The sequence below is a fragment of the Melitaea cinxia genome, chromosome 12 (genome assembly GCF_905220565.1).
Source record: "Melitaea cinxia chromosome 12, ilMelCinx1.1, whole genome shotgun sequence".
NCBI classification, from domain to species: Eukaryota; Metazoa; Arthropoda; class Insecta; order Lepidoptera; family Nymphalidae; genus Melitaea; species Melitaea cinxia.
Window position 1 is genome coordinate 9457476 of NC_059405.1, and position 60948 is coordinate 9518423.

The 60948-nt window shown below is 34.7% G+C and overlaps 2 protein-coding genes and 1 long non-coding RNA gene across 3 annotated transcripts; all 3 read left to right on the plus strand.

The window, feature by feature from the left end:
* The first annotated feature begins 2207 nt into the window (after positions 1-2207).
* LOC123658425 lies at positions 2208-17231 on the plus strand. Its single transcript, XM_045593849.1, has 5 exons — positions 2208-2427; positions 10577-10709; positions 15195-15340; positions 15773-15914; positions 16798-17231. Exons 1-5 carry the CDS (start codon positions 2391-2393, stop codon positions 17009-17011), a joined length of 672 nt encoding a protein of 223 aa, XP_045449805.1. The 5' UTR covers positions 2208-2390; the 3' UTR covers positions 17012-17231.
* A 12573-nt stretch (positions 17232-29804) lies between these two features.
* Positions 29805-37879, plus strand: LOC123658149. The gene is made up of 3 exons (XR_006743839.1): positions 29805-29887; positions 31516-31521; positions 37869-37879. It is a non-coding gene; the product is annotated as an uncharacterized LOC123658149 (long non-coding RNA).
* Positions 37880-45758: 7879 nt separating this feature from the next.
* Positions 45759-52396, plus strand: LOC123658220 (tropomyosin-like). Its single transcript, XM_045593661.1, has 6 exons — positions 45759-45842; positions 45931-46048; positions 47695-47830; positions 48300-48363; positions 49486-49640; positions 52270-52396. The coding sequence occupies exons 1-6, from the start codon at positions 45759-45761 to the stop codon at positions 52394-52396; spliced, it is 684 nt and encodes a 227-aa protein (XP_045449617.1).
* The last annotated feature ends 8552 nt before the right edge of the window (positions 52397-60948 follow it).

The following is a 60948-nucleotide window of genomic DNA, read 5'->3' on the forward strand; positions in this document are numbered from 1 at the left end:
ACACAAACTATTAATCTGTATACAACGAAAGAGTAACAGTAATTGAAACATAACTAAACAAACCAATTCGTGCGGAAGTGTGTGTCAAACTAATCATAATAAAAAAAGACTCGTGTACGATGATACATGTATGTACACGTTTTAGCTTGTCTCGAAATGTACAACTTGTCTTACAAGCTTTCTGTTTTTTCTCTCTACAATTTTGAATTGCCGAATGTTTGACGCCGATGAGTTCGAAATAACGCGTCGTTAGTGTATAAAAATGTATTGATTTATTTCGAAATATCAAGAGATTTTGTAGGGAACTCGTGATGACTTTGAATTATAGAGAGGTTCGAATTATCGCAGGTTTGAATTAACGGGAGTCGACTGTATTATATTATTAATATATAAGCATAACGAAACACAATTATAATAGTACCAATTAAATATATTTTGAAATGTGATGGAACTAAACGTTGGACTCTCCTACCCGCCCCTTGTCACACAATGTCACACTTCGTCGACCATCTAACTCCTGCTTAACGTGTGATGTGTATTTACTTTTATAATGACCTCAGCATATTAAACAAATAAGGTACATAATATAAAATCAATTACGGCATCGTGATGCGGAGCAATAAGCTCAACGTGCGCTCGTGGATACCAAGCGGATCATCGTGTAAATATTAACAGACAACGTACTAATTCGACGATGTTGTCATATTATTTAAACATTTATTAAGTCATAAAATCTTTTTAAAAATAAGGTAATTAATAAAAACAAGTCAATTTATTTTATATATTACTACACTTTTAGGGACAGCGCTACTGCTGGTTTTGAAATACATAGGCAAAAGACGGGCAGCAGCGTATTCGGTGCGACAAAGCCAGCCCTGCGGTCATCAACCCGCCTTCCCAGCTTGGTGACTATGGACAATACACATGAGTTCGCGCCATTTTTTTGGCGTGAACTTGTGAAGACCTATGTCTAGCAGTGGGCTGTGATAGGCTGAAGTGAGTGAGGGACTGCGCTATGTTAAAAGAAAAAAAAATATCTATAAAAAAACGCAGTTATCAATTAAGTCACTATACCTATGTCTAGTATATTAATGGGGCAAGTTTCACTTAAGCACTACAGAACGGAGGGAGTATCTTTGCTGTACTGCTTATATATTTGAAAAAGCAAAAACCTACGGACAAAGTTTCATGCTTTTAACTCCAGGAACGATTGACTCTTAAACTTACCTGAATACGAACTGTCAATCTTTATTACACCACTTACCTATAAACTTCCACCCCTATTTATCAAGGGTAGAGTGTTCACAAATGCTAAAACACGTATTTACTCATTGTCAACAGGTAATTCAAACATATATTTTTTATGTATTTCACTTTAAAAACTAAAAACTTTCAATTTCTATTTTACTCCTTTAAAAGTAGAATTTCCACAACTGCTGAAACACATATACGCTACATATATGCTCATTTTAATTAATACTCTGGAAATAAAGTTTCACGCTGTTTTTAAAAATTATAGACTTGCGATACAAACTTTAAAAGCATATTACACCAATTTAGAGGCATAATTTTTATAATATATAATATAAGAGAATTCTATATTATAGCATTACAAAGTATAATACAAATATCACAAACAGTGAAGTATTATGACGATCTTAACCAATAGGTACTTAACTAAAAGGGCTCTTATTCGTTGACTTTAATTAACATGTTATTTTATTTCAGTTTTTTCTTATATATCCAATAAATAATTAACATACACATAAAGATTCTATGTTTTGTTTAGGCCTAAGGTAACGCTTAACAACGCATAACAATAAGGTAAGGCTTAACAGACCTATATTAAACAAATGGGTGCTGCAACCATTACACGTTATGCTCTTTCGAAAAAATACTATTACCTATAAATAGCTGCCCGAGGAAAGCATTCCTTCATGGTAATGTTACTCCCAGACCAAAGATTCAGAGTCTGACACCTAAGATATACACGTCATCAAAGTCATTTGTGCAGAAAAAATACAATGTCAAAAAATAGAGAAACAAAAAAAAATTATAAGTTTACATCTGATTTTTAAATAGAGAAACAAATTAGGATTTAATTTTAAATAACAAGTTATTGCTTATCAAATTAATCATTTATTTTGGTGATGTAGTTATTTTTTGTAACAATAATATAATGTATTCCAGATCTCGACTGCCGTTAGTCTAGCGGGAGTCCTACCCCGGGTTGGACGTATCGTATGAGTCGGTATAAATCGGGAGCGTGTCTCTGAAGTTTAACTGGAGTTAACGAAGACAAAGTTATAGTGAAAATATTGATAAAATTGTTTAACGTTCGACTTCTGTTCATATAAAATTTATGGTCAATTTTTAATTGGCTTGGAATCATGTTAATCTTTCTTTTTACAACTATTTTAATTGCTAGTAAGTTTTTTTGTATTCCTACTTGTAATAATAAATTATTAATTTTTTCCTAATTTCTAGCTGGTTGTGGTTGTGTTGCTGGGCTATGTTGGTTGTGTTTAAATACTTAATTAAGTATAATCGCATATTTTATTAAGCATAAAGGTATAGCATATTCATTTTTCTGTTTCTCTAGTTTGTAACAATCAATCAACTCACTAAAATTACTAACGATTTGCTTCCATTCCATTTCTATAAGTACATTTTCTTCTCAAAGTGTTACACCTAGTTGACAGCCGATTTAAAAGCATATTTTTGTGATTTTCTTTAACAAAATTAAAGGCTATATTTTCGACTACTTTATATGTATTTATTATTTTTTTAATTTCAATAATACTGGGCGTATTATTGAAATTAAAAAAATAATAAATATAAAGGCATTTGCGGTGACCACTCTAGTTTCTAACCCGTCATCTAAAATAAAAAAGTGAATGAATTACGTTTTGTATCGTATTATCTAGTCCTTGATCGAAGAATTTCTTAAAATATTATTTTTGAAATAATTGAATCGTTCGCTACATTTTTCTTAATGTAAAAAAACACTGCGAATCAGGGAAAGACTTTTTCTTTTCCATAACGTTTTTAGCTCTAAATTTACAACAACTTTCAGGGACAGAACCCTCAGTTTCATATTCCACTCTTTACAATAATTGTACACAGATCTAGTATTTAAGACTTATGAGCTGACTTAGTCTTTAAGGCTGTATGGCTGTAATAAAGAATTTAAAAAACCACCTCGAATCGAAAAAAAAAAAAAAACAATCGACCAAAGACTCCTTTTTAATATAAAGAAAACGTATACAAAGTTTCAACAAAATCGATTCACTAGTTTATGAGATACCATGGTCACCGATTGTGAAAAAGCTGTTTCGAGAAAAAACTTTTAAAATCTGATGTGGAATGTAGAAAAATAAAATATAATTTATTAACTCTAAATTGATTCCTCAATACTGGCCTATACACCAGTACTGCAGACGTAACTAGCTGCCTCTAAAATACCCACCTGGTGCTTTATTTACTATAATCCTCTTATATTATTACTAGCTGTGCCCACGACTTCTTTAATTTAAGTTAAAATCGAAGTTTAAATAGAATTTAATAAAAAAAGTTATTATTCAGTTCGCATATTTATAAAATGAATAAATTTCTAAAATGAAAGTAGCCTAAGTTACTCCTTACTACATCAGATTAGCCGGAACAAACACTGTCTGTAACTATCTTTATGCTTTGTTTGTAATATATTTGTGGTATACAATAAAGTATAAAATAAATAAATAAACAGACAGACAGACAGACAAAAATTGTAAAATATGTTATTTTGGTATATGTAGCGTGTATACATCTATATACAATTAGTGAAAAGCGATTATTTTAATATTACGAACAGACACTCCAAATTAATTTATTTTTATAAATTTATTTGTCTTGATATGTTTATTATACAAACTCATATCAACGTAAACTTTCTGAAACTATATTATAATATACATGTTTATCTAACCTCAGATATACCACAATACATACACAATTTCTTGGTTTATTGTTCTAGTTAAAGTAAATAAGTAAATAACAGCCTCACACTCAACGGCACAGTAGGATTTACTCCTGAATCGGGGGTCTGGAAACCCACACACAATATATAGGCACAAACGCCCAGATCACGGCAAACATCTGTATGGCCAATACAAATGTATGCCATGTGCCTGCGACTGCGAGCGTAAAAGCCATAAGCCAGCGCTGTGACCGTTGTGCTAACAACGCGTTGTCAAAGTTATACAATATTAGTGATCCCAAGATATGTCGTTTTATATTCATGAAGAGTCTTAATTAATACTTTTGCATATTCGTATTTTGCGTTAAATATAAATAAAAAATGAATAAATAAATATCTCATGTAAGCGAGGTCAGCAGAAAAATGCACACCTTTCACTGTCTGAAGCGTCTCCGATTATTTTTATTATTTAAAACCAAAATTTTGCTTGAGCAATCCCTTCTCTTATCCATTCTCGACTATGGAGATGTCTGCTATTTAGATGTGGCACAGGAGCTATTTAGTAATTCAGACCGTCTACAAAATCTTGCTATACGTTTTATTTTTGGTTTACGCAAATATGATCGCATCTCCCACTTTCGTACTAAACTCAATTGGCTGCCTATATACCTTCGCCTTGATATGCATATCCTTTCTATCCTTTATAACATACTCCACGATCAAAAGGCTCCTCCTTACCTTCGATCCCGTTTCAAATTGCTTCCTGCCCCCACACGCTCTAGGCGGCCTTGCATAACAACGATGTTTGAAGTTCCTAGCAATAACACCAATCGATCCCATTAAATTCCTTTTCTGTACCCGCTACTCTAACCTTTGGAATAATCTCCCAAAATTCATTTAAGAAAGCTCATCGCTGTCCACTTTTAAGAACATTCGTAAGAACTATCTGCTTTCCAAAACCAGTATAGATTTATGAGACGCCGCGTTGGCGCAACGGTTACAGCCATGGATTGTACTCGTTGCGCTGGTGGTTGCGGGTTCGATCCCCGCACATGACAAACATTTGTATTGGCCATACAGGTGTTTGCCGTGGTCTGGGTGTTTGTGCAGTCCTTGTGGGTCTCCCCACCGTGCCTCGGAGAGCACGTTAAGCCGTCCGTCCCGGTTGTTATCATGTACACCTGATAGCGATCGCTACTCATAGTAGGGAATATATCCGCCAACCCGCATTGGAGCAGCGTGGTGGATTAAGCTCTGATCCTTCTCCTACATGGGGAAAGAGGCCTATGCCCAGTAGTGGGATATTACAGGCTGAAGCGTATATATATATATATACAATCACAACAAAAAAATTACTCATAAACTTTCACATTAATTTATCAACTACCTTCAATCAAACGAAAAGACAAATTAAACCATGTTCGCAATATGATTCATAATACTCGTAGTAAACAAATAATTATAAACATGATTCTTTATTGCTACCTTTCCCTTTTTTGAGTCATTAACTATTTAAACAAATACGGTCAAACTGTTTGTTACATATTAAATAAAGTATCTATATGTACAATACTCATAAGTGAACTGTAATGTTCTTGAGAAATAAAGTTCTTTAAACCTAAATTTTTAAACTATACATTCAAGTATGTTTCTTATGGGTATGCTACAGATACAAGTAAATCGCATAATAAGAACTGTAAATTACATATTACATACTAAGATGCCTTCTATGGTATAATTTACGATATAAAAATCATAAATTTGGCTTGAAATTCATATTAAATGATACCCAGAAATTAGTGTATTTAACTCAAACAAAATTCATCCATTATGTCCATTTAATATATTTATTTTAAATTCAATTATTTAAGATAGATCATTTGTTTTTAAGAACTTTATGAAAGTTCCTATCGTATCCGATTTGAAAGAAACCCAAAGATTAAAGCGTAGCAAAACTTTAAATAAATTTTTGGCAGATATATTATTCTTTGTTTTGTTTTGGATGACGACAGATTTATTTTTCGGATAATATCATACGACACTTATTTAGACCAAGTGGACGCAAATTTAATTAATTCTCTTTTATAACTAAAACCCTAGCCTTCAGCAAAATAACAAAATTTTCAAGACAACTTCGAAGTAAACTTATCCTTATTATTGATGAAATATATCTAATGCTTAAATATGATATTATATATTTAATCAATTAAAGAATATAAGCAGCATATTGTTAAACATTGCCATCAGAAGGGTTCGGAGCTTAATCCACCACGCTACTCCACAGCGGGTTATACTCGTATATTCCTTAAAGTAATACGTTTCATATAACTTTCATACAAATTTGTGAGATCCTTTAGACCCCTTTAATTCGACCCTATCGATAAATCCGTTCTCTGCGGTCGTCTACCTACTATAAGCTACCTTCCTGCTAAATTTCATTTTAATACGTACAGCTGTTTTTGAAATTTCATGATTAGTCAATTAACTCAATTAACTCCGACTTAAGCGAAATTGTTAATTGGAGTAACTCATTTGGTCTCAAAGTAAATCCTGTGAAAAGTTTGGACCACTTACTTTTGACGTTAGTTATATTTAACAACAACGTTATTCCTTCCAATTCAGAAATGAAAAATTTAGGTGTTATAACCAAAATATGACCTGGCATTCACAGATTATGTAAGTTAGTCGTAAAATGTTTTCTGCTATTAGTTCCATTCGTAGGTTACAAAATCTCTTGCCAATTCCCGCCAAGATTGCGTTGGCATCGTCCATCCTTCTATATATTCTCGACTATGCCGACACCTGTTACCTCGACCTCAGGGAAGATCAATTAAATAAACTCGAGCGTATTCAAAACATTTATACTTTAAATTTTTTTTTTTTTAATTTTTAAGGCATACACGGGTTTTTATATATTTTTTGGTTTTTTTTTTTGTAGAATATTAAAGCTCCTATAACTCTGGGGTTTTCGTAGGCGTCGACGAAATTTTAATCCGAGTGAGTTAATGGTAGTTGAAAGGAAATTTAAAATTATATTAAGCTTGGTAGTTTCAATTATTCTAATTTGAGAGATTTTTGCAATAGTCTGAAGACTTTAAACTGAGATAGGACACAGTAGGAAATTCCATGCTTTGCCCTACCTTCCCTTACAGAAGATCACAGCTAAATTATACTGTTTTTGAGCAATATTGTGTTAATGTTGATGAGTAAGGTATCATCAGAGCTCCTGGGAATAGGGGATAGGCTCGGCAACGCGCTTACGATGTTTCTAGTGTTGCGAGATACTATAGTTTCTATTGTCGAGAGACATCTATAAGCTACAGTAATCGCTTATCATCAGATAAGCCGTACGCTTGTTTGCACGGCTGGAAGTTACTCCTTCAGATGGACTGTCTAAATAGGCACAGAAAAGCTTACTAGTCTAAAAAAAGATTAATACCATATCAAATGGTAATTACGCGAGTCAAACAACGCCATCTATTGAAACCCAATCGGGTTCAAATAGACGGCGTTATTAGAAAACGTCGTAACGCCATCTACCGGAACGTCCGTTCAGTAGATTTTTCTCCTCATATTTTTCTCATGCTCCCGGTATAAAAAATATGGAAATCGATTCTTAAGGAGTAAACTCCAAAAAAGTGCTGATTTTTATTGTTTATTTATTGGTATTTGATGTAGGTTCAAAAGGAGCACACAAATGGTAATTATATATTAAAACCTATAGAGTGACGTCTCTTGTGTATCTTTAACGTGCTTTATGTTTATTATTAGCCAATAATTCTATATGCAGCATAGCCTTCTGATATTTGATTATTTAATTAATTAGATTTAGAATTATTATTATTATTATTTTGAATTGTTTTATTGAATTATTTAAATTGATTTGTATTATATATACAACAGTTCTGTGAAATTATTATAATAATCTTTCTTGTAACATAATAAACGCATAGGGTTCCCTGTAATGTTAGGTATAAGTTTTTAATGGTTTAAATAAATAAATAAAATTCATACATTCTGTAATAAATGTACTAAGTAACGGAATTATTTTAAGCATATAAAATACATCTTGTACGTAACATACATCTTGTCAGTAATGTTCTACTAATAGGACTACGTCCCTTTACAATTTATCGATAGTAAAACGTTATATTATGTGATATATTTCTCGAAACTCGCATGTTTTATTACAATGATTTCACTACACTACTGGTACTGGGTTACTCAGCTCTAATTTGCAGTAACCTTTTTTTATACATTCAAGTAATACTTTCTTTAATAAGTAATTGTATAGTTTTATAATTGTATATATGTATAGTTTTATAATTGTATCTATAGTTTGACTGCAGCTAACTTTGTTTACTTAAATTATTTATATTTTTATTATTATACTATACTTTATATATTACTAGCTGTGCCCGCGGCTTCGCCCGCGTTGAAATTAGTGTGTCACAAAGTTTTCCCGGCAAACTTCCAGTGAAACTCTCATCAAAATCGGCTTAGCCGTTCCGTAAACCTTCCTCTTGCCAATGGTGGATGGAGCCCTCTCTCCAATGGTGAAACGCATGAAAATCCGTTCAGTAGATTTGAGCGATTCGATCACATACACTTTTGGGGACTTTGTTTTATGTTGTAACTAACTGTTGCCCGCTATTACGTCCGCGTGGTTATGAAGATATGCATTACTATTAAGATGTTTAACGCAAATTATTTTTTTATTTCAGTCACTTGAAATGCTTATCAAACTTTTTAAAAGGTACAATTTAGTATAATTTAATAATTATTTTTATAAAACCTCTCTATACACCACATTTTTAGTTTTATTTTCAGGCTGTATATGTTTCATACAAACTATCAAACCCAATTAAACCCCCTTAGCGGTGGAATATCGTAAAATCCGTTCTTAGCGGAGTCTGCTAACGGTTTTTGAGTTCTCGTGATGAGTGAGTTAGTGACCTTTCTCTTATATATATATATATATATATATATATATATATAGATTACGACGCATTATTTGGACACCTCCTCACCATCTATAGAGCATATATTTTAAATATCAAGTCTTACTTCAAAAACATAAAACTTTCATACATACTTCCGACCCCCGTTTTATCCCCTTAGGGGTCGATTTTCGTAAAATCAGTTCTTAACGGATGTTTACGCTCTATAAGGAACCTACGTGCCAAATTTCAGGTTTGTAGCTGTTATAGTTTCGGAGGTTTCGTGATGAGCGAGTCAACCTACCATCCCCCGTTTTAACTCCAAAAAAGAGTTGATTTCTAAAGATACATTATTTGGACACCTTCTGACTATCTATAAAGCATACATTTTAAATTTCAAGTCTCTTACTTCAAAAACATAGGACTTTCATACAAACTTCCATCCCCCGTTTTATCCCCTTAGGGGTCGAATTTCGTAAAATTCGTTCTCAGCGGATGTTTACACCCTATAAGGAACCTACTTACCAAATTTCAAGTTTTTATTGTTATAGTTTCGGAGATTTCGCGATGAGTGAGTCAACCTACCATCCCCCGTTTTAACCTCAAAAGGGAGTTGATTTCTAAAGATACATTATTTGAACACCTTCTCACTATCTATAGAGCATACATTTTAAATTTCAAGTCTCTTACTTCAAAAACATAGGACTTTCATACAAACTTCTAACGCCCGTTTTACCCTCTTAGGGGTCGAATTTCGTAAAATCCGTTCTTAGCGGATGTTTGTGCCCTATAAAAAGCCTTCTTGTTAAATTTCAAGTTTGTAGGTATTATAGTTTCGGAGATTTCGTGATGAGTGAGTCAACCTACCATCCCCCGTTTTAACCCCAAAAGGGAGTTGATTTCTAAAGATACATTATTTGAACACCTTCTCATCATCTATAGAGCATACATTTTAAATTTCAAGTCTCTTACTTCAAAAACATTGAACTTTCATACAAACTTGCAACCCCGTTTTGCCCCCTTAGGGGTCGAGTTTCGTTAAATCCGTTCTTAGCGGATGTTTACGTCCTATAAGGAGCCTACCTGCAAAATTTCAAGTTTGTAGGTGTTATAGTTTCGGAGATTTCGTGATGAGTGAGTCAACCTACCATCCCCCGTTTTAACCCCAAAAGGGAGTTGATTTCTAAAGATACATTATTTGGACACCTTTTCACCATCTATAGAGCTTATATTTTAAATTTCAAGTCTCTTACTTCAAAAACATAGGACTTTCATACAAACTTCCAACCCCCCTTTTACCCCCTTAGGGGTCGAGTTTCGTAAAATCCGTTCTTAGCGGATGCCTACGTCTTATAAGGAGCCTACCTGCCAAATTTCAAGTCTGTGAGTGTTATAGTTTCGGAGATTTCGTGATGAGTGAGTGACCTTTCGCTTTTATATATATTATATTAAGATTATTATACTTTAGTTTATTTTATCATATCATTAACCACATTTTGTAATCTATACGTGTTCTTGTTACAACGACTAATGTGTAGTGTAAAGTTTTTTTTTATACTTCCTTATTTTGTGACTACCAGTTGGGAACTATTGGGAGCTTTTTATTTCTATATCATTTTGTACATTGTATTTTCCAGCTGTTGTTCCTGCCAAATAAATAAATAAATATTTGTTACAGAAGCCGGCAAAGCACAGCTAAGCGAAGACAGTTGCGACTCAAGCGAGCTACAAATATGTGTCGACATGATAAAGCAAATACGGACGCCCGTCGGCTTACCTCGTACTAAGGAAGAATTGGATGCACATTGCCAGTGAGAAAAAACTCAAAAAATAAATAAAAATAAGACAATCAATATTATTTCTCTCTGTATGTGTTTATTGTATTGAGTTTATTCAAAGGACTATAAGCCCTAGCATCGAAATTTGTAATAAGGAAGTCGTAGAGTACAGAGCAGTAACCATGTGTGTCAAATAATTTGATAGCTTGTAATAAAAAAGCGAAGTCGAATAGACAGCCTGATAAAGCACTTCCAGTGGTTCTATTAAATTATACCTTTCTTTATATTTAAAGACAATTTTTTCTTTACATGAAATAAATTCTTATAAATCAGTATTTGAAAGTAAAAAGCTTTAATTGCTGTCACATAAACCGTGAATGTGGGATGGTAGTTTGAATAGAATTACAAAGATACGTTCTGGGAACAAGAAAAATTAAATTACCTATTTAATTGAAATAAATTTAGTGGCAATTTGATTTTCATTATAATTATTAGTTTTTAATTTTTATTATCAGACTTAGGTAAGGGCTTAAAAAAATTTGTAGTTTTTGTATGATGTAGGATTATTTATATGATCTTTATTTTTTTAAACCATTACAAAATTCTCTCCATGCGACCATTTGACATTGATTAGAAACGTATTTAAATAAAAGTTTCAGCACTCAAATTATTGAAATTATTACCCTTGATCATGATTGTAAGTTTCGATCCCTATGCTATATCCCTTAAACCGATTCAGTTCTCTAAAAATACTAAAAGATGTATTTTACTTCTAAAATATGTTTAAGTATAACGATAGAATATTCATTCTTTTACAAATTACTTAATTATAATAATTGTGTTTGCTCGCAAACTAAAAAAACATCAATTAGGATAAAGACAAAGACATCAATCGATACCAAAAAATAGTCCAGTAAATACGCCTTATTAAAGATTACTAAAAAGTGGTCATCAGATCTCGATCAAATTTAAACGAGAGTAGGTATATGACAAGCATAAGAATTATCAAAATCGGTAAACCCCATGAAAATGCGGTATAACACAACGTAGATCAATGAAAAAATAATCAAGTATATAATCATTATTGGATATAACTCAAAAAGTACTTGTCGGATCTTAATTAAATTTTAACGGAACCACATGATATGCAACACCTTATGATAAAAAAAAATCATCGATATCAGTCCACCCAGTCAAAAGTTCTGAGGTAACTGAGGTCATTTAAAAAAAAATATAGTCGAATTGAGAACCTCCTCCTTTTTTGGTAGTTGGTTAAAAAGTGTAAAAATCTTATTCGTCAGTATATAAAGGAGATATGTAATAAAATAAAATGACACAGCATTACAGGGTTTTATAGTAATTGCTAATTTAATTACCTGCAAGAGCTCGTAATGACGCGAGGTGTCGAATGTTGTTTCGGAATTTATATTATTTTATGTTCCATTTAAGAATACGATTCAAACTGTAATATCCCACTGCTAGGCATAGGCCTTTTTATCCATGTAGCAGAAGGTTCGGTGCTTAATTCACCACACTGCTCCACTGCGGGTTGGCGGATATATTTCCTACCATGAGTAACATTCGATATCAGGTGTCTATGATAACAACAGGAACAGACTGCTTAACTTGCTCTCCGAGGCACGGTGGGCAGACCCACAAAAACAGACAACCATACCAAAAAGAAATATTTGTAGGTATACAAATATCCATCTGAGCGGGAATCGAACCCGTAATCGCCGGTGTATAAGCGCCTGTACGGTGCACGCACCACTACAAAATGTACAAATAAATACAGTGGTCTAACGACTTTAATGTTTGACGACAAGCCGACACCGCAAGTCATAATTCGCAGCACGAGGGTCGTCACAGTTTTTTTTTTTATAATTTAATTACAATATATTATCATTATTTAGTAATTTATTGAAGTTCTTCATCAACGAATAAAAATGGGCATTTCAAGGAGACTATAGTTTTATAATTTACTAGCTATGCCCTGCGCGCCTTACTACTCTTATTTTTATTTTTAATTTTTTTTTTGGTCGTATCAACTCAGAAACCTTTGTGGGCTCATACACAACACTTTGCTAAAGATCATGACGTGATCAAATGCATAGTTTACGATTCTTTTTTTTTTAATAGAAATAAATAAATATCTTACGAGTATAACATACACACGGTCATTTGTTTCTGTGGTATGATTCTATAAAGGAGATAGAGACAAACATTCATTTTTATATATAATGTAATTATTAAATAATAAATAAATTTTCAATACACCCATCATAAATGGACAACGGATAAATATTTTCGTTGCCTATATTTACTGGATTTAAATCAATACTTACATAGTCATATCTCCTTCATAGCTAACACCCCACCAAACCATCACTGAAGTCGAATAATGCCTACGTTGCACTTTGTTGACTAACGCCGAGTTGCACGAAAAGAAATTAAAATTTAAGTAGTGATTAAACTAATTTAATCGCAAGAATTCTATGATATTTTTCGTAAGTGTGAAACTTCCTTAGAGCTTTGAGCGCTAATACGCTCATTTTGTTTGTTATAAAATATTCTCAATTGTAAAAAAATTCTCATCCGTAAACAAAATTTTTCTATGACCTCCCTTTACGTAACACTTAAGTACTAGTTTTGATTTTTCCACCCTATTCTTTTTTTAATTATCAGTTAAGAAATGATCAGTGCATCTCTTATAGCTAGAAATCCTAAATCATCTTTTAAAATACGCGTCATGCTTCTAGGTGCTATCTTCATCCCCCAAGATAAAATCTTTTGCTATCGGACAGGATTTCTTCGAATTCTTTCCCTTACTGCTTTGGTTTCGTTTTACTTACAAACACTAAGTGGACGGTCAGATTTTTTAGTGTCACAAACAGAGGAGGTTTCATTGTACCTATCAATAGCCCGGTGCAAAGACATTTGACTAATACCAAGCGTATGGAGAATTTTAAAAATTGTATTTGGCTTCCGACCTACTTTGTGTAATGCAATCACAACGATTCGGTTCTCTTTATCACCTCCATTTTAATATCAGAAAATATTTTTCAATGTATTGGCGCGAAAATGAGAAAACACAATGAACAATCATGACAAAAATGACTGATTTAAAATTCAAGTGTAATATTTTGTTTATTTTTAATTGTAACAGTATTTATGGCCAGACCTATGTACATGCCAGATCAATTTGTTGAATCACATGAAATGAAAATATTTATTTTGCCATGACGTTTTTCATATACACTTAAAAGACGTTAAAAAAAAGTCATGTTTGAAAATCATGTTCCATCATGTTTACATTTTAACGTTAGGTGCATTACAAAATTAAGTAATGTATGTATACTTAGCGTTTTACTTATATTAATTACAAAAATAAAAAAATACAGCAGACGATACGGCGAAAACAGTACTTGCCACCTGCTCACAGTGCTAGGTAACAATATGTAATGGTATTGTGGGACATAGAGATAGCCTGGTCAAGTTTTATCCAATCATCCACCTTTTCCATTATAACAATAAATGATAAATCTATATAAATAAAAATGAATGTTGCTAAGCGCATAACTCGAGAATGGCTCGACCAATTCGACTAATTTTTTTTGTATGTTCTGTAAGGCCCACGGAAGATATTAATACAAAAAAAATTACTATTATATTATTAACAAAATAATAATGGGACAATGTTATTACAATATTTTGGAGGTTACCTATTATATTCTTCAAAAATTTTAACGTTGGGTTAGGAAAGGTTTGCCCCTCGGTACTGGGGCAAAATGGTGAATTCCAGCGCAACCCCATTTGCCCTACCTCGGCGGAGGATTGCTCACACGTGGGGTTTATAACCGGTAAGAGTCCGGCATAACCACCCTGGCATCTCGTGCCAGCGTCGGAGGATCCTCCGGAATATTACTACTGTCATCGCAAACTTTTCTCTTTGTTTATTCTACATACAAATAATTACTGCTTTGTTTCTATACTCCTTATTTATTATTAAATACATACGTATTACGATGATAATACAGTACAACAAAGCTTTGAAATTGTAGTAGTTTTTAGTTAATTTCAAACGCAATGTAATAAATAATTACTTTATGTAATAATATCTATAAACGCATTGGCGCAACGGTCATAACACTGGTTTTGGCTGTTGCGCCGGCGGTTGCGGGTTCGATCCCCGCACATGACAAACATTTCTATTGGCCATACAGATATTTGCCATGGCTTGGGTGTTTGTGCAGTCCATATGGATCTCCCCACTGTGCTTCGGAGAGCACTTTAAGCCGTCGCGTCGGTTCCGGTTGTTATCATGTACACTTGATAGCGATCGTTACTCATAGTAGGGAATATATCCGCCAACCCGCATTCCAGCAGCATGGTGGATTAAGCTCTTATCGTTCTTCTACATGGGGAAAGAAACCTATGCCCAGCAGTGAGATATTACAGGCTAAAGCGGAAGATATATATTTAAAACGCATATAAACCGAAGATATTATTATTTTTTAGAGCTTATCAGACAGGCATGAGTTGTATGGACGCATGGATCAAACGCTGTTTGCCAACTGACGGCCAGAAGCTTGTACAACAACAAACTGGTGGGGCACGAGCCCTAATGCGATTCCTATGTACTAATGAAACAGCCTTACGAAAAGGTATAAACATAATTTTTATGCTTTAAATAATGTCATTATGTCGTCATGTTTGCTAAAATTATTTGGGAGAGACTGTCCCTGGTAGATCTTACATCCAAGTAAAATGAGTTTATGACATAACATATTTTTAAGTCAAGGTTATATGTATTTTTGGGTTGTCTGGAAGAAATGGCTAAATAGCCATAAGTCCGCCCATTGTACTTCACAGTCTAAATGTTTTTTTTTTTAATGTGTTTATTGTTTTAAGTACGAATTTTTTATCTCCTAGCATGCAATTTATTTGAACACAAGCTAGCTTCTAACTAGTTTAGGTTACGTCTTATATCTCGGTTTAGTTATTTTATAAAGTACTTAGTGTCTTAGAATAATTTTATTTTAGTGTCTCAATATTATGTTATATAGCTATAACTATTTTTTATTGTTTGCACTCAGATTTTCTAAAGGAGCTGACATGTTGGGCGATAATATCGCCAGTCTGGTCACACTGCGTGGACGAGCTACAAATAGCAGCGCGCGACATAACCGAACGCTCAAATCACATGGTTTACTTCAATAAAAACGCAGAACTCTGCTGGTAACGTATTTTTTTCCTTTTTAATAAGCTATTTATATTTGAATAACAACTTAAAAAAATATATATTGTCACATATTTACAATAGTTGATTCGACGTGACCTGACTTGTAAACTTGTGACTGATGTAGTACTACTGTGTGGTTACGGCAGTAAAGAATATAGTCACCCTACTAAGGCATAACACACTTCCACTACCACCTTTAAACTTAAAAAGCTGACCGATGGTGGGATAACCATTCAACTACTGGCTTCGAAATACACAGGCCGAAGACGAACAGCAGTGTCCTCGGTGCGATAAAGCCAGCCCTGCGGTTACCAACCCGCCTACCCAGCGTGATAACTATGGGCAACACATGAGTTCACGCCATGTCCAGCAGTGGACCGTGATTGGCTGAAGTGATGATCTGATCACTCTTTACAACTGTAGTACAAGAAATTAAATTCCAAAACATAATAGTTTATTTGTGAATATGACTTGAGTCAAAGCGATACATTTAGGGCTTTTTTAAAATCAGATTATTATATTTTTACAGCTTAACTATCTATACTAGAATTTATTTTGAAATAACATTTATTTCGAAACTTCACAATATTACACATATTTACAGTTCACATCTTAAGAACTAAATATTTACAGATAGTTGCGGTATGAATCATGTTCGCGTGTAATGATGCCGAGAATGCTGACAGCATTCCCTGTTGAATCGCTATGCCGATTCTCTATGCCAAAAATGTAGCCGGCGAAAGTAAAAAAGCCTGCATGTTTCCTAAAAATAGTAAAACGTGTAACAAATTCGTCAACCCATTGCAATTGCGGTGTAGTAACACATTTACAAGCTGCCTTCTTTAAATTGTTTTATTATTATTTTGTCGCTTGTTCTAGCGCTCGTGATTTATTCATGTCGTGCGTGGCTATAGCCGGGCGCGCCTGTTCGTCGTCCGCCGCCAGCTTACTTAGGCGCATGGCGTGGGTACTCGCGCAAGACGTCGCAGCCTGTAGCGTTCAGCCACGTGCTCACTGTTCTGCAACTCTAGCACAAATCACTCCAATACTCACAGCAATGTCCGGAGTTTTACTTTACCCTCCAAGAGTTTAGATTTTTTTATATAAATATACATACATACGTAGTGAAGGTTCCTAAACAGAGTTGTGTATCACGAATATAAGGTGTAATTAAGATAGATCCTACCATTGTTATTTATGATTAACATAATTTCGATTGTACCTAAAAATAATTTGATTCATCAGTAGTATAATTCAAAAGAATTGTAATGTGTTCTAAACTATTATTCTTCAACAAAGTTGTAAATATAGAATGAAAAGTATTTTACTTTAATACTAGGTGACTCGGCAAACGTTGTTTTGCCGCTAAACGCTATTTTTCAACGCCAAATCATAATAAAATAAAAGAGAAATAATTAATCTAAAAATTAAAAAAAAAATTGGGGTCGACTACCCTTAACATTTAGGGCGATGAAAAATAGATGTTGTTTGATTCTCAGACCTACCCAATATGCACACAAAATTTCATGAGGATCGGTCAAGCCGTTTCGGAGGAGTTTAACTACAAACACCGCGACACGAGAATTTTATATATTAGATTACTTGAAATTTTTTAGCTGTCGCATTGTATTTATAAAAACAAACGATTAATATTTAAAAAAAATATGTCTTAATAAAAGATTAATATCTTAAAAAGACTTATTTTAATGTTGTTTTGAAAGTAAATCTTCATTTTAAGCTATAATAATATTTGTACACCTGACTTAAATTACCTCTATCCATAGTGTTACCATTACTGTGTACTTGAACTGTAGACGTTTATTACGTTTTTGAAATAATTTAATTCAGTCTGTAACGTCCTACTGCTAGGCATAGGTATCTTTTTCCATGTAGGGAAAGTATTTAGTTATGGAAATTATTTTAATAGGCAGTAATATTTACATCTCTAAAAGTAAATTAATTGTTTCTAATTAAAATCATATGTCTTATTTTTATTTGAATATATGTATATGTATCTCTTTTTGATATTTAATGTGCCAAAATATTTATAGATAAGATAGTATTTATAAAAAAAACTTTATTGTATTCATTTCAATTACAAGTAAGTAAATAAAAACAAGAGAATACAAAAAAATATAAATATAAAATCTTCATAGCGCAAGGGCGGTCTCATTGCTATTAGCTATCTCTACGAGACCTTTATTTTTTGCCTTATTTGCACTGCCCATGTATATCAAATATATAATACTTTATATACATGGGCCGTGCAAATGAAGTACAAAATGGTACTTGTAACAGAAAAAATAATACAGTAATATATAATATTGTGTGTATAATTGGATACGTAATATTTAATACAAATGATATGCGCGTTGATACTTTAATATTAAGCCAACACGTAATAGTGCAGCATATTTTAATCTATTGAAAAGTTTGTCATGATGCATTATTAGCGATACAAAAAATAGTGAAATTTAAACCTCTGTGTGGTGAATATCAATAAGCATTTTAAGTTAACTTGAATGTATTTGAGTTTGAAATAGAAATAAATATTTGTATATTGTAAAAGGAACTGCTTATCACAATTGGTACTATTTAATAAATACTTTTTCTTGAAATATATATTTTTTAATTTACGAAATAATTACAAAAATTAGTATGAACATAAAAATGGACGTTAACAACGTTGGCGGGAAATCTAACGAACTTAATAATTGAAGGGAAATTGTTTGACAACAAGGATAAGACAATTGCCAACTTAACTTTAATAAAATAATAAACATGTTATGCATATGAATAGGTACCACTGTGTGTTTATCGGTGGGCGCTCTTCTTGAAATTTCATTTATACGTAAACTAAAACAAAAGTAATAGGAAAACAATTTAAAAATATACCCTTGAAGTGTACCCATGTCTTTAGGTCCAAACGTTCGTATATAATCGTTGACGGTACTTATAATCAACTATTATTTATAATATTCAGAATTTTCATAATTCATTAGAGTTAGAAAATATTATCAAAATAATTTTAAAATTTTTTTGAAAGTTTTGGTCGTTATTTTACACAAGGCAAAAAAAAAATGTTTAAAATGTGTTCTTTTGTTTAGATAATGATATAAATAGGTTGTTTGATATTAGTGATACTGTGGAATGATACCATGATACGATGCTTGCCCACTATATACATTCATATATACATATCTGGGGGCACGGTAGTGCCCCCGCCAAGACGAGCCAAAAAAAAAAAAAAACGAAAAGCACTACCTATCTTTTCTCGAAGTGCTTCGTCGTTTTTTTGAACCCTCATAACTTGAGTTTGGATTATACGAGATAAACAAAATTCTCGAGATATGATGTCAATAGTAGACTTATTAAACATATAAAGTTTCAATTGCATAGCTCTTATACTTTAGATTTTATTGATATCTAAAAAACCCCGATTTCGTCACTCACTGATGATCATCAAAATTCTTAAGGTACTTCCTGAAGTCCCAGAAAACTGAAATTTGGTATATAAGCTAGTATTAGTACACAAACAACAAAAAAATTCTAAAACTTGGAACTTTTACCCCCCCAACTCCTTAAACTAGGGGATGGAAGTTTGTATGAGACTTCCGCAAATTTTGATGCTACAGGTCTGAAAATTGATATAGGGACTCCTTGTTACTCATTGTTATAAATAATAATAATAAAATACATAAAAAATAAAAATCGGTTATTAGTTTATATCGAAAATTTACATTTTGTAATTTTGGTATTTAATTTTTGGCGGAGGTCACCGTTTGCATAATCAGTTCAACATAAAATCAATAACAGCGTGCTTAAACCGAATATGGTGAAGATAAGATGATATTTATGGTATAAAATGTGTCGGAGGTAAAATGCAGCTATAATATTGTCATAAGCAACTTACAAAAAGAAGTGAAATCCCACCAAAAACATTTTCATGTAAAATGTTGCCAAGACGAGATCATATGGCTCGCACCGTCAAAAAGTTATCAGATCTCATGTAGAGCCAAGCTTTTAACTCTACACGCCCTAACTCTACAAGCCCTAACTTCACAAACTCCACACCTTAGTCAAAATATGTGGCTTGGCCGTTTCGTTACTACCGGCTGCCAATGTTATAGATACCATATATTTTGATGATATATATTTTCTCTTTTTATTTTTATTTGTATTATATATCAATTATTCTTCTTCTTTTTATTTTTTCTTTAATAGAACTATTGTATAACAGAAAAGTTATAACAGTGAATAAATTTTTCACCTTACGCCCACGTGACGGTAGCGAAACGGCCAAGCCACATATTTTGACTAAGGTGTAGAGTTTGTGAAGTTAGGGCTTGTAGAGTTAGGGCGTGTAGAGTAAGAAGCTTGGCTCTACATGAGATCTGATAACTTTTTGACGGTGCGAGCCATATGATCTCGTCTTGGCAACATTTTACATGAAAATGTTTTTGATGGGATATATATATACAGCTATCCTTATAAATATAATAAATTTATGTAAAAGAATGTCCATATTAAAAAATTATCAACACTCACAAGACAGTATATATCAGTACACGGGAAATGAAAAAAATACATATAAGGGACAAATCAAACATCACATTATTACTTACAAGGACAGCCTCCAGTCATATCTTGCCGTAAATATTAATATTTATACCCTATCCATAACAAGTGCTTGTGAAGTCTTCATACCTCAATTTTCACATAATAAAAAATATAACTGAGGATTTTGGTAAAGTTGATATAAATATATTGTATATTACTTCGCTGTAATTTTTACTGAAAGTAATTTAATAAGGCAGTTCTCGGAAGAGTGAGCAAATAACGAGATGTTAAACATATGTTATTGCATACTATTTAATCTATTTTAAATATAATAGTTGTTGAGATATTTTAATGAAAATATCAGAACTACTTTAACGTGTAACTTTATTCTTGAGAGACACCACAGAGTACAGACAATAAAAACCTACGTACAGTTGTTACAAAAATAGTATTGCGACTAAAACAGATTACATCAAATTTTATTATTTCAATAGTTTTAATTAATTGTCAAAATAATCGATAATAAGAATAGATAGTTCCTAAAAAATATTTATTTTATTTACTAAAACTTTGGTTGATGGATTACGTAATGCAGAGAATTTAAACATTTTTCGATTTTAGTAGTAGAGTCATTCCTTTATATTTTAGATTCAGATAGAGATGTTAAAAGTAATTTATTGCTACAAAAACGAAACTGCATTAGATGTATGCAATAATGTTTAATCCTCTTTTTAAGATAAAGTGGTGTTTTTTTTTCTGTTTTGACATACGTGAGACGTGGACGAAGGGACTAGTCTACAAATTCAAAGTCGTCTAACGTCCGGTCGATGACGACGTCACGGGGTCTTTCACAAAGATATGATCAGAAATGAGACTATATCCGCGGGAGAGCAAAAGTAACCAACATAGCCGGTAGAATAAGCAAGTTGAAGTGGCAGTGTCTGCTGTCACAGTGCAAGCTGGCCACTTGTGTCGCAGGATCGATGGCCGTTGTAGCAGAAGTCTCCTGTAGTAGAGACCGCGTTTCGGTAAATTGCAGGTGGAGGCTGCTTGAGAACTGCGGAGAACCGAAAAGATTGGTGCAAATTTGGGCCTACGACCACCAGTGGACTGTGATAGGCTGAAACGTACACCACAAATACATTACAAACAAAGTTTAAAGTTAGTGCTATGTTATGAAGTACAATGGGCGCAATATTGGTAAAATGCAGCAATGTATGTAAATTATGCCTATCGATGACAGTAAGAAGTGGGAGTGCGATAGTATGTTAATAATTGGCGCAACGGTCGCAGCACGGTTTGTAACTGTTGCGCTGGCGGTTGCGGGTTTGATCCCTGCACATGACAAACATTTGTATTGGCCACACAGATGTTTGCTATGGTCTGGGTGTTAGTGCAGTCCTTGTGCCTCCCCAACGTGCATCGGAGAGTACTTTAAGCTGTCGGTCCCGGTTGTAATCATGTGCACCTGATAGCAATCGTTACTCATAGAAGGGGATATATTCGCCAACCCGCATTGGAGCAGCGTGGTGGATTAAGCTCTGATCCTTCTCCTACATAAGAAAAGAGGCCTTTGCCCAGCAGTGGGATATTACAGGCTGAAGCGTAAGCGTAAATTAAATAAATTAATTATGGTTAAAGAGCTGAGAACCTGAGTTTTATGACTAGGTATTAGATAGGTAAACTAGATACTTGGGTTTAATTATGTATAAAGTGTGTACATTTTTTCGTTAATTTTTTAATAAAATCTTAATAACAAGTAGGGATTTTCTTAATTACTTTTGCTAAAGTTTATATTCGACTAAGCATTACTCATCAATCAGCGTAAAGACGCTGAATCATAACAAGCTTATTTGTGAGCACCTGTAAAATTTTCTTCTAATTAGTTCAGCTGGTAATTACTGTTACATCAATGATAATTACTATTACGTAAATAATTAATTAATAGATATTTGTAGTTGTACTAATATTGATTTCTGGATATTAGTCCTTGTTGGTCTCTCCCCCGTGCCTCAGAGAGTACTTCAAGCTATTTGTTCCTGTTATCATAGTCACTTGATGATGAAACGTTATTCGTGGCAGAGAAATTTTCCGCCGTTTTACGTAGCAAAGCAGTTTCGGGGATTAAAATCCAACCCTTTTCCTTTATGCACTAGAGGTCTTAACCTACCACTGGGATACTCATAGGCTGAAACACCACACTGCAATGATGATGAGGCAAAGCAAGAAATATCCAGTTTAAAATTTGGAGTGATCCGACTGCGGAAATACTTCAATCTTACAGTAGACCACAGCCAAGTAGTACCTCTCTCAAATAGTGTTTTGTATTTCTATGGTAAGTAACTAGAGACCTCCGCATTTAAAAAAAAACTAGGGTATATTTGCGTGGGTCATCATACAAAAATGTACTCTTCGTCATCAAAAAAATTACCTCTAGTCAAGAAACGCCTTTTGAATAAATTTTCCTTGTGTTTAATTAATTCACACTGTACACAACACGTATTTTATTGAAAATTTAATTTAATTTTGGACAAGAAATTTCTTAATAACCAAAGTAAGTTGGTTATGCTAGCTTGATGTTACTTGATATATGACGGTACCGCATGTAAGTATATTAAGTTTCATGCTGAAGATTTTATTAAAGTTGTTAATATTTTTATTATATAGTTTCAATATTTTAAAATATTTGTTTCTTACTAGCTGCCCGGCTAGACTTCGTTCGGTCAAAAGTTAATTGTAAAAATTATTTTTTTAATTTTTTTTTAAAGTATTAAAACCTTCCGTGGGCCTTAAGGAACATATAAAAAATAACTTAGCCGAATTGGTCGAGCCATCCTCGAGGTTGCTAACATTCATTTTTATTTATATAGATATAGCGATCTGCACTTAAGTATAACAAAGTAAATATTTTGTAACTCACAATTACAAAATTTTCGTTTTGTCTAGCCCTAGGGTTGTAAGTTCGATTCCCACCTTGAGTCTTTGTAATATATATATAATATTTATTACCGTACCCGACTTTATAACTGTAATACCAACTGTTAAATGTAGCGAATTTTTTCGTACAATTCACCCATTTTGGCAGACAAACAATAAATGAAAAGTGGCGGAAAACTGTTTTATACTGACTTTGTTGCGATTTTTACTAGAAAATACGAAAATGCTTTTTCCCCGACCTATGATACGAGCTATATCTATATCTGAGTTATACCTATATAAACGAGTGAATGTGAATGAATACGAGTATATTTTTATTGTCAATATATCTTTATTGAAAACAATTTAGAAGTTATATGGAACGTTACAATATTGTCTAGCATGATTATTGAGTGTAAAAAATTTATATAAAACAAAATTACTTAAGCCCGGATTAAAGACAGCATAATAATAACCTTGATATGACGAAACGAAATATTAAGAATATCCCACAGATCGTGCAGTTATAATTTTAGTAGAGATTATATTTGGCTCTTATATAACAAACCTAGACTTATAGATTTAAAAAAAATCATGAATGTAACTGTACGGATAACCGTACATTCAGCAATGTCTTTGCGATCTAATAATCTTCTTTAATTTAGGTTATTTAATCGCTTAATCGCTGTTTTGCATATACCTAATATTTCTATACGGCACATATGACGTCTGTCCTTCTGGCTTTAAATACTTAAAATTATCTTAATAAACTTATTGTTAGATCGACTTTCATTTTTGTGGGGTTGTGTGGGTTTGATTTATCTCATGACCTTTACTCAATAAATAGGATTTCACTAAAAATTAATTTTATTTAAATTTATACAGTGTATACCTACAGTGTACACAGTGTACTAATTTGTAACCAAATAAAATTTCGGGCCGAGGTTAACCGAGTATAGCGTGGTTTTGACATGTTATGTCAGATTACATTTGCATATTTAATCATCCCACACTTAGCATATAGCACCACAGACCTATTGTGATATTTTGACTATTAAATTATATTATTAGGTGAAAAACACATTTTACAAAAATTGTGTATTATATTTAGAATTAAAAAAAAAATATTGGTAACAAACAATAAACACTGCTTACATAAGTTAAAATGGAACAAATTTTAATCTTAATACAAAATTTCAAAGCTATATATAAAAATAAAAATATGATGTCACCAATCGGACGCTCACTCAGTATCGTTGAGACATTGTTGCCCCAACACTGATTTTCAGTGAACACCGTGTATATGAAGACAATAAGAATAAGAAGTGCAGCACGGACAGCGATAACATTAAAAAAAAAATACATATAAAAAACAAATAAACAGCAGGAAAACAGGAGTATACTTATGGTAAGAAACAACAAAAAGAAAATAAAATAATAACAATAAGTAATATAAGGCGACAAAAATGCAGCATCAAAAAAATCATGTAGAAAATAATAAATAATACAGGTATATATATACACACATATATTTACGGACCAGTGACCGTTAGCGTTTAGGAACGCTAACGGTCACGGGTTCGATGCCCACTCGGATCTTGTATTTGTTATCTTGCAATTTATTTTTCGTCTGGTATTATATACTTATGAATCTTAATAAGATAGTTCGAATTCCGGATTCGAGAGCATGAAAAGCCGTCAGTCCCGGTTGTAAATCCAAAATGGAGCAGTGATGTAGATTAAGGTATAAGTTATATAGAGAAGATACTTTTATCCCAGCAATACGGCGTCTTCAGATCTATTCAATCAAATCTTTAATTTAATTTCTTCTGCGGGGACATATATTATACACTTTATACTTTTGTCAGTATAAGGCCTAATTTTATCTATTCACCTATTCAGATTATTAATTGGTATAATTGTCAACGTAAAAAAAAAAATTACAATCAATTCCTTATAATAGTTACTAATTTAGTTAAAAAATAAACAGGAACTGGATTGGAAAAAATATTTTTGCGTTACATTATCCACTTCAAAAATAAAATTGGAGGAGCCAAGTATATTTAATCTGATTTAATACATATGAGAAATCTAGAACAAGATCAATCAAGCGGCAAGAAATTTATATGAGGTTTGACAAAATGGAACAAATATTGTTCTCGGAAGTTTTAATATACAACAACGTATGATATTGTGCTTTATTAAATTCATAAATTCTATATAATATACTCGTTAATACTAATATTATAAAGAACTTAAGTTTGTGATTTTGTTTTTCGTTTTAGTATTTATTAAAAATGTGGCTTAGGAGATCAGCAATCTAAACTTGGCACCCCGTAAAGTTCAAGTTTACTAAATATTTAAAATTCACAAAAGAAAAACATAACTGACAATTACAATTAGGAAACAATTATAAGCGCTATTTCTTAATATAAAATAAGTTAACAAGTAGTGTTAAGGAGCCCGTACTAGAAAGGTGATGCTTTTAATTCTTAATGGCTTCTGTTTGCAATATTGATTGTAAATGTGTTACAAGATAAAAGATTATATTTTTTATTTCATAAATAGCTGTACAAAAAAAAATACTGCCTGTTTTTTAGACTTGTAGAACGAATATAGCATATACTCATATTAATAAATATTCATTTTGCAATGTAGTTTTTGTGGTTGGTTACTAATACTAAATAAACTTACATATATGTATAGTTTATAGTAAACTTAAATATATGTACGTTTTAGTGGACGCGAAATCATCTCCGTTTAGTTAGTACAGAAATCTAATTGAAAATACGGGTCTACGCACTCAATAAAAAAATCCAATAAGTGGGAGTTGTAGATTTAAAGCTAATTTCAAAAAGCATAAAGAATATCTTTTTTTAGATGATCACAATCCCTATTCAGTCCGTAACATCCCACTACTGGGCATAGGCCTCTTTCACTATGTAGGACGTGTGTATGTAAGATGGTCACCAACCCGCCTGTCCAGCGTGGTGACTATGGGCAAAACACACGAGTTCACGCCATTTTTGGCGCGAACTTGTGGAGGCCTACGTCTAGCAGTGGACTGCGATAGGCTGAACTGTTGATGATAACCATGTAGGAGAATGATTGGAGCTTAATCCACCATGCTGCCACACAGCTTAACGTGCTCTAGGAACAAGTACATACTGGAAATCAATGTGAAACTGTTTTTAAACAGTTTTGCAGGATTTTATTGTATCTATTATAATTTATTTTTTTACTAGTAAATATATAAATAAAATGAATAAATAATTTGTATAAACAAAAATGTCCAGTCCGAGCGGGAATCATACCCGGTTTCGCCACGGCACCTGCTCTACGTGAGAGATAAGTCAAAAACTATGTGAGGTATGAATGTTATAAATCAGTTGTGGAAAACGATATTTCGTGTAAGTATACCTAACCGTTAGGTAAGGTATCAACGGTGTTTCATTGTAATTTTTTATGCTATTTTGAATATTTCTGATACAAGAAGCACGTTTTTTATACCGCATGTATGAGTGGCGGCAACATTTTGTGTTAGATATTGAACTTGTTGTCTTGTTGTATATATTTTTTTATTTTTTTTTATTTTGTCACATATCGTTTTTGTTGATTTTAATTTCCAATACTTTAAAATTCGTTGTCTCTAATGAATACAATGTTACTTGTAATGAGAGCAGAAATCAGTTATGAAACAAGTGTATATTATTGGATACATGTTTTCAATTTTATGCTCTGATAGGAACAAGTACATACTGGAAATCAATGTGAAACTGTTTTTAAACAGTTTTGCAGGATTTTATTGTATCTATTATAATTTATTTTTTTACTAGTAAATATATAAATAAAATGAATAAATAATTTGTATAAACAAAAATGTCCAGTCCGAGCGGGAATCATACCCGGTTTCGCCACGGCACCTGCTCTACGTGAGAGATAAGTCAAAAACTATGTGAGGTATGAATGTTATAAATCAGTTGTGGAAAACGATATTTCGTGTAAGTATACCTAACCGTTAGGTAAGGTTTCAACGGTGTTTCATTGTAATTTTTTATGCTATTTTGAATATTTCTGATACAAAAAGCACGTTTTTTATACCGCATGTATGAGTGGCGGCAACATTTTGTGTTAGATATTGAACTTGTTGTCTTGTTGTATATATTTTTTTATTTTTTTTTATTTTGTCACATATCGTTTTTGTTGATTTTAATTTCCAATACTTTAAAATTCGTTGTCTCTAATGAATACAATGTTACTTGTAATGAGAGCAGAAATCAGTTATGAAACAAGTGTATATTATTGGATACATGTTTTCAATTTTATGCTCTGATAGGAACAAGTACATACTGGAAATCAATGTGAAACTGTTTTTAAACAGTTTTGCAGGATTTTATTGTATCTATTATAATTTATTTTTTTACTAGTAAATATATAATTTTTTTTTTTTTTTTTTTTTATTACGATATGGGCTTACTCTTGACCTCAGTCTAGCCCTAGAGCACAGACGAGGTCGAAGATGGAGCGAGTTCGCCCAGAAGAAGCCTGTTCACTCGCGCTTTAAATATGTTCGGGTTATATGAACTCGGAAATTCAGACGCCGGCAGGGAATTCCATTCCTTGGCTGTGCGCATTAAAAAAGATGATTCGAAGCGCTTTGTACGTATGAAAGGTATATCAATCAGGTAGGAATGAAAGCCCGCGGTACGTCTGAAAGTCCGATGGAAGAAAGGAGATGGGGGTATGAGCTCGTGCAGCTCCAGGGCACACTCTCCAAAGTACAACCTGTAAAAGACCGTTAGACTGGCAACCTTTCTTCGGTGAGCCAGAGTATGAAGAGATTTCACCAAACTGGCATTACCGATAAGCCGCTTGGCTCTGCGTTCCACTGAGTCCAGTGTGGCGAGTTGATATTTAGCTGAGCCATCCCACAAGTGACTACAATATTCCATGCACGATCGGATTTGAGCTTTGTATAGCGTAAGAAGCTGTTTAGGCGTGAAATATCGCTTAACCTTATTTAAGATGCCAAGCTTTCTGGCCGCAGTTTGCGCTTTGGACTCAATGTAATTGCCAAAGTTGAGGTTAGAATTCAACTCTATGCCAAGGAGGTCGAGGGTATCGGACACAGGGACAGGTGTACCACGGAAAGTAGGAGTCAAGTTGAAAGGACTCCGTTTGGTGGAGAATAAACAGGCCTGCGTTTTGGCGGCGTTGAACGTGACCAGGTTGCAATCACCCCATTGGGATACTTGCTCCAGTATTGAATTTGTTCGTTCCACCATGGCCTCTCTCTGAGAACGTATTACGTCCCTGCTGTCTTTTGCGCTGGACAAATATCTCTCAACAATCGTACTGTCATCTGCGTATCCAACAATGCCTGGTCGTAGCATGTCGTTAATATGGAGCAGGAAAAGAGTTGCAGAGAGAACAGAACCTTGAGGGACGCCGGCGTTTATATCCATCAGGTCAGAGGAGCAGCCGTCCACGACCACTCTGATCGACCGTTCACTCAAAAAGTCTGAAATCCAGCTACAAAAGTCAACAGGGATGCCGTAAGCAGGAAGTTTGCTAAGGAGACTTGCGTGCCAAACCCTGTCGAAGGCCTTCGAGATATCTAGTGATACAGCGAGTGCCTCACCATGTTTCTCAATGGCTTCGCCCCAGCAGTGTGTGACATACACCAGAAGATCTCCAGTAGACCGCCCCTGACGAAAGCCGTATTGGTGGTCACTGAGGAGTTCATTGTCCTCTAGGTAGTTCAGCAACTTGCTGTTAAGTACCTTTTCCATGACTTTGCAGAGCATGGAGGTGATGGCGATTGGTCGGTAGTTGCAGGGATTCACTCGGCTACCCTTTTTGGGCACTGGCTGCACATTAGCCAGCTTCCAAGATTTTGGCACCGTTCTAGTTTGAAGAGAGAGGCGGTACAGGCGCGTGAGAACAGGAGACAGCTCAGGTGCACAGGCCTTTAGGACGCGCGCAGGTATACCGTCAGGTCCACTAGTCTTATTCACGTCAAGGTTCAGCAAAACTCTACGGACCTCTTTATTGTGGATCGTAATCTCTTGCATAGAAGAGTCACATCGAGGCAAGGATGGTGGTTGTGTAGAGCTAGCGTCAAGACGCGAATTGCTCGCAAAGAGAGATGCAAACAAGTTTGCCTTTTCCACTGCCGAGTGAGCTAGCGAACCATCAGGCTTCTGCAGAGGAGGCAATGTATGGCGGCAGAAATTGGACTCTACTGCCTTCGACAGAGACCAGAATTGTTTACTACCAGGGGGGTAGGAGGCAAGTTTAGCGCCTATACGACGGATATGGTCGAATCGGGCCTTTTGTAATATCCGTTTGCAGGACTTGGTGGCTGAATTAAAAGCTTTCTTCCTCGTGCGAACCCCCCGCGCTCCAGCTTTGGCATCGCGGACCTGTACCCAAGCTTTGTAAGCAGACTCTTTAAGGGCTTCAGCATGGGCGCACTCAGCGTTGTACCAAGGTCGGGATTTGTGGTCGAGCGATATGTCAGAGAAGGGTATAAAGTATTCCATTCCCTGTCGGATCACGCCCGCAACTGCCTCAGCCGAACACGAGGGGTCACCCGAGGAAAAACAGACTTGCCGCCATGGGAAAGATGCATAGAAATGCCGCATCTCTTCCCAGTCCGCTAACTCATATCGCCACACTCTTCTTGTGCCCCTTGGACAGTTGTCCGGAGGAGAGGCGGTCGATATGGATTTCACCAGACAATGGTCGGATGATCCTAGAGGGGCAGATACTGAGACCGAGTGTCTGTCTGGATCTGTAGTCAGCAGAAGGTCCAGGCAATTGGCTGTATGGCTAGCAATATCTGGTACCCGTGTTGCAACCTGTACCATCTGGGTAAGATCGATAAATAAAATGAATAAATAATTTGTATAAACAAAAATGTCCAGTCCGAGCGGGAATCATACCCGGTTTCGCCACGACACCTGCTCTACGTGAGAGATAAGTCAAAAACTATGTGAGGTATGAATGTCATAAATCAGTTCTGGAAAACGATATTTTGTGTAAGTATACCTTGTGTAAGTAACCGTTAGGTAAGGTATCAACGGTGTTTCATTGTAATTTTTTTTGCTATTTTGAATATTTCCGATACAAAAACACGTTTTTTTATACCCAAGGTATGAGTGGCGGCAACATTCTATGTTAGATATTGAAGTTGTTGACTGGTTGTATTTTTTTTTTAGTTTTTTTTGTCACATATCGTTTTTGTTGATTTTAATTTCCAATACTTTAAAATTCGTTGTCTCTAATGAATATAATGTTACTTGTAATGAGAGCAGAAATCAGTTATGAAACAAGTGTATATTATGGGATACATGTTTTCATTTTTATGCTCTGTTAGTAATCATAATTAACAATAAATAAATAAACTTTCTTCCTATCGGGCTAACATAATATTCCGTTTTTATTACTATCGGAATAAATATTTACTAACGATCTTCTCCAAGTCTCCCCAGGGGTTTTTATACTATACTGGTAGCTGTTGTGTGAAACATATTAACATTCTTAGAAATTATAACTGAGGTAGGGCATAGCAGGATATATTCTGTACAAAATCTGGAGCAGCCCGACTGGGGAAGTACCTCGACCTTACAGAAGATCACAGCTAAATAACACTTCTTTCAAGCATTGTTGTGTTCCTGTGGTGAGTAAGGTGACCACAGCTCCTGAGGGAATTGAGGGTAAGGCCGATAACGTGCTTACGATGCTTTTGGTGTTACAGGTGTCGATAGGCTTACTATCAACATAGCTGTTCGTATATTTGTCGACCTAATTGTAAAAAAAAAAAAATTTCAAAGCTAATTTATATAGACAACTTAACACTGTATACATTAATCGCACTGTGCATATTAATCGAATCACACAGTTCGAGATCACACTCTCTTTTATAGTATACTAGCCTCTGCGCGCGACTTCGTCCGCGTGGAACGGAGGCGCGCGCAATACTTGATCATTATTTTGCTGCGATGTTATTTAAAAACTGCGATATCTCCTGAAATACTCATTGAAATCGAATTATGTAAAAGGCTATTTTGTTTTAAATTAAATACTTGTAATGAATAACGTATTTATTTAGAAAAGTTCATAGTAGTATCATGTTTATAAAAAAATCTTCGCAATAATGCATTATTTTAGAATAAACTTGATTAGCATAAAAAAGGTTATAGTGAGCCAACCTTAAAAGATAGATGTATGCTGTCGCGGACTTTTTTTAGAACTTTTAAAGAGGATCAAATCTCTGTTTTCATAGCGCACGCAGCGGAAGCTCTCAAAAGGAAAAATTAATCCCCGATTTTGAAACATTCTTCATTGGTGCTCCACTCCTTTTGGTCTTAGCGTGATGATATATAGCCTATAACCTTCCTCGGTAAATGGGCTATCTAACACTAAAATAATTTTTCAAATCGGACCAGTAGTTTCATAGATTAGCGCGTTCAAACAGACAGACAGGCAGGCAGGCAGGCAGGCAGGCAGGCAGGCAGGCAGGCAGGCAGGCAGGCAGGCAGGCAGGCAGGCAGGCAGGCAGGCAGGCAGGCAGGCAGGCAGGCAGGCAGGCAGGCAGGCAGGCAGGCAGGCAGGCAGGCAGGCAGGCAGGCAGGCAGGCAGGCAGGCAGGCAGGCAGGCAGGCAGGCAGGCAGGCAGGCAGGCAGGCAGGCAGGCAGGCAGGCAGGCAGGCAGGCAGGCAGGCAGGCAGGCAGGCAGGCAGGCAGGCAGGCAGGCAGGCAGGCAGGCAGGCAGGCAGGCAGGCAGGCAGGCAGGCAGGCAGGCAGGCAGGCAGGCAGGCAGGCAGGCAGGCAGGCAGGCAGGCAGGCAGGCAGGCAGGCAGGCAGGCAGGCAGGCAGGCAGGCAGGCAGGCAGGCAGGCAGGCAGGCAGGCAGGCAGGCAGGCAGGCAGGCAGGCAGGCAGGCAGGCAGGCAGGCAGGCAGGCAGGCAGGCAGGCAGGCAGGCAGGCAGGCAGGCAGGCAGGCAGGCAGGCAGGCAGGCAGGCAGGCAGGCAGGCAGGCAGGCAGGCAGGCAGGCAGGCAGGCAGGCAGGCAGGCAGGCAGGCAGGCAGGCAGGCAGGCAGGCAGGCAGGCAGGCAGGCAGGCAGGCAGGCAGGCAGGCAGGCAGGCAGGCAGGCAGGCAGGCAGGCAGGCAGGCAGGCAGGCAGGGCAGGCAGGCAGGCAGGCAGGCAGGCAGGCAGGCAGGCAGGCAGGCAGGCAGGCAGGCAGGCAGGCAGGCAGGCAGGCAGGCAGGCAGGCAGGCAGGCAGGCAGGCAGGCAGGCAGGCAGGCAGGCAGGCAGGCAGGCAGGCAGGCAGGCAGGCAGGCAGGCAGGCAGGCAGGCAGGCAGGCAGGCAGGCAGGCAGGCAGGCAGGCAGGCAGGCAGGCAGGCAGGCAGGCAGGCAGGCGGGCAGGCAGGCAGGCAGGCAGGCAGGCAGGCAGGCAGGCAGGCAGGCAGGCAGGCAGGCAGGCAGGCAGGCAGGCAGGCAGGCAGGCAGGCAGGCAGGCAGGCAGGCAGGCAGGCAGGCAGGCAGGCAGGCAGGCAGGCAGGCAGGCAGGCAGGCAGGCAGGCAGGCAGGCAGGCAGGCAGGCAGGCAGGCAGGCAGGCAGGCAGGCAGGCAGGCAGGCAGGCAGGCAGGCAGGCAGGCAGGCAGGCAGGCAGGCAGGCAGGCAGGCAGGCAGGCAGGCAGGCAGGCAGGCAGGCAGGCAGGCAGGCAGGCAGGCAGGCAGGCAGGCAGGCAGGCAGGCAGGCAGGCAGGCAGGCAGGCAGGCAGGCAGGCAGGCAGGCAGGCAGGCAGGCAGGCAGGCAGGCAGGCAGGCAGGCAGGCAGGCAGGCAGGCAGGCAGGCAGGCAGGCAGGCAGGCAGGCAGGCAGGCAGGCAGGCAGGCAGGCAGGCAGGCAGGCAGGCAGGCAGGCAGGCAGGCAGGCAGGCAGGCAGGCAGGCAGGCAGGCAGGCAGGCAGGCAGGCAGGCAGGCAGGCAGGCAGGCAGGCAGGCAGGCAGGCAGGCAGGCAGGCAGGCAGGCAGGCAGGCAGGCAGGCAGGCAGGCAGGCAGGCAGGCAGGCAGGCAGGCAGGCAGGCAGGCAGGCAGGCAGGCAGGCAGGCAGGCAGGCAGGCAGGCAGGCAGGCAGGCAGGCAGGCAGGCAGGCAGGCAGGCAGGCAGGCAGGCAGGCAGGCAGGCAGGCAGGCAGGCAGGCAGGCAGGCAGGCAGGCAGGCAGGCAGGCAGGCAGGCAGGCAGGCAGGCAGGCAGGCAGGCAGGCAGGCAGGCAGGCAGGCAGGCAGGCAGGCAGGCAGGCAGGCAGGCAGGCAGGCAGGCAGGCAGGCAGGCAGGCAGGCAGGCAGGCAGGCAGGCAGGCAGGCAGGCAGGCAGGCAGGCAGGCAGGCAGGCAGGCAGGCAGGCAGGCAGGCAGGCAGGCAGGCAGGCAGGCAGGCAGGCAGGCAGGCAGGCAGGCAGGCAGGCAGGCAGGCAGGCAGGCAGGCAGGCAGGCAGGCAGGCAGGCAGGCAGGCAGGCAGGCAGGCAGGCAGGCAGGCAGGCAGGCAGGCAGGCAGGCAGGCAGGCAGGCAGGCAGGCAGGCAGGCAGGCAGGCAGGCAGGCAGGCAGGCAGGCAGGCAGGCAGGCAGGCAGGCAGGCAGGCAGGCAGGCAGGCAGGCAGGCAGGCAGGCAGGCAGGCAGGCAGGCAGGCAGGCAGGCAGGCAGGCAGGCAGGCAGGCAGGCAGGCAGGCAAACAACACAAACTTCATGCTTATTTTTCAATTAAAAAAAAGTTTAACATTGACAAAGAAAACAAATTATATAAATACTTTAATTATACAGTTTGCAATATAGTTATTCGAGTTCGATGTTATTAGATAACTCGATTGTCCTACATAATTTACACCTGCTATACATATTATATACTCATATGCAATTTGATAACATCATGACCTGTATAATTAATTGTGAATACTTGCGTAGTAAATACTTTGAGGTTGGTATCCCAATAGGCGATAGAATTTAGTATGTAACTGTGCAAAATTTTATAATAAAAGCATCCAGTGTTGAAGCGCGTAGTTGACACACACACGGCGATAAATTACTTTTAATTTAACCTCAACGTCGAATAACTTTTTAGTATTAAATTTCTTATGAAAAAAAGTATTCAAGTAAACTGCTTGTTTTATATTAATTTACTAAGAAAGCTTTTTTCTAGTAAATTTAATTTTCTTTAAGAATACTGATTCTGGATGATTGAAATTTTTCAAAATTGACGCGTTTTGAGTAAAAAAATGCCCCTTAATATTATTATTAAGGGCTCAAACTTTCACGATAATCTTTTTTTGTCATCACAAATGATATATTTTTTTTATTATTTGTTTTAGGTCGGTCTAGTAGGAATACATATTCATATACAATAATTTTATGTTATTTCTATAAATATACCATAATACTTGCGATTACCTACAATTTATTGGAAAGCGAGATACTGGCACATTTTAATCGCACGTCTATTTCGCCAGCTAAATTATCTGTCCTAAAAACGAAGTAACGGAATCGTATTGTGTCATTTTAATTTAAGCTACAAAAAGAGACAGTTGGTTCAAATTGAATTCTGTCGCGCTCAGCATATTTAGTGTTTTATTTTGAACTGAATAATAAACAGCTTTCTGCAAGCATTTACTAAATTTTAATTATAGTAAGTTATTTATTCAATGACATATATATTTTAGAAGAAGTCAATTTATATTTCTTCAAAGTTAAAGAGGTTTGTCTTATATCTCAAAATCGATTTAGTATGTCTTAAAGGACGTCAACTACGAATATATATTTAAATATGAAATAACGTAACCAACATGGTTAACTTTATGGTTATTGTTTTGTTTTTGTGTGTCGTTGTGTTTATAATAACACATCATAAACACAAGACACTATTTTTTTTGTGTTTATGATTTAATATTTTAAATAAAAAAAACTGTATAATTTTCGTATACAATTGTGGTTTATAAAATACTTAGTACCTACTTACTGTGTGCCTTTCACTATAATTTAATAACCCTTCCTTTGCAGTCGGGTAAAAACATACATATTCACGACATACAAGTTTCTACATGGTTTTTTTTTTGTGGAAATTGCCTTTATCAACTGACACAACGCTCATGTCAAGGAAAATTTGTTCGGAAGAGTGGAATGATAATGAATTTGACGTAGAATTCAATTCACAAACATCAAATTGGGTTACTTGCTGATTCTATCATTTTGTTTAGGATTTAATTACTTTCGGGAAAATTGAGTTTAGGAAACAAAAAGGTTTTGCTACATTCCTTACTTTTCGGTACTTATTATTGAAATCAGTTTTAAGTAAACTGTTTAGTAATGTTATATGTATGAATACGTTTCTATTAAGATATGTAACTAGGACAGTTTTTTTGTCATTTTTTCTTGAATAGCTTCATTTTAGAATACATCAATATTGTGCGGGAATTTAGTAATCTTGTAATAAGAGTATAATAGTAAAAAAATGTCAAGTACTAACCCAAAAAATTTGTTCTAACTCACTAACAAATACACTACATAAAAGTCGATTTTAATATATTGAGCAAGGTATTTCCTGCTTGACATACCTCTATTTCCTTAACGTTCTCATCATCGACACAAGCATTCTCATCTACGCACCGTACATTTCTAATGAAGTATCTAGTAGTGGTACAATAGATCTTTATCATCCACAGTACTTATCACACATTTCTGCAATATACTTATGTTATATTTACGAATCATTTTAAATCTGTTAAGGACAATGAATTTTTTTTAAATCTGTTAAGGACAATGAAAAACTCGATTAAAATATTCATCTATCATCTTCAGAGTATATGGCTTATGTTATTGAGAATGTTTAAAAAGTTTTTTTAGTGTTTATTTTTTCAGTACATGTGTTATTGTTATTTTTGTAATAGGAATAGGAATTAATATAATTGAAACTTTAGCGCTTTTTTTATTTGTCTCGCTTATGTCTGCAATTTTAGCTTTTGAAGGTATGTGTATTCATTGTAAGAATACGAGTACTCTCATGTTCTGCCGCTGTGGATATAACGGCACGACTATAAATTTGTCCATAAAATTTTATAGGTGTCTGCTGTCACATATTTTTTTGCACAGATCTTACCGAAATTTCATTATTGTCTTATTTATCGAAGTAAAGTATCTTTCTAAGTTAAAATTTTTTTTGGTTCTGCAAGTTAGTTATAAAGGGATATGAGTGATATTAATATATCCATATTCAAAAGACCCCTAAGAAATAACTTTTGGAATTATAAACAAATTACATATGTTTGTCTTCTAATAAGAAAGATATAGAATTATCAGTACATTTGTATTTTATCAGTCCTTGTTTATTATTATCGATCGATTCAGCCCATAACATGCCACTGCTCGGCATTATGGCATTCAGCTTAATCTACCACGTACCACGTCACTGTGGGTTATCGGATATATTTTTTACTATTAGTAATGAACGAACACTATTTAATGGGCTATGCTTGAGGTTTCTCTTAAAGATAGGATTAGAAACGAGACTATCCGCGAGAGAACGAAAGTAACCGAGATAGCCCACAGAATTAGCAAGTTGAAATGGCAGTGGGCTGGTCACCTGTGTTGCAGGACCGAAGGCCGTTGGAGCAGACGTGTCCTTGAGTGGAGGCCACGCCTTGGCAAACGCAGTGATATCTTCCGGACTGCTGGACTGACGATCTAAGTAAGATCACCGGTGTAGGCTGGATGAGTATTGCAGAAAACCGGGATGTTTGGCGCGAACTTGGGGAGGCTATGTCCAGCAGTGGGCTGCAATAGGCTGGAATGATGATGATGATGATGATGGCTTAAATTGTATCTGTCCAGCTTTCTTCATATGTAAAACTTATTTCAAACTTTAGGTACCTACTTACTCATTACAGAAAAATTAAAAAACTAACTAAAGAGCGATATTTTGATATCAACTCCTTGGACGTATACTGAAAAAAAAACACCAAATTTTTCGAATAAATGTAAAAATATACAATGTTAAAGGAATTTCGTTATCATTTCTATGAAACAAACATTTGCTTACACAAAACAACTGAATAAAATATGTTTAAACCCAATTTTATACGGTTTCATACTTTACTTTCAAAGAAAAATATCGGTTTTACATAGTTTTATCAAAACATTTAACCGTTAACACAGTTAATTTGCATAACTGAATTCAGTTTAGTACGGTTTTCTCGAATGATTAATGTGGACTTTCTAAAGCCAACTCGTTGCATTGCATTGCATTGATACGACGTGATTTATGCTGTAGACTGAAAATCTTATTTTAGTGTAAACAACACCGGCGTCGAAACAGCAAACATTCGACTACAAATGCGATTCACCAGCTTCAGCTATACAAAATGTATACTTAAAGTAGGTATTATGTACCATTAAAATAATTTACACTATAGCATATATTATGTCCCTATAACTTAATATACCGTCAATAGTACAGTTATACGTAGATGTTTTAAAAGAACGAATAAGAGAAAATAGCAAAAATGAAATTACTTTGTTGTATCCTCGATAACATACTATGTTACCATTATATAATAAATAGTATATAAAGCAAAAGTGTACTTCCTATAGAACACTCGAGGAAGTTTTACGATCAGCAGACTTTTTAATAAAGAAGCAAGTTAGTGCAACGTATTCAAGACTATAAATTTACAGTTCATTGTACACGAAGTTGTTAGAAATTTCTTGAATAGGTCAGATTAGGCGTGTATAACGAACTATTAACTAGTTTCAGACAGACATTAAGTAGCTATGTAATACAAGAATTTAATATACAATAACGAATACTAGTGGTCGAAATTCGGCCATTATTAATTTAAATTAAAGTTTGAACATATTACACAGTTATTATGTTTGACATTGAGTAAAGACAAACAATATTAATCAATAGTCTATAATTTTTTCTCAATTTGACTGACGCGCATTTGTCAAATATATGGTAGTTTGAGTTTTTTTTATTATTAATTTAACGTATTTTTTATGCATAATTAAAAAAATATTAGCATTCCGCAGTCCTTCTCTATATAAACTAAAGTGTGCGAAATTTCATACTCTTCCGTCCCAGTAATTTTCGTAAAAAGAAGTACAAAGTTTTTGCTTCACATATTAATATATTAAAGATAATTAATGTAACAAACTTAATCAATAAAACATAATAATTGTTAAGATCACTAGGTGGCGCTGTCCCAATCTACATCACGCTAATAAAGTTATACGGCAGAATGAATATACCTTCCCGGCTACCAATTGAGATTACTACTAGTAGGGCACTACTATATAATGCATTTCTGGTGGTACAATAGACTTTAGCGCTTCGTTTGACACGTTTTTCATTAGGTGTCCTTGCTGTGCCTATTAAACGGTTGTTCTTAGAAAGATTAAGGCTCAATACGACTCTGTATTGACCTCGCTAGAACAAATATTATTCCACTCAAAGCCTCTTTTTTATTCTCTTACTGCCTGTCCGTCCGTCGCATCGTATCGTCGTGTCGTCGCATCGTCGCATCGTCTTATTTTCATCATATCGTCGTACCCGTATCACCGTGTCTTTGTGTCATATTGCTGTAGGTACCTGCATCAAATCATGTATGATACTATGTTAAAGTAATAAGTTGTTAAAGTAAAAAAAAAAAATATATACGGTCGAATTGAGTAACCTCCTCCTTTTTTTTGAAGTCGGTTAATAAGTTATCAAAGTAATTATCGTAGCGTTTTACTGATCAGTATTATTATGCTTTTATTTGAACTTTTCTTATCTACATTTACGTGAGATAGCGAATACTCTGTTACATCTTTGTACATATTTTATATAAAATATATATACAAGTAATTAAGTCCCTAATAATAATAAGTCTATATTAAATAAATGACAATTTTCAAGAGACGGTTCAGAATTTCTAAGCTTACATATATCTGAACTATTTAGCTGAGCTGTTAAATTTGTGTGCGATGAAACAGTATCATCATTATCTTTAAATATATTTTAATGTTTACACATGCCAAGACGTTAATCGAATAAAAACAAATATTTACGAAGTTGGCACGCTACACTATTCTGCGAATCTATAAGGAACGAATCAGTCAAGGGAGGGAAAATATATATGTATATGAGTATATACTCATTAGAATATAACTAAAATATTTCAAACACCTGCTCTTGCTTTGTGGTTAAGGCAGTAAAGAATATAGCTACCCCCTGTCTTCTCGTGGGTGTCTTTGAGGCGACTAAGGGATAACATAGTTCCACTAGCACCTTGGAACTTATAAAAACTCCGTCCTATACGTGTCCTACTTTGTACTCTTCTTAACTGCTTTTCTATGCCTTGTCCTATACCTTAAGGTTGTCAGTTAGAAATCGCTCTTCTAGCCTTTGTACGTCTTCCTCTAACTGTATTACTTTTGTTTTTTTTATGTATCTTTTTTATGTATGGTGCACAATAAAAATATATCCTTTATTATATTCTTTATTTTTACAATGTTTGGACTGTAGTCAGGCATTATAATTAAGAACAAACTACAGTTTGTTCTTAATAGGATTATTATATCTTCAAGGGTTACCGTAGACTGTGGACTCCTGCAACACCAGGAGAATTACAATCGCATTGCCGACCTTACCTAGTTCTCCCGTCAACACAGCGCATCTAAAGAGTTCTCTCTACCTCACTCAAAAAACAAACAAACTCAAAAAAGAAAAACACTTTCGGCACCGGCTGGGATCCTCTGTAAGATTGAGAAATTTCCCTGTAGGGATGCCACAGAATTTAAGCAAAACTTTTTTGCTGTGCTCTACCTTCTGAAAATGATTTGAAAATTTATTTAATACGCTTCTTTTAATTTTGTAATTGATATATTCTACTTCGCTTGATATGGTTCCATCATCTAAGTTATAATAAGTTCAATATAGATGGTAATTTTTACATGTAATATGTATCTTAGCTGAAAAGAGCGGATCTAATGTCTGACCTTGTTGAATGCCGACGTTAATTAAGCTCTCATTAAGTAAAATCTAAATTTCCTTCGAGAAATAATTTTATCTACCACTTTGATACATTATACTGACAATATGTTTTTCTAGTTAACAAGTTTACAAGAAATGTGTTCGTATGCCTACAAATTATAATTTGTTATTATATTAAATGAAAACTAAAACCAATCATGTTTCATCTTAGTGAAATTGTTTTCTTGCATCCTTCGAAGACGCAAAAAAATTATACATTATTATACTATAAACGTGTTTTATAATTTTATGAAATGACCTAAAATACCTAAGAAAAACTCGAAGCTCTGTTTGAACATACGATTTTATTATTTTATTATTATTACTTAACAACAGCCGTGGACGTTTATATTAAGTAATAATACAATTAAAACCTTATGTGTAATAAGAATAGGGTCCAAAATTCTGTTAGTCTTAACTCAAATACAAATTGAATTAGGTTTTTAAAATATAATTAATTTATTCTTTTATTCTCGACGTGTTCTCAACATAATAAAAACTTTAAACAGTGCCTTTAGTTTACTGCGGTTGCTTTCATTAGTTTTTATTACTCGAGTGCACTAAGGAATTACATTACTACCGCTTCAGGTTTCGGAAATATTTGTTTAGTCCAAATTAAGATTAAAAAAACTAGTTATGTACGAAAAATTTTTTATTGTACTTTATAATATAAATCTTTATTATAGCTTCAACTCGACATACCAAAATGTTACAAAACACATTATTGTAATTGTGTTTATATAATTACTAATCTACTCACCTACAGTTGTGTCTGCGCTAACTTTTTATTTCTTTACTTTCGAGTAGTAAGCATATTCTATACCTTCAGTTATGACATTATTTTTAGCTTTAGTAGTACCCAAAAACCGAAGAGAAAAACTAATAAACGGATATGGTATATACAGGGTTACAGGAAAAGTCGACCTAGATCCGTTAAGGGCGTGTAGTACACATCATTTCTGAATGATTTCACTATGTAACCCTTCATCCTAAACTTAACCGTTTTCGAGATATTCGAGTTTTAATTTTTTTTATGAAAATGCCCAATTTTTCGGCTATTGAATTGAATAATTTGAATTTTTTTGATTCTTATGATTATTTTTTTGGTTTTTTACATGAAGAATGAGATGCTTAATGACCTCAATGACTAAAATTGCACGTAAGTTAACTAAATAGGTCGTTGTAGACGATCGAAACTTAAGAAAATAAGTACAAATTATAAAAAAATATTTTTCTTTTCTGGATATCTCAAAAAATTATTATGGCACTTGCTCTGCAGATGTGCTTAAAAATATCTACATTTTATCAGCTATCCAACGAGGTATAACACTCTAGGGTATTTATTAACCTCAAAGATGAAACTTAGTTTCTAAGGCTACATGGCAGTCAGAATAAATAGCGCTTATTTAATCTAATTAATTTGATTTAAGTTCAGCATCAATCATTACAGATCGTCGGTGATTGTAGTAAGCTAAATGAAACAATAAATCAGTTCAAAATAACATTTATTCACCTAATGTTTTTGAAGTTCATGTTCTACGTGTCCACCTCTATTTCGCACACATTTTCTCATTCTTTCACGTAGTCCACTTTTCACTACACCAGTGGTTAATGTTGTTCTTATGTCGTTAGCAGCATTAATTATCCTTGACCCCTTTACTCTTTTCTTATTTGGATTGCCTAGTTAACCTTTTCAACTATGTTTTTTTCTATGAGTTTAAATACAACCCTAGAGTGTTATACCTCGTTGGATAGCTGATAAAATGTAGATATTTTTAAGCATATCTGCAGAGTAAGTGCCATAATATTTTTTTGAGATATCCAGAAAAGAAAAATATTTTTTTATAATTTGTACTTATTTTCTTAAGTTTCGATCGTCTACAACGACCCATTTAGTTAACTTACGTGCAATTTTAGTCATTGAGGTCATTAAGCATCTTATTCTTCATGTAAAAAACCAAAAAAATAATCATAAGAGTCAAAAACATTCAAAATATTCAAATCAATAGCCGAAAAATTGGGCATTTTCATAAAAAAAAATTAAAACTCGAATATCTCGAAAACGGTTAAGTTTAGGATGGGGGGTTCCATAGTGAAATCATTCAGAAATGATGTGTACTACACGCCCTTAATGGATCTAGGTCGACTTTTCCTGTAACCCTGTATAATATACGGATATATCTGGTCACTTGACCAGAAATATGTTGTATATAGTTTGCAAAGACAGAAAATTCGCTAGAGGTACAATCGTAGCAGTGACGTATTTACGCTATCCCTAGAGAGCTATGAGTTTTTCTCGGATGAATGGTAGCATATGTCAGTTCAGGGGCCTAAGCTATGTGCATGCCAAATTGTAAGTAAACGTCTAATATAATAAATAAGAAAAATATACCTATATTTAATGTAAACTTCTACTAGGGCTTCTTAATGTATGACTTTTATTAATAGTATAAATACATATAATCTTATAAAAATATGTATTATTTATAGTTGTAATAAACAGGTCAATTAAAATTGAGTTCTTTGAATAATAATAATAATAATAATATATTCTTTATTGTACACCAAAATATAAACAAACAGTAATTACAAAAAAAAAAGATGTACAAAAGCGATCTTATCGCTGAAGAGCGATTTCTTCCAGATAACCTTTGGGCACAGGACATGATATAGTAGTGACGGATAGGAAGTTAGGATTTGAAGTTAGATTTATAGAAATATTTTAATTAAGTAATATATTACTGATGTTCATATATATATTTTAAATAGTTTTACGCCCCAATTGTATGTATTTTTATCGTATCACTTGTAAAGGTGTCACAATAGTAACTGCAAGCAATTTATCAAATGTTACGAATGATGCTCCCTACAGCAAATGGCAGCCATGATTGATAGCATTAATTAAGCAATAACACAGTTGGACTATGCAAACTATTAAACTTTATCTACAACGTTTGCAACTCTATTGATATATTCTACATATCATTTTACATATATATCCTTTTGGGATATATTCTATATATCATGAAAAGTTTATAGTCGTAAAGTAAACAATAAACAACGACGGACCCGTTTATACTAGGGAAAGAGACACAGCAGTATATTTCAAGTTCTAGTTCTACACCGACAAATCTTCCTCAACACCCTTCCTCTTTCGGTCATTTAGTTGCAAAACCTTTACTGTTACATTGAAACAATACTAAGGAGGAAATATTACGATTATATTGTACACTAAATAATTTACTAGACATTACGTAAAAACATTTGCCGTAATTTTGGAACAATTTTGATTTAGTTACAACGTTGTTGTATGCGTTACTAACAGTATCTAGGTTTTAGTCCAATAATTATGAGAATCACAACATAGCATAAAACAAAGTCGCTTTCCGCTGTCTGCATTCTTAGATCTTTAAAACTACGCAACGGATTTTGATGCAGTTTTCTTTGGTAAATAGAGCGATTCTAGAGGAAGCTTTATATTTATAATACGTGCATAATATAGTAGAGGAACTCTGATAGTTTTAGAGGTTTCCAATGTGATGTCGTAAATAAACACATTTTTTGTGCTAACATAGCAAACGCTGGCTGAACCCTCCGAGATAGATCAAAATAATGTATCTACCACAGTATTGTGCACCTTAAAAAAGCCCACAAAAAAATCCGCGATGGTATATGTCATCTCGTAAGGATAATTCACAGTAACCTTTTTTTATCCTTTACTCTTTACGAGAAATAATTAGTATCAACATTGCACACGTGCAAAGCCGGAACGGGTCGCTAGTACTTTTATAAAACAGTTCCTCATAACATCAAACTAAATACAAAAAAAACTTTTCAAAATCTCAATTTACGAATTTATGATCATTAGAATGAAGACATTCTTATGTAAAGCAGAATAATAAAAACATTGAAATTCAAAATGTCATGTAATTTAATGGATGGAATCTTGACACCAGAATTCAGAAAACGATTATTCTCAATAAATAAATAAATTAAAATAATATCATATAGATTAAAATAATATTATATAACTCAATAAATAAATTAATTAAAATAATATTATTGAATCGTCGAATCACGTGTAGTATGAAAAAAAAACATGTTAGTAGTAGGTAATTTTACGAGTACATTATAATCAGTTTTATGTAAATTGTCCACATGCTCATTTTTTACTAAGGGTCCATCCATAAATTACGTAACACGTTAAAGGGGAGATTAGTTAGTTAGTTGTGGGCTCGGTTTTCCGCATTTAGACTCAAAGCTGGTCCGTTATGCGTGAAAAGAGGGCTGACTAGTTCAGCCAGCCCAGGATCATGTGGGCCGCTGATCCTTGAGCAGGAGAGGTACACGAAGGTCCACGAAGAGCGACATTGTGCGACAAGGGGTGAGGAAGGGTCCAAAACAATATCACATTCAAAATACTGAACAAAAATTATCTACCATTATTAGTATTATAATAATTTTATTTTTAATACCTTTATTATCCAATGATGTTGATTTTTTGAAAATTAAGAATTTAATTAAAAAAAAGAATATCGAGTCTTCGTTACATCCCAATACTGAATCGTCAAAATAACGCTAGAGTACATACATTCCGCGCGGTGCTTTCTATTCAGTGAAAATTCACCGAATAATATTCACTTCAGCCTAGAAGTTAGAATATTATAATCACTCATTCGAAAATTAAATCTTCTCCCACTTTTTTTAGTAAGAAAAACGCGGTCGCACAATGAAATATTTATACAGACTAAAATTAAAAAAAAAAATGTGCAAAGGTAAAATTGTTTATTAAAATGGAATAACGATAAAATTATACTTTTATATTTTTAATGTATTTAAGATAATATAAAACGGAATTCAAAAAATTTCAATATATTTTATAATTATGTACATACGTTTTATACGTATTGTATATCTGTATATTCTGTCACAGTAGAATATCAAGATTAAATTAATTTCCCGCGCTTTTTAATATTCACATTTCAAGTATCAATATATTTATATGTATAATGTAACGAAAATAAATATGTTTGTGCTATAAAAAACAATTCGATACTAAATTTCTAGATTTTTCTTTGAAAAAAAAATTAACTTACTATATGCTTTTTAAAACTATTTTTAGTTCTCATTTTGCAACTTTTGGGCAGAATAAAGTCAAACGTTAGCTCAAATCGAATTATTCAAAATGTTAAGTCTGCAATTTAGCGCGAATGCTATTTACTTCGAAGTTTCATTTCTTGTTGTAATAATATTTGCTTTGTAAACTTTTCTAATTTTATAATTAATAATGTTTTCCCCAGAAAAACAACAAGTTGAAATATGCTTACTTAAATCAAACCTAGAAGAAATAGAAAATGATTTAGTTGCACAGGTACGTGTAATCAATAATTTATTTTCCATTGAAACGTTTCATTGGCTTAATAAATACCTTGTTCACCTATGTTTTTTCTTTCTTAAAGAGATCAGCGATTCCAGCGCTAGATGCTGAAAATGAACAAAAGTATCGTGAAACTATAACAGCTTTGCGTGAAGCGCGCGCTCTTAACACAAAAATTGAAGATCTTAAGCAAGAAAACGGTTTGTAAAACAAATTCACAAAAACGTTTAATTTGCTTAATGGTTATACAATACGCCGATCAGAAAGTGTAATAAATAATCATCATTGTCATCATTACAGCCTATACAGTCCACTGCTGGACATAGGCCTCCACAAGTTTACGCCAAAAATAACGTGAACTCATGTGTATTGCCCACAGTCACCACGCTGGGCAGGCGGGTTGGTGACCGCAGTACTGGCTTTGTCGCACCGAAGACGCTGCTGCCCGTCTTCGGCCTGTGTATTTCAAAGCCAGCAGTTGGATGGTTATCCCGCCATCGGTCGACTTCTTAAGTTCCAAGGTGGTTGTGGAATCTTGTTATCCCTTAGTCGCCTCTTACGACACCCACGGTAAGAGAGGGGGTGGCTAAATTCTTTAGTGCCGTAGCCACACAGCACGTAATAAATAATATTAAATATCAAAACATTTTTGAATATCATATCAAAAATTGACCGCTCCAGCGGGGTTTCGAACCCGCGTCTCCGACTGACCTCTACCTACCTGACCGCCAATTAAGCTATGGAACGATGTACCCGCTAGATCGAAATCTTTGAGCTGGAGCGGTAAATTTTTGATATGATATTCAAAAATGTTTAGAATTCCTAATGTGTGGGTAACACAAAAATAAAATCGTAGATATTTAATATAAACACTAGAGTGGTTGTAATATAAAATATATACAATCACTCCACAAATATATATATGCGGGTTCGATATCTTGTTTTTTTTTTGATAAATATACACTACACACTGCAACAATGGGCAAGTCCATATAACATAATTTTCCGTCCACATAATAAATATTGACATATTGGACATATTTGGACATGGACAGACTACACACAATAAATTATACATAATTTTAGGTAATTACCCATAATTCTAAAAACAATATTTAGTTTGACATACAACCAGGAGACAAATAAATTAGTTATCATAGTTAGATTTATTTATATAAACCTTTATTCATGCAATACACTGCACACAAAAATATACAAAAAAAAAATGTAAAACTGTATACAAAAAAAAAATGTAAAATCTAATAAAGAAAAAAGATAATTATTTGAAACCAAAAAACTATCATTTATCTAACAAATAATTGTGTCTGCTTGCAAACGAAAATAAAAATCTACTTCAATTACATCGACAAGTAATACAACGTAAGTATTAACACAACGTAAGTAGACGAAACTATAGTCAAGTAAATGCGTTTTATCAAAGATTACTCAAAAATTAGTTAGTAAATCCCGATTAAATGTAAACCGGACTACAAAACAACCATCAGCTTTCGAATAAAACAAGAATCATCAAAATCGGTCCTCCCAATCAAAAGCTCTGAGGTAACATACAATTTTTTTTTTATATAGCATACAATTTTGTTATATACATACCATAAATTTTTTTTTTTATAAAAATTACAATCTTCAAATAATATATGTATAAATAAAACTATAGACTATAGTAGATATTTATTATTTAAAAAAAAAATCTGAAACATTGTTAAAAATAGACCTGTAGGTGAAGATTACCGAGGAAAGACATTTTTATGAAACGCGACTGTATTGGGGATCCAGAACAGTTATCTAATCTACTCGTTTTTTATGTTTTTACCAACAATTATTTCAGTAAGATTAACCGCTAAGCGCATGCAACTGAAACGGCAGAGTGAGGAAGTGAGTGAAAAACTCGAAAGAGCTCGCAGGGATCGTAGCGTACTTGAAGAATTGCTGAAACAGGAAGAACGGGATACGGAAGTCGAAATGTGCGGACGTGTTCTATTTAATTTAGTACTTTAAAACTCACTGCTTTTTTTGATAAATTACAAGAATAAATAACAAAAGAATTTTTGTTATAGTGTAACTAGCTGACCCCGCAAACGTTGTTTTGCCATATATTTATATTTTATTAGGTTTCTCAATCTCCTCCCCTCCCCACTATAACTTAGGGGATTGAAAAATAGATGTTGTTCGATTCTTAGACCTACCCGATATGCACACAAAATTTCATGAGAATCGCTCAAGCCGTTTCGGAGGAGTTTAACTACAAACACCGCGACACAAGAATTTTATATATTAGATATTTTTTTTTAATTTTTTTTGTGATAGAATTTCGTACTCCACTAAATATTAAACGCCATATTGTTTGCAATTTCTTAATTGATTAAATAATTTCAAAATTGATATAAAGATTAATGAGGCTCCAAATTTTTACTTTTACACATATCGCTACAGACGCAAATATGAAGATACATTACGTGAATTGGCCAACATGTTTAGGTCGTCTCGTGCATTTTATGTAAGTATTTTTATTTAATTTCTTAATGACCTACGAATAGAGTTTTACTCACACCTATATCTTACGCTTGTTTTTATTTTTCGGATTTATCAAGTATGAATATATTCATGTATCAAGTATTAATTATTGATATTATGAGAAGATTAAAAACTATAAATTATATCATTATAAAACCAGTAAAAGTCCTACCTTCATAAATATTCAATGCAGGTCGGATGAGCTGTCCAATAGAGTTGATAAGCTTTTTTAATTTACATATCGCTATGCGCATGTAATTATTATGTCATCTATATTTCATTCATTTCCATAATAACATTCAATATAAAAGTGTAATACTAGTAGATAATACTTATTTATAGAACTGGTTCAGAAATATATCTAAAAGGAAACAATGTTTCAAATGTTTGTTTAGAATTTTGAAAATAATTTTTCAGTCTGAAAATAATAAATAAATCTTCGAAATGAAAAGTTTTGTCTATATGAGGTTCTCATACAATTTCCTCAATTACGCGGTTTATAATACGGAATTAAAATATAATGTCGCAATTTTTGTTATGAAATAACCTGATTTATATGTATATTTACCAGCAGGCAGTCAATGTATCGTGTAATTTGTGAACGTATCTGCTTTAGAATTTGACTTTGATGATTACTAAATTGCTTATTAGATTTTCGTTATTTTTAACTTGATATGGTAAACAATATGATTGAGTGATTGTCGAATTATCAACAACAATTTAATATTATTTGTATATTATTGTTGAAAATTAGAAATATTCTATATTCGAGAGAACGATAAGAGCTTAATCCACTACGCTGCTCTAATGCGGGTTGGGGGATACATTCCTTACTTATTATGTTCCCTACTATAAGTAACGATTGCTATCAGTTGTACATGATAACAACCGGGATCGACGGCTTAACGTGCTCTCCGAGGCACGGTGGGGAGATTCACAAGAACTGCACAAACGCCCAGACCACGACTAACATTTGTACGGTTTTTCATGTGGGAATCGAACCCACAACCACCAGTGGAACGGACACATAACCAGCGCTGTGACCGTAGCGTCAACGCGTCGTCAATTTAAAGCTTGGTATTAATCAATTCGTACCCAACTAAAGAATGAAGACGAAGTCACAAACGAACTGGAAACGATAAAGGAAATGAATTTAAGCTTTGTCAACGAGGAAAAGAAACTGCAGTTTAATGTTTCTGAGCTCAAGCGAGAGCTTACTAGTCTGCAATCTGACGTTCCTGAAGATATTCTTGCAATAATGTAAATATACAGTATTTTTTACAACCCATACTTCTGAACCGTAATAATTTATCAACTGTAAATACAGTAACCGGTGATGAATATTGCACCTTTGGAAAGAGACAATCAGCTTATTCCGATATCGTTGAGTGTTATGGTCCAAGATCCCACACCCCCAAACCTATTATTTTTACTGATCGACAACATGTATGCAGTATTAGTGTATACAGAGAACATATACATACCCGCTAGCTGTGGCCGAGGGTCAATTTGTTAATATTAACCGCTAAATGTACATAAAATGCTACTAATTTGAGCTATTTTCATTCGGCTAAAAATATGATAGGCCTGGGGGTCTTGGGATCATATTCGAAATACTAATAGTTCTATATCTATTAGGAGGTATTAAGATTATGATTTGCTTGTATTGATAATTTTTTTTAATTCTTCGTATAAAATACACCAATTTTTCTATTAGCTATGTCTTTATGTTAGGGTAAAATGAAATAAAAAACACGTCCACATCATGTTCACATATTTACCTATTTACCGCTAGTTACATTATAGTCAAAATCATCCATGTCTAAACGAGATTCTTTTTTCGTCTCCCTTTTTTCAGAGTACTGAACTTAATTGCTGTAGAATATGTTTCAGAACGGAGTTCGTTTATGATATTGCTTAAAGTTTCTCTTAATATTCCAGTGGCTCTTGAAACTATATAATTTAATTACTAATGTTTTCATTCCGGTAACAAAATATTTATAAAAATTGAAGATGATTTCGCGTGATTGACCTAATAATGCTCGGCGGTATGATATGAACTTCGACAAAATAAAAGTTATGTGTTAACAACCAAGTTATACCGAGACCGGTATCGGTTGATGGTACTCTTCTCGAAGTGGTTTAGGATTATGATTACCTTGGTCATACCATTTAACTAGGCCGCCACAACTTCGAGAAGGAGGCCAATGGGAGGCTTCGGTTGGGCTGGGCAGTGTTAGGCAGGCTTCGTCGGGTCTGCACTTCGAAAATTCCACAATGCTTGAAGACAAAAGTCTTCAAGCAATGCGTCCTGCCAGTGCTAAGATACGGAGCCCAGACGTGGACATTGACGAATAGAATGGTTCTCGAATTTAAAGTCGCTCAACGCGCAATGGAACGGGCCATACTTGGGGTTTATTTCAAAGATAGGATTAGAAATGAGACTCCGCTAGAGAATGAAATTGGTGGATTAAGCTCTGATCCTTCTCCTGCACGGGGAAAGAGGCCTATTCCCAATAGTGGGATATTACAGCCTGAAGCGATATAGAGATTGAAACTAACCGACGTAGCCCACACAATTAGCAAGCTGAAGTGACAGTGGGCTTACCTGTGTCGCAGGACAGATGGCCATTGGAGCAGACGTGTTATGGAGTAGAGACCGCGTCTTTGCAAACACAGTGTACGACGTACCCCGGCTCGCTGGACCATCGATCTACGTAAGATTACCGGTCTAGGCTGGATGAAGATTGCAGAAAACTGGACGTCTGGCGCGAACTTGGGGAGGCCAGTGTCCAATAGGGGACTGCAATAGGCTGAACTAACTGATTGACCTTGTAAAGGTTTTCTTCTTTTTCCTAAATATGTCATAGCACAACTTTAAATTATTTAAATATTGGGGTGTTAATATATATTTGACTGTGTGTGACTGCACTGTATCTCACTTAAACAACGACTGAAAAAACCTCATATAGGTAGTGTGCACCAGAGACAGCTAAAAAAGCTGAAATTAGCCGATTATCTCTTTCCGCAGATCTTTGCGCAATATTTATTGCCGTGCACTATAGAGCATTTCATTATATAACTAGAACCTGTTACACTTATTGTAGATAACACTATTTAACTTATGACGGTATTGCAGTTTTTGATATAGTATTATTTTTTTAACATCGAATTCAACTATATTTATGATATATTTTTATAAAAGTTGTATTTTATTAATTGAAAAGAAACAGTTCCTAGTGGCTTATTCTATCCCCGCTGTTAACTCACATACGTAACTTATTTCCTGTATTTTAAGTTCTAAAGATAAGTTTTACTACTAAAAGGTTATTTATTCTAAAGACAAATAGACTTCTTCGGTATGTTGCTTCAGTATATATTCTAAATCGTGACTGATGTTCTAACATACCTCGATAAGTAGCTCTATAGGTATGTGTTTTATATTCATTTCGCGTTCTGAGATAATGGAAAACATTGTAAAGAAAATTTACGTGCTCCAAAACGAATAAATATTTATGTTCAAGCTATAATAATTGCGATTACTATAACGTGACTCACATTTCCCATTACGACACCATATACATAACCAGTGCTTAGAATTTAGATTAATTAAAGAGCTGAACAGTGTTAACTCTAAATGTATATTCATTAAAAAAAAATTTTATATTATGTATTTTAATTTAACGTACGTGGTTTTTTTTTTACATTACACATTTCTGTTTTGTTTCTGTATATATGTTTTTTTAACGCTTATTTAAAGATTAATTATGAAATGGAAATCCTGGTAGTAATAAGTCTAGTTATTATTTTAATAATATACAATTAGGCAATATTTCTTAATTATACTATGATACATAGTTAACCACAGCTTGTATAATACTTTTTACAGTGGTCAAACGGGCTTAGAAAAAAAAATTAAGTCTCTTACGGAACAGTGCGAGACGCTAAATTCTAAACGAGATTACATTCTCAAGAACCAATCAAGCACGACTTCGCAATCATTAAGTCGCAAATAATTATTATTATCTCTTTGTTATAAATTTCTTTCGATAATCCTTTTTAATATAATACGATTATTATAAATACTAGTATATAACTTAGTTATTAATTGTCTATTGAAGCAGGAATAAAAATTATTTTCCTTATGTTGTCTAATTTTATCTGTTATAAACCTTTCATTAGTTACTTTATTATATCAGTTGTAGCATATAATTTATTTATTGTTTTTATTTCCCGGTGAGTTAGAGGGATGAACAAGAAAGTATTACTATTTCATTTTCATGGTGTAATTATTATCGATAACGAATATACAAAACCGTCATTATGATCAATTTATATTATTGTAAACTAATACAGTTCCGTCGAATCATTGAAGTAGCGGCGCTGCTGGAGAAATATCTCATTCTTCCAGAAGACCACTGCTGAGTAATAATACTGCATTCAAGTACTACTAGTAGTTCCGTGGTGAGTAAGATGGCCAGAGCTCCTGAAGAGGGTCGGCAATACTCTTGCAAAACTCTTGGTATTGCAAATATACACACACTACCGATTCGCATTCTATCAGGGGCACTGTGCCCTCTTTTGTCACCTATGTTGTATAAAAGATATATAAAATTGTATTTTTCTGACTATTAAATCTAAATACAAAGATTTAATTACACGATATTAAAATCGATGTTTACAATTAAGCCTGGAATAATCCAGGTAAATAATTACTTTAATAAATATTTTGAAATTTTACAATAGTATACATATTTACGCCGCGTTGGCGCAACGGTCACAGCTATGGATTGTACCTGTTGCACACTGGCGGTTGCGGGTTCGATTCCCACACATGACAAACATTTGTATTGGCTATACAGATGTTTGCCGTGGTCTGGATGTTTGTGCAGGCCTTGTGGGTCTCCCCACCGTGCCTCGGAGAGCACGTTAAAACGTCGATCCCGGTTGTTATCATGTACACCTGATAGCGATCGTTACTCATAGTAAGGAATATATCCGCCAACTCGCATTGGAGCAGCGTGGCGGATTATGCTCTGATCCTTTTTCCACATGGGGAAAGAGGTCTATGCCCAGTAGTGGGATATTGCAGGCTGAAGCGTATGCATATTTACAATTCAGAACTTAAGAACTAAATATTTACAAATAGTTACGGTATAAATCATGTTCGCGTGAAATGGTACCAAGAATTGTGGCAGCATTTCCCCATTGAATCGCTATGCCGATTCTCTTGGCAAAAAATGTACCATCCCTCTTGTCACCGGTGGAGACAAAAAGACGAAGAGTTATCTCTTTTAAGTATTTTTCAGCACTATTTTAATTATTAATTAGACATTAATATGTGTCTCGAAACATAAATACTAATCGGAATGAATAAAAATTTCATTAGCGAATTAAGGATATATTTAGTTTAAGCAACTAGTCTGAAACTGAAACGAAAACTGAAGAGGCCTGTAATAGTAGAAGATCCGAAACTAAGTCGACCTTCACCGAGCTGATAATTAAATCAAATGAAAGTAAGTAACATCGAAATACCTGTTTATCTATACCTCGTAACCCAGTAGTTCGTCCAGGTAAATAATATATAACGTTTCATTTTTTAATCAGGTTAAAATTTTCTTATGTTGCGATATATCTTGATGTTGGGATTTTCAATTAAAAATCATTTTTTTAAATACATTCAAAACAGTCAGTCCAGGATTTTTTTAGGCAAGCCATTTTAACATACTATACTATTATTTTGCTACGATGTTATTTTAAAACTGCGATATCTTCTGAGATATTCATTGAAATCGACTTATGTAAAACGATATTTTGTTTTATATTAAATGCTTGTGATGAATAACGTATTTATTTAGATAAGAATTAATATCATGTTTATAAAAACATCTTCGCAAATAATGCATTATTTTAGAAAAAACTTGGTTAGCATAAAAAAAGTTATAGTAAGCCAATCTTAAAAGATAGATATATGCTGTCGCGGACTTTTTTTTACAACTTTTAAAGAGGGTCAATTCTGTCATGCATGATTTTTGTGAAACTTTAACTGTTTTTACAGCGCACGCAACGGAAGCTCTCAAAAGGTAAAAAGAACCCCCGATTTTGAAACATTCTTCAATGGTGCTCCGCTCCTTTTGGTCTTATCGTGATAAAATATAGCCTATAACCTTTCTCGATAAATGGGCTATATAACAGTAAAAGAATTTTTCAAATCGGACCAGTAGTTGAGATTAGCGCGTTCAAACAAACAAACAAACAAACAAACAAACTCTTCAGCTTTATAATATTAGTATAGATAAGTTTAAAATTAAAAATCTTTTAAATCGCTGTACTTAGGAAAGATTAGTGTGCCAAAGTAATTACATCGATTTGCTTAGGAAGCATAGCATTAATTACATTTTAAAAGCCAGATCGTAAATATACTTTCGATAAGAAGACAAATTACTTACTTGCAATAGTTTTCTTTTACATAAAACGATTTATTTTATTGAAAAACTAGCTTCTGAACGCGACTTCATCCGTGTGGACTCCACTCTTATTGATCTTAGCGGATGATATATAGCCTTCGCTAAAAATATATGAAATATATAAATGCGCTATCTAACACAGAACAAATTTTTCAAATTGAACCAGTAGTTCCTAAGATTAGCGCGTTCAAACAAACAAACAAACTCTTCAGCTTTATAATATTAGTATAGATTTACTTTTACTGTAAATTTTTTAACTATAAAGTCAAAGCACCTAAACACACAACTTCGGATTTACCAAGTTTGAGGAAAAGAAAGTACAAGGAAATTTGTGGAAATAAATTAATCTACAATGAAAAAATCCAACAAGTCAGATTTTTTTCTAACTGGAGTCGGTAAAGAATTTAAATTTTCGTAAATTACTCGAAGTTATAACTTCAGATCGCTTTGAGAACCGATTTTACCCTTAAGCAATATTATAGAGCTGAATGGCGCAAGCGTAGTGTATACAGATACTGTTTGTGTCTGTATATTACTACGCACAACACATATACAAATATACGTACAAAAAGTATATACATAAATAATGAACATAAGTCAAGTGAACGATAAATAGTCTTTCACTCGTCTTTTAATAATTCCTCGAATATCGGTTTTACGAAAACGTAAATGTAATAACTATTATGTACTAACTTTTATCCGCGACTTCGCTCGCATTGATTTTTTTTATAAAAATTATCATATGTTACTTCTAATATCTCTAATAAAATGTGTACAAAGTTTCATCACTCACTAACTCACTTCAGCCTATCCACTGCTGGACATAGACTTACGCAAGTTCGCGCTAGAAATCCCGGTTTTACGCAATCCACATCCAGCCTACACTGGCAATGTAATAATGGGGCTATCGGGAACTGAGGACCGAAATTTATGACGCGAAATCATGTGTTTTGCCCGTAGTCACCACGCTGTTAGGCGGGTTGGTGACCGCAGGGGTGGCTTTGTCGCACCGAAGACGCTACTGCTCATCTTCGGCCTGTGCATTTAAAAGCCAGCAGTTGGATGGTTATCCCGCCATCAGTCGGTTTTATAAGTTCCAAGGTAGTAGTGGAACCGTATTATCCCTTAGTCGCCTCTTTCGGCATCCACGGGAAGAGAGGGGGTGGCTACATTCTTTACTGCCGTAACCACACAGCAGGCTTAAGTAGTTTTCGCGTGAAAGCGTAACAAAGAAACTTAAAATTATCTTTTATAATATTACTAGCTGATACCGCAAACGTTGTTTTGCCATATATGTTACCCCCTTATTTATTTCGAGTTTAGAGCATTGCCAAATGCGGGCGCCAATTACTTTGACACTGACGATACACTTCTAAAAGTCTCTCGTGTTGATTGGCAGTTTGTTATTAATAGATAATACTACATGACACGCGTTGGCGCAACGGTTACAGCCATGGATTGTACCTTTTGCGCTGGCGGTTGCGGGTTCGATCAACGCAAACGACAAATAGACGTTAGCCGATTCTCAGACCTACCCGACACAAAACTTCATCAAAATTGGTCCAGCCGTTTCGGAGGAGTATGGTAACTAACGTTGTGGACACGAGAATTTTATATGTAAGATTAGGGAATAGGGGTGTTGCAGTAGTAAGTTATTACAAATTATTTATTAGTTTATAGTATAAAATTTAAACAACCTTGACGATGTGGCAATTATCTAGATTGATGATTTTTATTCAATTTAAAAAGACAAACGCGTAATAAATTTATATTCTGTGTTTGTCGAAAACACGATACTTACTTCTCATTTGTTTACATAATTATCTTATCTCTGTTCCTTTCTTTGAAATTTGAAGTTAACTTTTGAATCGGAAAAAGGATCCGATATTTGAATTTAACGAGCGTAAAAATGTTATTTTTTTTTTTCATCTTTTGAAACCTTAATTTACGTCAACGGAGAAAAAAAAACATCAGTGTTTTCGCTCTTGTGAACTTAAATATGCTTGCAAACTTTTCTAATTTTTAAAATATTTCTTCAGAGAAATAATATAATATTAATACTTAAATCTATGTTACAAGATACCTATGGAAAACGATTTATTTGCAGAAGTAAAAATGAATCAATTTCTGGTTTATTTGATCCATTTTACAGAGTTTACATTTGTATTGCAATTTTATCTCTGTATTGAGGCTGCATTTTACGTTGTCTTCCTCTCAATTCAAAAAAGATATATATTAAATGGCCTATGCTTAGCAGCGGGATATTACAGGATGAAAAGCGTAAGAGAAGAAAAGCTTTAAGAAGCAATAAGATGTGCAGTATACAACATTAATTAGATTAAAAAATAAATAAAATGAGAAATTTGAATTTCTATTTCGTTCGCTCGCCCAGGTTAACCGGTTTCCTGTTATACTAACAACAACGAAATTCACTTTAAAAACAGAAGAGTGGAAAATGTCAATAGCGCCACTGAATTGAATAAATATACAGGGTCTGTGCGTATTAAACGAGACAGAATACCAAAGTTCGGCGGTAGTAATGTTTTTTAAGCTTTACTATGTTAGTGCTGCCCTTTAATGCAGTATGACATGATCTGTAGTAAACTTTACTTAAAAAAATTTCATGGGCATGATCAGACAAAATTTTCCGATCAGTTAATTAATTTCTTTTTTGTTTTTGTTTAGATTTGTAATTTTTGACTTTATAATTTATCAACACACGCGGCAGCATGTGCCCAAAGCCCAATAGGCTGACAAAGCGCTATCTGTTAGATTACACGAAACATTTTGAGCTACTTTTAACCACTACACGACTCGTAAACTATTCAATCTACAAAGGTTAGCCACATTTAATCAACCAAATGGTATAAGTCCAGTATAAACACCAAGTACACTAATTTGCAAATTAATATAATATGGCCTAGCTACTAAATAGGTAAGTCAAATGTTGTCGATATTGAACTTTGGCTCTCATTTCTCATTCATGTTTATGATGCAATAAATCTTTTCCAAACAGGCTCTCTCTAAGTTTAATAGTTTCCTAACAACTCACCAATTGTGCCTTGATACCAAACCAATCTTGTAAAAACAATATTTGCGACATTTAATATGAATCCAGGACTTGCAAATAGCAATAGTTACCAAGTTATTAATAATATGTATTAATTAACTGTATACTGTTTTTCTTGATTTAATAATAATCAATTAGTAAATGTTTACTTTGGAAATATGGTCCGGACGTTTTGATTGCCTAACTTTTATACTGAACGACTATTTACATGTAGTCTACTACAATTAATTTAATACAAAAATACAACATAATTTTTCAGAAATTAGTTCGAAAATATATTCTGCATACATCATCATGATTTTTATTTTTTTAGTATAATATATATATATATATATATATATATTATACGATTTAGACAGTGTCAGACAGACACTGTGTCGCCTAGGACACTCTTCAGAAAAAGGCAGAGTTGCCGAAGCTCTGCGCCACCCTCTCGACCTCACTGGCTAGGACCACAGGAACGACGAGTCGATACGTGTGGAATCAGTTCGGCTGCAAGAGTCTTTCGCATTTTAGAGCTATGCCACGAATGCTTGATGGAGACCCCATTCCGGGTTGCAAATGAAGTTTCCCTTCTCCAGGACCCTAATGATTTTGAGCTAGGTTTATCCCTCGGTTGCCTTGTATGACCCCCACGGGAAGAAAAGGGGTGGTACTGTTTTACTCGGCCACACGGCATATATATTCGGAATATGAACGGATTTTGCGATATTCCACCGTTAATGGACTTTAATTGGGGTTGATAGTTTGTATGAAACATATACAGCAGGATCGGTTTAAAGGAAAATAACCGCGTTTGCAACCCTATGTATTCAAGGAACATTTAAATTGATCACTTTACGTTACTAGGATAATTTATTACTAGGATATTTTATTTACCCCTGTCGTCACGGAGTCACGGAGGCGCGTGCGTTACGCTATTCCGTAGCATATATTTACGTAGAACCATATTAAAAACTAAATTGCATGCAGTATATTTTAAACATATTTACACTAAAATACTATATATTACTACATTATTTCATACCACAATTCTGACGAATTTAACGAACCATTTTGTTTGACGCGACGCGCGCTTCACTCGGATGTAGTCGCGGGCAACAGTTAGTGTATTATGAAATAAAGTCCCCAAAAGTGTATGTGATCGATTCCCTCAAAATCTACTGAACGCATTTTCATGCGGTTTCACTAATGGAGAGAGGGCTTCAAGAGGAAGGTTTAAGGAACGGCTAAGCCGATTTTGATGGAGGTTTCACTGGAAGTTTGTCGGGAAATCTTTGTGACACACTGATTTCAACGCGGGCGAAGCCGCGGGCACAGCTAGTATAATATATAGGTGTGTTAATTAAGTAACATTTAAAATTGATTAGTGTGCATTAGCAGTTCGCACCGTGAAGTCAACATTATAAATAAAGGTAATGACATCTCCTTTGATTAAAACTTCATAATTTATGTCTTAAACTTAAAATGCATAATGTTCTTATAATTGATTAAGTGGCTAACTAACTTCGTTGAAACAATTAGTGTGTAAATAAAAAGAAGCTATAGTAATAAGAATATTAGTATTTGTCTTAGAGCACATTCGTTGTAAACAATTGCCAAACCCACATTTATTAAATTATCTACTGCTTCTACTCGTAAATATAAAAACCTCGCATAAATAAAAGTAACAATAAGTTAATTGCCGAAAATTTATTATGATCTTACCAAGTACTTAATGTAATTGCTTTCAAAAAGTTATTAAAATACACTTTTTTGTAAATTTGTATTGCTTTGATCGAAATATATTTTCCTTTCAGCGTAACTTTTGTGATAAAAATAATTGTCACCACTCTTGTTACTTCCTTATTTCACATACCGTTTTTTTTAAGGCTGTGTATTTGGTGAATTTCCTGCTATTATTCCTAATCTCCAGCCCTAATAATATTTATTATAATTATAAATATGAATGTAAGTTTGTTAGTTACGCTTTCACATGAAAACTATTTAACTGATCATCATGAAACTTTGTAAAGATATTCTTGAAGGTATTAGAAGTAACATAGGATACTTTTTTTTTTTCAAAAAAATTAAATGCTGGCGAATCCGCAGGTAAAAGCTTATTAGTAACAAAAATACTATGAAATAATATCTGTATACAAATAACGTTGCCACCTGCTGAGATAAAAGGCAACAATTGGCTTGAAGATCTTGCCAGTCTTGTAGAACAGACTTGTTAGAACAGTACGCAAAAGGAGAGTCTACAACCGTATTTCATTACTTACCTTTTTATCTTACCATTTGATATAAAAAAAAACCTTCTTTCATTCTTGAAGTGGCAAATGTATGGTAAAATTTTTATATATAATTCAAGATGTACATACTTTTTTATCGATATCTAACATTCTCTTTGAGAATTACTATTCTCGTAGACATGATATTTTAAAAGATTGAAGATGGAAATAATATTTTCGATTTTTTGTAGTTTCCTTTAAAAAAATAGTCGCTTTTGTTAATATCTCTCTGCTGGGCATAGACCTCTTTCCCCATGTAGGAAAAGGATCAGAGCTTAATCCACCACGCTGCTCCAATGCGGGTTGGCGGATACGTTCCCTACTATTAACGACGGCTTAACGTGCTCTCCGATGCACGGTGGGAGACCCACAAAGACTGCACAAAAACATTAGTTATTACCTTTCAAAAGTTTCTATTAAAAACAGGTTGACGTCGTAGAAAAATATATCGTTACCGAGGAATAACATAATGATATTTAAAGTTACGAGTATAGGAAACATATTATGAAACCAATAAACACAATAGATGTTGCATGCACAACATATTTCGGACTAGCTGGTACCCGCGTTTTCGTCTGCGCAGAATTAGTAAGTACTCGAGTAGCTTATTATCTTCTAAATATCTATCTTTATAGCAAAATTCATCAAAATTGATTCTGCGATATAAAAATCGAATTGTTACCACCAAATGTGGATTAGAAATATATTATCAATTTTTGTTGTATTTATGGTTCACTGTTTTGGCGATAATAGCTTTA

What these genes read in the sequence shown, in the direction of transcription:
- LOC123658425 (XM_045593849.1), top strand. Translation starts at nt 2,391, where the DNA reads ATGTTAATCTTTCTTTTTACAACTATTTTAATTGCTA. An exon ending in GAATTGGATGCACATTGCCA is followed by an intron (nt 10,710 to 15,194) that starts GTGAGAAAAAAC and finishes ATTATTTTTTAG; the next exon opens with AGCTTATCAGACAGGCATGA. An exon ending in AAAAACGCAGAACTCTGCTG is followed by an intron (nt 15,915 to 16,797) that starts GTAACGTATTTT and finishes CGCTTGTTCTAG; the next exon opens with CGCTCGTGATTTATTCATGT.
- LOC123658220 (XM_045593661.1), top strand. Translation starts at nt 45,759, where the DNA reads ATGTTTTCCCCAGAAAAACAACAAGTTGAAATATGCTTACTTAAATCA. An exon ending in AAAATGATTTAGTTGCACAG is followed by an intron (nt 45,843 to 45,930) that starts GTACGTGTAATC and finishes TCTTTCTTAAAG; the next exon opens with AGATCAGCGATTCCAGCGCT. An exon ending in GGTCGTCTCGTGCATTTTAT is followed by an intron (nt 48,364 to 49,485) that starts GTAAGTATTTTT and finishes ACCCAACTAAAG; the next exon opens with AATGAAGACGAAGTCACAAA.